The sequence below is a fragment of the Adiantum capillus-veneris genome, chromosome 16 (assembly GCF_014529385.1).
Source record: "Adiantum capillus-veneris isolate H3 chromosome 16, ASM1452938v2, whole genome shotgun sequence".
NCBI classification, from domain to species: domain Eukaryota; kingdom Viridiplantae; phylum Streptophyta; class Polypodiopsida; order Polypodiales; family Pteridaceae; genus Adiantum; species Adiantum capillus-veneris.
Genome location: NC_140946.1, coordinates 41,998,690 through 42,070,778, shown reverse-complemented (window position 1 = coordinate 42,070,778; position 72,089 = coordinate 41,998,690). Strand labels below are relative to the sequence as shown.

Genomic DNA, 72,089 nt, shown 5'->3' with positions numbered 1-72,089 from the left:
TGTTGGTGAGTCTCCACATGTTGATGTTGTTCCTCACATGCCATAGCCATCAGATATAGTAGTCTTCACTTTTGATTTAAAACTAGAGGTGTTATGAGCTCTTGATGAATGCTATGTGTAGAATTGGATCATTAACTCAGGTACCAGTTTTCATGTTACTCCTCACAAGGAGTGGTTCTCCAATTCTGCTCCTACACATGGTTCAGTTAAGCAAGGTGATTTATGATATTGTGTATGCATAATAGTACTTAGTTCATGCTTTGTGGTGTTAGGCATGTGTCAAAGCTAGCTAAAAGCTTGGTTTCATCAGGATAGCTTGATGATCTTGGATACACTACGGTGTTTGGAAATGGTTCTTGGATAATAAAAAAAGGTAAATTGGTCATGTTCAAAGGCCAAAAAGTTTAGCTCATTGTACTCTTTCTATGTCTCTAATGTGAAAAAGGGGAGAGTATGTTTCCATAGAGTTTAAGGACTTTTGTAGAAAATAAGGCATTAGAAGACAATTTACTATGTTGTATACACATGCTTAGAATGGAGTTGTTGAGTGAATGAATAGAATTATTCAAGATAGAGTCACTTCCATGCTATCTTTGGAAAATTTACCTCAAGAGTTTTGGGGAGAGGATGTAATGACAAAGCTGCATATAATCAATAGGTTGCCTAATACACTATTGAACTACAAGATTTTGCAAGAGATGTGTATAGGCAAGAAGATTAATTATGACAGATTATGTGTGTTTGGGTGTGACACATTCTCACGTGTGCCTAAAGAGCTTAGAAAGAACTTGGACCCCAAGTCACACCAAGGCATCTTGGTGCAGATGGAGAGATGGGTTATCGTCTCTGGGATCCAAAATCTTAGAAATTTATTTGCAGCTCACAAGTGATTTTTAATGATTCAAATATACTTAGACAACCTATAAAAGAGGTTGAGTATTGCAAAGTAGATTCAAGGACGTAGCCTCAACTCCAGTTACAAAAACAGCTCAGTTTACTATCACTATACCTACCACTAGTAATCCAAAAGATCTAGTGATTCTCTTGAGAGAGTAGATCTAGCAGCTAGGCACTAAGGAGATCTACACATGTACCTCATGCCCTTTAGCATTGTCAGCCAAGGTTAGACTATTTGTTGGTCACTGATTGTGGAGAGCCTACCTACTACCAAGAGGCTATTGAGATAGAACATATCGTGAAGTGGAAGCAAGCAATGTAATCTGAGTATAGCTCAATTATGAAAAATGAAACTTGGGAATTGACAGAGTTTCTAGAGGGCAAACAAGGCTTGCCTTGTAAATGGATGTATAGCCTATAAGGGTAGAAATGTTGTGTAGATTACGTAAGGCATTGAATGGACTAAAGCAAGGCTCAAGGGAGTGGTACATGAAGTTTGACAAGTACATGCAGTCTCAAGAATATCTAAGGAGCTAGGATGATCACTACTTGTATACTCAAAAGTTAAATGATGCTTCACTTATCCTCTTGATACTCTATGTTGATGATATGCTCATTGCTGGGAAGTCTAAAGATGAGATTTCCATCTTGAAGAAGTTTCTTACCACATAGTTGGCTTTGAAGGATTTGGGAAATGCAAGTCACTTCCTTGGTATGTATATCAAGAGGGATAGAAAACATGGAATACTAGAGTTGTCACATGAAAAGTATATTCACAAGGTCTTACAATGTTTTAATATGGCGGGGGGGAAGTCTACATTGAGTACCCCAATGTAGGCATATGAAAAACTTAGCAAGAATGATGCTCCCAAGTCTAATGCTGAGAAAGAAAAAATGGCCAAGGTGCCATATTCTTCAGCAGTTGATAGTCTTATGTATGCCATGGTAGCCACAAGACCGGACATTTATTTTGCAATGGGAGTGGTTAGCATATTTATGACAAATCTTGGAAGAAAGCACTGAAACACATTTTGAGATATCTGGGAATAGTGATGCTTCCATACACGAATGCTCATTATGTGGGTTGTGTGGATAGTTGAAGATACACATTTGGCTATGGTTTCTTATTTGTTGGAGCAAAAACGTCATGGAGATCATGTCCCCAGAACTATACGTCATCTTCCACCACATAGGCAGAGATTGTGGCAGCTTTTGATGCTAGCAAGGAAGTTGTATGGGTAGCTAGTGGGAGATATTGGCATTACTTAGACTCCAGTGTTGCATTGTGATAGTCAGAGTGCAATTGTGTTAGCAAAGAAATGTGTGCTTCACTCCAAGTCAAAACACATAGAAGTATGTTATCATGTGGTACGTGACATATTGGCAAGCGCATTGAGGTATTCAAGGTTCATACGGATGACAACCCTGTAGATTCTCTCACCCTCAAAGCGGTTTTCACTGCATGGAGATGATGGGTGTCAGGTGAATCCTTAGGATTGCTTCACGATGTACATATGTGCATACATATGCCACTTGGGCCATGTTGGCCTTCATTGTTAGGGTTCAGGCCAACTAGCCGAACACCCATCACACTGACCGTGCTAACCTTTCCTATTATTTTGATCATATAGAACAATGAGTAGTGAGGCAATTTTGACCCCTCACTAAGACCCACATCATGCTAGTGTCTACTCTTCTTCTCTCTCGCACTATGTATGCACCACGCACTCTTCATTCCTCAAATCAGACAAAGTTTAATCTCAATGAAATAGTTAGCAGAGAGTGGATGTCATATACTGCTTTGAGAACAGTCTTTCCAAATACATTATAGATTGCTAGTGATTGCAAGGTGATCTTGGAGTGGCTTGTTCTATCCATTGCATGTATTTGAGGTTTGATCTTGATATGGTCATAGACATGTTAGTGAGAGATGAGATGAGTCTTTTTCACAAATCTCCAAATTGTTGTGTATGATGTGTTTGTGAATATAGAGTTAGAGGGGTCATGCTCTGGCAAGACACATCACGTTTACCCTCTTAGGATAGATATGCCTCCTACTATGGAGATGGATGATATGGAGTTTTTTTATATTCTCATGCTAGAGGTTGATATGGTGATGTCAAGACATGTGATAATTAGCCATGATGATATAGAGGATGCACATTGCATTGAGGTGTCTGCCACGGATAGATTGTCAAAGGTTTCACTAAGCATTGATACGAATACTAGGGACTGGCCTATCAAGTATCACGCGGTTGTCATCAGCCTTTGGGAGTCTCGTGTACGACCTTCTAGTGTCAAGACCCAAGATAGCAGCTGGAGTGGGAGTGTTTGCAGTTGGGGTTGTTAGTGGAGAGATGACAAGCACTAGCATGATGCATCATGGAGCTATGTAGTTCATTACAGGGTACCTATATGATATGCGTGCACACTCTTGCAAAGATACACATGCTTTTATACATTCCTAGAGCTTGTATGATAGAAAGAGTTGGGGTAGGCTGAGAGAATCTCTCATCTATCATTGTATATTCTACTAATTTGTATAGTGTTTCCATTTATCATTGATGTATTGGCATGTAGGTGGGAGGTTGTTGGGGTAAAGGTGGTGTGCCTCATGTTCAGTGCTATCACCTTGCATCTCCCAACTCTCTGCCTCCAATTTCCTTGCTCAGCTCAAGACTCCATCTTCTCCAATGCTACTTGCTTGTAGCGCTGTAGGATGCCCCAATTTTGCACTTGCTTGCTCGCTGCTCAATTCTTGCTCGTTGCTACAGATCCCCAATTTTCTTAATTTCTTGTAGATGCTCTAAGATACCAACTTTCTACTCGTTTTCTCTCTGCATCTCAAAAATTTCCTTGCTTGATTTCTTACAAAAGTGCCAAGATTTGATTGTGTGCACTATTGCACTCCCTTTGCCTTTTAAGCTTGCCTAAAAGGCTTTGAATTTGCCCAAACTTCTACCCAACAAGCTCAGAGTGTTCTTCATTGTTCAAGAGTTGTTGCCTTGCTAGACTTCAAACTATCCAATGTGTGTGTGTGTGTGTGTGTGTGTGTGTGTGTGTGTGTGTGTGTGTGTGTGTGTGTGTGTGTGTGTGTGTGTGTCTTGTTGTTGTTGTTGTTGTTGTTGTTGTTGTTGTTGTTGTTGTTGTTGTTGTTGTTGTATTAAACTTAATATGTATACACAAAATAACATGACGTTAAAAAGAAACCTGGCTTTAGATAAGTGGACAATGATTTGTACAAAATGACTCAGTCTTAGTTTCATATTTGTACAATATAGTAAGAATGAGACATCATTCCAATAATTCTATACAAAAGTAATTGAGTTGTCAGGGTCATCTTGGGGTCTTCATGGTCCGAATAGCAGCAAGTTGAAGTAGTTTGAAGTAAAGGTAGTGTTCTCATTTGCATCCATGTAAACGAAACAATAGATCTGTTAGCCTCCTTGAATACGTATTACAGGTGTCAACAAACCTATCAATTGTTATCCTTGTCCTACTTAAAATTGTTTTAACTTAAACTACCATCCAAAAAAATTTTATTTATTCAAGGATTCAGAATATATAAAGTTGTAAATGATCAGATGGCACCCCTTCTGATGCAAGTGGCTATACTTGTAGTTCCTTCTGGATTTAAAAAAAAACTTTCCATTATTATGTTTGTTAAAGTGATGTGAGAAGCTATATTATGTACCTAGATTTTTTTCAACTTTTGAGCAATAAACTAAGCCCATCCTCTTGCCAAGCCCAAATATTAAAATTATATAGTGAATTAGTTAGAACAAGGTGTCAATAAGTTTTAGAAATTGGATTTTGAGTAAATCATCGACTAATGATCAATATTCTGTTGTTGATTGAAGGACAAAAAGTGACATAACAGGTAAGTAAACAAGCACATGTCTTTTTTCCAACAAGTCCAGGTCTTAGTACAATAAACAAAATCCAATCTTAAATCCATACCGAACCATTACATTGAAAATTTACCATAATTAGGTTAATGATAGAGAGAAGTATAAACCAAAGCCCAGTAAGTATCATGTACTTAAGTTTGAACCTTTCCATGAAAAAACAGAATGCTAAGAAACATCTAAGTGAAGCAACATCAACACATCAGTCAATATCTAGTCAATCATCTGAGACCCATAAATTTACATCTGGTGTTCCTAGTCAAGATCCAAAAATATTTCCGTATTCTACATACCATCACTCAAAAATTTACTTCCCTTAAAATTATTAAGCATTATTTACACTTAGCCTCAAAGCATAGGAATAAAACTAGTTACACAATCACAACTATAGATGTAATTTCACCATGTCCTACCAATGTATCATCCTTTTCAACATGGGTCAAGATTCTCAAGTATTTCAAGACATAGTCAAAGTACAAAAGTTAAATTTCAACAAATTTTAGCACTATGAGGACCGAAACTTATCTATGGGGGTGGTTTCAAGTTTTATCATTATGGTAGATTTATTGTAAACGAGAACAACTGAGCAGCCCTCACCCTAGGTTTTTGTTTACTGTAAATCAAAACAACTTGAATAAAAAATACCCTAGGTTTTTAACCAATTTTGACACTCACCCATCTATCAATAAGTTACAATTATTGCAATTTGCACTTTGCCAGCTATCAATAAGTTACAATTATTGCAGACCAGTCAGGACAAGTATTAACCATAGAAGTTTTTTGCTTGTGTGTTTCAAATATACCAGTATTGGAGAAATAGCACAGTTCACAACCAATAATTATCCCATAATTGGTAGACTGCTCAACTAACCTAAGTTTGATTCAAAAATGCAAGTACAAACAGTTTAAGCATCAATTATGCAACAATTTTCAAAACGGTGATGATCAAAAAGCTTTGAAAGTTACTAAAACAGAGCAATAGGTTATCCTTATTATCATCAAAGGTGATAATTAGTGAAAAAAGAACATAAGAAGTAGCAAGTTTTTCTACAATGTCCATGGCGACAGAGTTGTTCATCAACAGAGATGGCACAGTGACCCTCACTCACACACTTTTCTTAAAAAAACAACCAGTAAGGCAAGGCTATATATGAGCGAGACAAAGATCTCTCAACATTTGGATAGGCTACTCATTTGTGAGAGGATTCTAGTAGCCTCTTCAAGTGTCCTTGATATTTACAAAGAGATCCAACTAGCCAGTTGCACAATCCCCACCATAGCTCAGTATGCAAGAGCTAGGATGCTCAGAGGGTATGACTTCGTGTCGACAAAGGGAAGAGAGGATTTTACATAAGAGTACAACTTATGATATACAGTGTAGAACATATAATAGGGTATGGTAAGATATGAAATCTATGCAGCGGATGCAGAGGGGCTCAAAAACATTTCATCGTTGTGCAAAAGAAGTTATTAATTGGTACACCCTCATTAAGGAGGTGTATGGTGACGGAGTTCCCACCAAAACAGCTAAAAAGCTATTATCCAATGTTATCAAGATGGGTTCTCACTAAAAGTGAGTAATTTTTTGGGAAGGAATCCAATTGGTATCCCACAATGCCGCTTTAGCCTTTATCATGCTAGGTAGGAGGGGAGTGCAATGGGAATTGGAGGGGAGTGAGTGCCAAGGGAGTATTAGTGACAAGTGTGTGCATGTGTGTGTGTGTGTGTGTGTGTGCGTGCACGCGCGCGCGCCCACCCAATCCCAGGCACCATACTCAATGAGTCGGTAGTACGCCCATTGAGTATGGGCCTACTACCTCATCAAGTAGATGAGACTAGTGGGCCAAATATTTGTGTAAAATGGCTTGGGTGATGGTATTTAATAATTCACACCTTTTAAATCTATTTATGATTTCTTCCCATGCAATAAAAATATTCAATGAGGAGTATTGGATCATGTATAATAAGCTTAGACAAGTGTCAATGGCGACTTTAGCATGCCTATTACTTTTGTTTTTAGTAAACTCAACAAAGGTGATTTTTTGTCTCTTTTCCAAACAAACCTCAGGTCAAAATAGGGGCTATGTAGGGTAATAGAAAAGTTTAGAAACTGTATAGAGCTAGAAAAGAAGCCAGAGCGAGTATCAAACCCAAAACCAAGCATGGGCTCTATTTTTAAGCAGTTAAGGTAGATTAGAGAAATTTTGTATTGAAAGATTCTATTATTAATGCTAAGTAGATCGTCCATGAATTTGTATGTGAAAAGAGAGAAAGCTTGTGAAGAGTCTATTTGTCCGCCATGGTACTTCAAAAACTTTTGTATTCATAATAGGCAAGATACATATTGCAATAACATGTGAACACAAAAACCCCATTGGAATGCCTTGACATTGTTTAAAACAACGTCCACCATATTGTATAAAAGAGTTTTTAAGTACCCAAGAAATGATACTACAAAGTTCTTGTTCATTGAAGTGTGAAGGTGGTTTTAGATTTGATTTTTCAATCCATTTGGGTTTGTGGGATAATGAGATTTTTGAGAACCCATGCATTATTCAATGCTACTTTGACCATTTCTTTAACATGTTTATAAGACCAATATCTCCATCAAGAGGAATATTTTCATAGCATTGAATGATATCAGTCAAAAACACGTAATAAATTTGATTTAGAAGATTAAGAGTGACTTTTGTAAAATTTTAGATAAGCCAAAACGGATTGTAGTGGAGTTTTAGAAAATCTTTACACATTTCTTGTTTTTGGAAACACCGGGATGTGGTTTAAACCTTTTGCAACTATTTTTTGAACTTTGAGATTTTCTAAGATCTTAAGATCACAAGTACAAACGTGTTTACCAAGATTTTCAAAATTTTTACAGAATCTATTATATTGTGAGAAAAAGCATTTTGAAATAGTGCTATTTCCTAAAAAGTCAGTGTTCTAAATAATATTTTTGATGGGCTGGTGATAATTCCATCCAATCATTACATTGTTAAGAATATCATGGTGACCAAAAGGACATCAAACATTCACAAAAGATAGATTTAGACAAGAACCAATCCTTCTTATGCTTCTTCTTGGAAATTTCCTTTCTTCCACATGGGCAAAAAGTACCTGCACATCAGCTTAAATTACATGTCGAGGAGGTGTCAAAAAGGGGCATTCTTTCCTCTCCCTCTAGTAAACTTTGAGCTTTTCCTTTATTATGGCTACTTGAGGAACAAAGAGTTAGAAAAGAAGTAAAGGATTTATTGAGTGTGGTAAGAGAATTTGGCATTTTAAGTTGAGGGAGTGCTATCTTCTTCAATGCATGGCTTAAGCAAACCAATGACAGTTTTGACTTCTTTATAATTAGCATAAGAAGTAAGATAAGTGTCAGGTCCATCTGATTTGAGTTCTTTGAGAATGGCCTTTTTTTTAGGAGGCAAATCATATAAAGTCCAATTGTCATTTTTTATAAGTGCATCATATTCTACTTAATGGCAACCATCTAATTTTCTAAATTATGTGCTTCATCAAAAGACAGAGGTTCCTCTACATCACATAAGCTAGAAATAGCCAAATCATAACAATCTGATGCATAAGATGCATGGTGAGAACCTGAACAAGTATGACTAGACAAAGGTGCATGCAATATACCGTCACGCAAAGTATGCACCAACCATTTTGGCATACATCTAGCCTGCTTATTCTCAGCCCTTTCCACATCAAGTACATCATGTACATCTACACCAATAATATGTTGATCCGTAGTATTTTCTGAAAGCCCATAGGTTCTACATTTGCCTCATTTGAATTTACATTGACGTTTTTACCACCGAAAAGAGGTATAAAATTGTTATAAATGTCATGTGAGCTTACATTATTGTCTCTAGTACATGACAACAAGGGCTGAACAGGATCTTCCACAAACACACCTTGTGAAACCAAGATACATTTTGTTTGCAGATGGTACAACCCGTAACATTTGCTTTCAATACTTTCACCAACAAAAATGCATTTAACAGCCTTATCATCCAATTTTCTATGTTGCATTTGTGGCACCAAAGCATAAGTTAAACAACCAAAAACACGCATGTGATCAATAGATGGCTTTCTATCATGCCATTTCATAAGTAATGATAGACTGCAAAGCTTTTGTAGGACACTTGATAAGTACATAAGTAGCACACATGATGGCCTCAAGTAAAAAAGAATGTGGCAAAGCTTGACTCTTGACCATACATCGTGCCATTTCCGTAAGTGATCTATTTTTCCTTTCAGCAACACCATTTTGTTGAGGTGTATACGGCACTGTACATTGGTGTTTTATCCCACAACTAGCCAAAAATGCATTAAACTCATGAGACATATACTCCCCCCCTCGTTCTGAACGGAGGGTGCCCATAGTACATTTAGAGTCATTTTCAGTCATAGCTAGAAATTTCTTGAAGCACATAAACACTTCGGACATAGCTTTAAGCGGACACACCCATGAATGATGCCTGAAGTAATCATCAATGAAAGTCACAAAGTATTTGTAATTGCCTAAGGACAGAGTTTGCAAAGGCCCACAAACATCACCATGCACAAGTTGCAATCTCCATGTCTTCCTAACTAAACCAACCTTTGGAAACTTCGAACACTATATCTTACCCAAAATATAACCTTCACAAAAATGTTTCACAGGTGCTTCAAGAGGTGGCAAAGAAGCAACCATATCATATTTTTTGCAAACACAGCAAACTGGCAAAATTCAGATGGCCAAAACGTGCATGCCAACGTTTTTCATCCGAAAAAACCTTTGAATCCACAATTGCATTTGCAAAATTTTACCCGCACTTGTTATACGAAGTGAGCTTATACAACCCACATCATAAAATGCCAGATGCAACAATTTCATCACCAAAATTGAGATCATGAATTGTACATCTGTCATCCACAAATTTCACAACAGGACCAATTCTAGCAAGTGCAGATACAAAAAAAACGTTCTTTTTAATCCCAAGTATATAACGTGCATCAACAAGTGTGAAAGAACTGCCATTCGTAGTAGTAGCCAGCACAATCTTTCTAACTCCCTTGATCGGGTAAGAGGCATTGGTTGACACAAATGATTGTATTCCCATGAGGGACAGTCTTGAGAGACGTAAACAGGTCTCGATGTGATGTAATGTGCTTTGTAGCACCACTATCAAAGTACCACATATGAGAATCTGCAACAATTGACATACATGCATCATGGACATAAGGATCGTAAGTGCACTCATTGAATGCCCACTCGGCATCTACATTAGCATCATAAGTTCCTATCACAAACGATTCTACAATATTTGCACTTGTAGTGGAACCAGTCTCTTTCTTCTTGGCCTCTTTTGCCTTCAACTTAGGATAGTGCTTAATCAAGTGATCATCGGCCTTGCAATAATGGAAACACGTCTTCTTTTTTCCTTTTTCGCTAGAATTTCCAAACGAGGTGCTTCCAGTAGAAGCATTAGAAACAAGTAATTTTTCACTCGCATAGAAACCATGAGAAGTGGTTGTATTGCTATTACCACTTTTCCTTTGAGCAGCAATAAAAGTATGTTCAACTACACGTTGTTTAGCCCTGTTCTTTCTTGAAAGTGACTCTTGCAATAGCAATGTGCATAATGCATCAAACTTGACAACATCAAGATTTCCTTGGGTGATAAGGCTCCAAGTAATAGCAAAAGTCTGGTAAGAATCTAGCAAAGCATCAAGAACACTCTGCACAAGAGAATTGTCATACATGACTTCGTCTACAGAAATGAGTTGCTCATTGATATCCTTGATACCAACAAGAAAAGTGTGTATTTCATCTTCCTCGTGCACTCCATGCCATCTTCCTCATGCATACTCTTTGACTCCAGCTCTTTATGCAACAATGCAATTTTAGTCTCATTGTGGCTTGCATCAAGACCAGCCAGAATATCCCATACATGTTTAGCTGATTTAGTTGAGCGAATATGAGGAGAGATAGTGTGCTTCATAGACAATGCATGAGCCTACACATCTCTAACATCTCAACGAGCCTGGTCAACCGTAGGCAAAACAACTCTAGCAGCAGCAATCTTGCCACCAAAACCTGCGACATCGTCAACAGTTCCTACATTTATAGAATCAGGACGTACATCAATGCCCTTCACAACATTGCCGCTAGTTACAACCTTCACTTATGTCCTTGTTTTAAAACCCCTTGTCTCAATGTCAGACTCCTTAGGTTCCATTTGGCACTGGGCTAACATGTCTCACCTAGGCCGCTACATAGAAGCTTTCCAGATAAGGAGAAAGCTGCATTCATAAATAGAGATATTGAAACTATATGTATAAACGACTTTTTTTAAAACAAAAGGATGTATAATACTTAGAGCTCTGGGTGACAAGAGCAACTTTCAATTTGTTATAAGCCCAAACTATAGATTCAGTAAGTTCTTATCAATAGCTGCAACCACTGAATAAAAACATTAGACTAAAGGCTTTGACAAGATGAGCCCCTAAGAACAAAACAAAAGCCCTTTGTGTAAAGTTAGGGAACATAATCATTGTTTTATTGTTATTAAATAACAGCTTTAATAGAATCACTTCTGTATAGATTGCTTTTCTCTTATTAAAGAAAGGGAATCTCATTTCTATGTAACATTTTGTCCAGCAACCACTGAATAGCTGCAACCACTGAATAGAAACATTAGACTAAAGGCTCTGACAAGATGAGCCCCTAAGAACAAAACAAAAGCCCTTTGTGTAAAGTTAGGGAACATAATCATTGTTTTATTGTTATTAAATAACAGCTTTAATAGAATCACTTCTGTATAGATTGCTTTTCTCTTATTAAAGAAAGGGAATCTCATTTCTATGTAACATTTTTTCCAGCACCAATGCAACGAAAGAACACGAATCATCACAATTATGTGTTAGTAAACAAAGGATATAACACATAATAATAATAAAGTCACTCATACATTACTATGCAAAAACAGTAGGCTCGGTGTGGTATTTGTGTTAAATATAAGGAGGGGCTCTCTTATGAAACAGCTAAAAAGTTGTTTCTAAATACGGAGAACACTTATTTTGCTCTACAAAAAAAGACATTGTGTATCATGAATAAATCGATTGAAAATAGCATCACAGCTTTTTAGAGCAAATGATAAAAAAAGGCAAATTGGTTTATGATTTTGACGTAACAGTAGTTATCCATCAGAAATATAGAAAATGAACGGATAGTGTAGAGACCCGAAATCAAATTAGGATTATGCTATGCAAATATATCGCTTGCTTTGAAAAAGTGCGCTTAACCCCAGAAAATTCACATTGCTGGTTACAATGCTCAATATTACGCCTCAAGCTAAATAACTATTTAATAGAGCACCTCCTGCACGATTTATGTTGTAGTTTACATCTCCGCTTATTATCAAGTGCTGACACAAAGTTATATGCAATAAGAGCTTCTCTTTTTTTGCTTGATGAAATAATGAAATTAGAAAGAAAGGTCTTGGAGTTGAATGTAATCATAACAGCAAACACAGACAAGCACAGGATCAAAGGAGAAGTTTATGCATTACAGATAGAATTTTATCACCAGAAAGAGCATAAAACTTGTAAAATGCTTTAGAACAAGTTAAAACTTGATGAAACTGGTTTAAAATTAGCAATTAAAAAAAAGGTAAGTTCTGGTTCTGTTCCCCCTGTAGAAGGTATGTATGTTCCTCCTATTGATATTGGCTGCCCGATTGACGTTAGTGCATCATCACCTCCCACGGTTACAGATACTTTGACGTCACTTCCTACGACTATGAACAACTTGACTAAGGTTTCTAACTTCTTATCTTCAGTTGATTCAGACTTTATTGTGCTGTGCATATGCGCTTTAGTCTTAATTGGCAGTAAACTTTACTTTTGGTTTGGGGGTGATGACCGGGATGACGATGGAGATCCAGGTGGAGGAAAGAGCGTAAGTAAGAGCTGCTTATTATCTTATTATACGACAAATCGGGTGTTAGTCACGAATCAGGTGTTTGGAATATATTAAGTAAGAAAACGGTAACAGAAATGAAGGTTTCAGTGACAGAAATGCACCCAATTTGGTGCAATATGATCAAATCGGGTTTCAGAGAATCGGGTGTTTGGGTTTTGTTTAGTAAGCAAATGCACCCGCTTTGGGGCAATATGGTGGGTCTATTGTTGGTGCTTCATTTTCATTAATGCACCCGATTTGCGAATTAGGTGTTTCCAAATCGGTTGTTGATCACGAATAGGGTGTTGGTAAATTGTCTTTGTGCTTTGTCTACCGCCCTATTCGTTTCTTTCTTCACTTGTTTTTCTTTGTACTAATGGTTCTATGTTTTTGTTGTCTTCCTAAGACTGAGAATCCTGGAAAGATGACTCCCTTGAGTAGAGTAAATGTTCGCCCTTATATCTTTCGGACGATCTTCAACAATAGTACGTGGGTATCTGGAACTTAAAGGCAAGTAGATATACAACTGCTAGATTATTGCGTTCTGCATTGCTATGATTGAGGCGGGTAGACACCATGGCAGGAGGATCTATTGTAGCTTTGTGGATTTCCACAAAGCTTTTGACAAAGTGCCGAGAGCAAGACTTACACACAAACTACATGACATTGGTGTACCCACAGAGATGATTTGGGGGATCTTGGCTTTATACAGGACACTGATAGGGCGGGTACGCACTATTAAGGGTATGTCTGACATGATCCACTCCACTATTGGGGTGAAGCAGGGATGCCCCCTATCTATGACTCTTTTTGGGATGTATGTGAATGAGTTTTCAGACTATGTAAAGCGAGCAGGAGACAGAGGTGTTCAGCTAGCAGGGACATGGATTCCGATGTTGTTATATGTTGTTGATATTGTGTTGATTTTCGACTCTTCGAAGGGGATGCAATGTCATTTGGATGCTTTGCGCACATTTTCTCACGATAGTGGATTGTCTATCAACCTTGGGAAAACCAAGGTTATGGTGTTCAACATCACATCACATTGGGTCAGGAGGTTAGCACCCACATTTACGTATGGCCAAGAGACAGTGGAGTACATAGATGCATACACCTATCTTGGGGTAGTCTTCACAATGGACCGGTGTTTTCATTGAGGAGAGCAACAAAGATTGGATTGACGAGAGCCTATGCAGCCTTGGGAGGATTGGAGAGGATGTGTTTGCAGATTCAGTTTCAGGAACCGCAAACAAAGCTCTCGCTTTTTGACACACTAGTGGCTTCAGCTATGCTTTATGGAGTTCATATATGGGGACCCTCAGTAGACCACCATGGCACATGAAACCGGCCCGTAGGGCAGTAGACTTTACCTTTCACCCAATTCTTTACTGGAAAAACTTTACTCGAACTTTATGACACGGAGGAACTTCAACAAACCACGGCCTGGCAGCTAGAGTGCTACCAAGCAGACATCGACACCCTGTAGGCCCTAAAGATTGGAGTCCCGTTTGGTATTTTGTTATTCTTATTGCAAATAGACGATTCGAACATTTTCACCTAGATCTCACCAAGTTGTCCAAACCTATCCATGCAATTTCGCCGACATAACGGCGCAAAAACCTTTGTTAGTCAAAAGTACTCATCACGGATACTTTCCTTGCGGTTTGGAAGCTTTCCAATGAGCTGCACATCAATTTCAGTGTGATATAATTCCCTGTTTTGACATTATCATGTGCCCAAAGCCCTATTCAAGCATCCACAGGCTTTCTCGAAGCTCCCCTAGGGATGTCATGCAGTTTAGGTGTGAAACCCTAAACTTGCAAAAATACACAGTAGGGTGTAATTTTTTGTTTTGGATCGTTTCAGACGGAACGAACACGTCTACGCGTGTCTCAAGTGCTCCTGCACACAATGGGACAGTTCCCCTTTTAAACGGATGACTTTTCACACGAGAAAACTCTCTGTTTTTGCAATCCTTCGCGATGGAATTGTGCATACCTGTGGGGGATTAGCAATTAGCTAATCCGGTTCTTGTACATAAGGCTCTTGCCTTGGCAAACGTGCATAAAACCCCTAGAACTATACATGGTCATCTGAGAAGCCCAACTAGTGGGGGATTACCATATGTGAAAAGGGGGGAGAGAGATGCACGAGAGAAAAATTTTAGTCTCACAGTGCAGCAAGTCAGCTCCTTCTCTCAATTTGGGCACCCCCTTTTCATGCAGATCTAACAAGATCATCTGGAGCCGCCAAGTGTCTCTTATGCCTCTTTTGATTTCATTTCCTACTACCCACCAACTTATGAGTGTAGCGAGGAGCCTAAACGACTTTGAACAGAGCCTAAACACCCTTTTACTGCTCGAATTCTAGTGCCGACTGGCCCGACCATCTCATGGCGACCTACCCTTCTCGACTACGTGTGAAACTCTCAGTCGTCAACCGTTTCACACTGGCCTCACAATGTTCGGCCATTTGTGACTTCAAAAAGAGGGTCCCAAAAATAAAATAAAATTGAAGGGAAAGAAACCAACAACTAAGGTTAGTGGTTTCCACAGCCTCGTGAAATACCCCCCTTGTCACGATTGCGACTATGTTGCAGTATTACATCTACTCCTAGTTAAAGATACACAAAGTGCCATGCCAAGGAGAACCCCTACGCTTGGATGATCACGACCCTTCGCTCAAGAGACATCCCTCTTCGCCAAAAGCCACACTCCTTCGACGACTAGTCACACCCCTTCGCTCTACGGTTGCGACTCTTCGTCCAATGGTTGTAGCTCTTCGCCAAAAGGATGTGCCTTTACGTCTAACGCCATGTCTCTTCACCATGAAATGTGTGTTTTCATTTGTGTCTTTACGTCTAAAGTCATGTCTCTTCAACATGAGACGTGTCTTTTCATTTGTGTCTCTTTGTCTCCTATATAAGGAGCCTATTGTACTTAGTTTTCAAGCATTCGTTCATTCAATCAAACACACATTCAGTCTCTTGAGTCTCAGTTTGATCTTAAGTATGAAGTTTTAAGTCTTAATTATAGGATTAGCACCACTATTGCTCATAGTGGTATCAGAGCGAAAAAAAATCCCCGGACCCGAAGGCTGTGTGCCACTACCCTACCCTCTCTCTGGAGTTGTATGGGAGCTGAAGAACGATGGAGTCCTCCTCTCGGCGTCCTATGAGGTAACTCTTACCATGCACTATATGTAATATATACATAGAGCATATAAAAGATTATGGAGTCAGCAAATTGAATGAAGACGTACCAGAGCCAAATGTGTGTGTGTGTGCGTGTGCGTGCCTTTCGCTGGCTGCTTTGTTTTCGTGCTTACACCCCTTCCTGGTAGTGCGCCCCTTCACTTTTCGTGCCTCTTCATTGAATGTCCTTTGGCAGCGTGTCTCTTCACTTTGCGCGCCTCATGGATGCAAATATGTTGGCTATCCTTTCGCTAGTGATTATTCAGCCCAAATCAACAACGCACGCTTTTTTTTTAAAGCCCATGTTAGTGTCCCAAGTGGCGGGCCAAGTGGCGGGCCAACCCAGTAATTAAAGGGTAATGTGAAAGCACCCTTTTAATACCCACAAAACCTCCATCCATCTTACGTCAAAAAACATGACGAGCAGTCAACGTTGCCATGATTGGAACGTTGCCCTCTCTCATCCGTCCTCCAGCACTGGCAGCATTTCACGCTCTTTGCGATGGCCGATGGGGATTACGTGCATATTCCCTTCATCTCGTATATAGATGTTGTTTTGGAGGACGTTTTACCCAAAATCCGGACACTCTCGATTCCCCGACTAAAGTCCCAGAACCTGCTCCTGCACCTACTCGAGTTTCCTCTGAGGATGCCCTTTTTCTTATCAAGGAGAAAATGGGCACACTTTCCACAAGCCTCGCATCACTTCTCACTCGCCTAGAGCAGATGCAAACGTAAAACTCATCACAGACTGATCATACTGCTTCTCGGACTAATGCTGCTTCTCCACCACCTTATTCCGAAGCTTCAGTGGATGAACAAAACAAACCAGATCCAATTGATGAGGTAGACAATTTCCAACTTCAATTACTTTATATAATTTTTAATGCTACACAGAAGAAGAAACTGGATGTTAAACTGCCTGATCCTTATAATGGTCACCGCAACAAGCGCTTACCAGACCAATGACTATTCAAAATGGAGGTCTCCTTGTCCAACACGGACGGCTCGGAGGGGTTGCATGGACTTGCTGATCGTTTGTCTTCACAAAACCGAAGCAGTGCAAGCGATGCCACTCCTTCTCTCTCTCGTTTTGGCATTGCACAGGAAGACATCAAGCGATAGACACAAATGAAGTTTATTTTTATTTTTAGGTTTGGCCTTTACATTTGGCCAACATCTTTGGCCATTACAAGACGGGGTTCACCCCAATATCTTTGGAGCCAGTCGTTCAAGTTAGTTTTACCCCACACATTTGTTAAGTATGGAGCCTGATTTACCCTTGTAATTTTCTGTGGTAAAAGCGCACATTTGTAAGGCCCCCATTATGAGGAGAAGCCATCGTGCGTGAAGGAAAATCACTCACCGGAAACCAAAATTTTCACGGACAAGAATCAGGAGCAACTTTAGAGGCCTCGGGGGCGGAGGCCCCCGAGACTTTTTTTTTCGCCGGAATATTATGGCCGAACGACGGCCGAAAAGTGGTCGGAAAACAACCGATCGGTTGGCCGGTGGTCGGAAGTCAATGGCCGGTGGCCAGTGGCCAAATTCAATGGCCGGTGGTCGAATTCAAAAGCGGACTTGTCTTCTCAAGGGCGGCCACACATGGGCGGATTGGAGGGTCCGATTTGGACTTATCCTCACAAGGACGGCTACACATGGCTGCCTCTCATAAGAGAGGGTAGTCCTTTTGGCCTATAAAAAGAGGCCATTTCTACACACATTTCATAGTGTGAAGTTGATGCAACAAGGTGAGTGTGAGGTGGTGAGAGTGAAGCAAGGCGGGAGCTCCATTAAGGGTATAATCCCTTTGTAAACTACTTCTTGTTTTGAAGTACTAAAGCCATTGAGTGGCTGCTTTCCCATGGACGTAGCCCACATTGGGTGAACCACGTATATTGTGTGTACTCCCTCTCTCTCTCTCTCTCTCTCTCTCTCTCTCTCTCTCTCTCTCTCTCTCTCTCTCTCTACTCTATAATCTCTTGTGTGTGAAATCTATCTCTCTTCATTAAGTAATCTACTCAAATATCTATTTAGCTACGTCTTATTTTCTAACAATTCGTATCAGAGCAAGGTTTGCTCGTAGCTAAATTATCTCAAGGAAAGGATTCCTTGAATTGAGTGTGAGTTATGGCGGAGGAAGGGAAGCTCAAGATTGAGGAGTTCAACGGCAAAAACTACCAACATTGGAAGATGCAGATTGAAGACTATCTCTACCAGAAGGACCTCTATTTGCAACTAGGCGGTCTTGCGAAGAAGCCCGCAACAATGGCAGATGAAGCATGGATTGTCCTTGATCGAAAGGCACTCGGAAAAATCCGGTTAAGCTTGGCGTCAACGGTGGCCTTCAATGTTTTGGAGATGAAGACCACGAAGGACTTGATGAAGTCACTTGACGACTTCTATGAGAAACCATCGGCATCCAATAAGGTATTTCTTATGAAGCGCTTGTTCAATCTAAAGATGGCAGAGAATGGTTCAGTTGCAGAACACCTAAATGACTTTAACACAAACATAAGTAAACTTCGATCGGTGAAAATCAATTTCGATGACGAAGTGCGAGCTCTCCTTATATTATCATCTCTACCGGATAGTTGGGACAGCCTTGTGATGGCTGTAAGTAATTCTATCTCTGGTAAAAATACTCTTAAGTTTGATGATGTTGTGGGTGTTCTCCTAAGCGAGGAAATGCAAAGGAGAAGCACAGGAGAATCATCAAGTGCTGCACTATCAATGGAAACAAGAGGAAGGCCTAAGGAGAGGTTCAAAAACCAAAAGGGTCGTGATCGCTCAAGGCGGAGCAAGTCACGCACAAAGTCAGTTCTTGATGTTGGAACTGCGGCAAGAAGGGCCACGTCTAGAAGGATTGCTGGTCCAGGAAGAAGAAGGAGACAGAGTCTCAAGACAACAAGCCAACATCGGAGGCCAATGTGGCAGGTAAAGTAGAGCAAGATGCTCTAATTCTCTCATTAGACAATGTGTCTAATTCTTGGATAATAGATTCCGGGGCTTCATTCCATGCGACACCACACAAGCAACATTTCCAAGACTACACCAAAGGTAATTTTGGGTATGTATACCTGGGAGATGATGAAGCTTGTGAGATTGTCGGCAAAGGTACAGTTTTTGTCAAAACTGCTAACGGAAATGAATGGAAGCTTAAAGATGTTAGGCATGTTCCTTCTCTTCGCAAAAATTTGATCTCTACAGGACAATTGGACGATGAAGGTCACAACATTGCATTCGGAAACAAACGGTGGAAGATCTCAAAGGGATCTTTGGTGGTTGCCAAGGGAGAAAAAGTCGGTACACTTTACTTATGTACTGTTAGCACGCAACCTTCAGCTTGTGCAGCAACTACAGAAGTTGAGAGTGCGGTGAGGCACTACCGACTTGGGCATATGAGTGCCAAAGGAATGCAAATCCTTCAAACAAAGAAGCTTCTACCAGGTTTGAAAGAAGTGGACTTAGAGTTCTGTGAAGATTGTGTTTATGGTAAACAAAAGAGGGTAAAATTTCAAAAATCAGGAAATAAAAGAAAAAAAAAACTTGAGTTGGTTCATTCTGATGTTTGGGGTCCTGCAAGTACACCATCACTTGGTGGCTCATTGTACTATGTAACATTCATAGACGATGCGACTAGAAAAACATGGGTTTATGTCATGAAGAATAAATCCGATGTATTTTCCATATTTCAAAGGTGGAAAGCCTTTGTGGAGAATGAAACAGGTACCAAAGTTAAATGCCTCAGATCCGACAATGGAGGCGAATATTGCAGCCAAGCTTTTGAAAGCTTTTGTGCTAGCAATGACATTCGGAGGCAAAGGACAACCCCAAGGACACCTCAACAAAATGGGATTTTGGAAAGGATGAACAGGACAATCATGGAACGAGCACGAAGCATGCGGCTACATGCAGGCCTACCGCTTGAGCTTTGGGCGGAAGCTGTAAGTACGTCTGTGTACTTAATCAATCAGTCACCATCAACGGCATTGGATGGGGGAGTTCCAGTAGAGGCATGGACAGGTAAACCGGTGAATTATGCATTTCTCAAAGTGTTTGGGTGTGAGGCTTTCATGCACATAGATAGAAGCCTAAGATCAAAGCTAGATGCAAAGTCCAAAAAGTGTTTCTTCATTGGCTATGGAGAAGGTGACTTTGGGTATCGCCTATGGAATCCTGAAGATGGTAAAATCTTAAGGAGTAGGGATGTAATTTTTAACGAACAAAATATGTACAAAGATTACTTGGAAAGAAAACAAACAAAAGAAACAGGTGATGAGTACATGGAGCTTGAGGACGGTGAAGACTCAAGGACTGCAAACGGTGACAATGTGCAACAACGTCAACCAAATGAGGAGCCTCAACCTATTCCCCGAAGATCCACAAGAGCAAGTAGACCTCCAGAAAGGTTTGTTCCTTCCTTCAACCATCTCTTGATCTCAAATTCTGGAGAGCCGGAATCATACGAAGAAGCTATGCAACATGAATCCAAAGAAGAATGGACGAAGAGTATGCAAGTGGAGATGGACTCACTACATCGCAACCAAACATGGGAGTTGGTTGAGTTGCCTAAAGGTAAGCGGGAACTTCAAAACAAATGGGTGTACAAGCTGAAGGAAGAAGAAGGTGGGAAGAAAAGGTACAAGTCTAGGCTTGTGGTAAAAGGGTTTTCTCAAAAGAAAGGTATTGACTTCAATGAAATATTTTCTCCTGTTGTAAAAATGAACTCAATTAGGCTTTTCTTAAACCTTGTGGCTGCTCGTGATTTAAATTTCGAGCAAATGGATGTAAATACGGAATTCCCTCACAGTGACTTAGAGGAGGAAATCTACATGCTTCAACCAAAGGGGTATGAAGTAAAAGGTAAGGAGAAAAATGTTTGCAGATTAAAGAAGAGCTTGTATGGTTTAAAGCAAGCATCAAGACAATGGTACTTGAAGTTTGATCGATGGATGTTGGATCATGGATTCACAAGATGCAACTCGGATCACTGCGTCTACACGAAGAATTTGGGAGATGGGAAGTTCATCATCCTAATGTTGTATGTTGATGACATGCTGATTGCAAGTGCTAACATGCAGGACATCAAAGACCTAAAAGAGGAGCTGTCTAAATCTTTTTCAATGAAAGATTTAGGTGTTGCAAAGAGGATACTTGGTATGAAAATATCAAGGGACAGGATGAAGAAGACAATAAAGCTATCTCAAGAAGATTACATCAAGAAGGTACTAGAAAGGTTTGCAATGCAAAATGCAAAACCAGTTTCTACACCTTTGGCTGGTCATTTTAAACTAACGAAGGATATGTGTCCAAAGACACAAGAGGAGATAGCATATATGTGTAAAGTTCCATATGCTGCAGCGGTAGGTTCTCTAATGTATGCTATGGTCTGGACAAGGCCAGACATTGCACATGCAGTGGGAGTTGTGAGTAGGTTCATGGACAACCCAGGTAAAGAGCATTGGCAAGCTGTGAAGTGGATATTTAGGTATCTAAAAGGGACAACAACAAATGCTTTGTATTTTGGAGGAACTGATATTTTTCTAGAAGGGTATGCTGATGCAGATATGGCAGGTGACAAAGATACTCGAGAGAGCACTAATGCCTATGTGTTTACGGTTGGAGGCACAGCAGTAAGATGGGCTTCAAAGCTGCAGAAAGTGGTTTCACTTTCTACCACGGAAGCAGAGTATGTAGCAATGACGGAGGCAAGCAAAGAAATTATGTGGCTTCACAGATTCTTAGAAGAGCTTGGATTCAAACAAAACAATTGTGTCTTGTACAGTGATAGCCAAAGCGCTATCCATCTTGCGAAGAACTCAGCCTTTCATTCAAGGACAAAGCACATTGAGGTGAGATATCACTTCATACGCACTCTTTTGGAAGAGGGACAACTAAAGCTAGGAAAGGTGCATACAAGTGAAAATCCTGCAGACATGTTTACAAAGGTGGTCAACAAGGAGAAGTTGAGCTTTTGCTCATCTTCAATCGGCATTCAAAGATAAGAAGCCAGAATGGAAAGCAGTCACAGGTTTGGTTTGGAGATCAGTCTCCAAGTGGGAGATTATTAAGTATAGAGCCTGATTTACCCTTGTAATTTTCTGTGGTAAAAGAGCACATTTGTAAGGCCCCCATTATGAGGAGAAGCCATCGTGCGTGAAGGAAAATCACTCACCGAAAACCAAAATTTTCATGGACAAGAATCAGGGGCAACTTTAGAGGCCTTGGGGGCAGAGGCCCCCAAGACTTTTTTTTTCGCCGGAATATTATGGCCGGACGGCAGCCAAAAAGTGGTCGGAAAACAACCGATCGGTTGGCCGGTGGTCGGAAGTCAATGGCCGGTGGCCAGCAGTCGAAAGTCAATGGCCGGTGGCCAGTGGCTGAATTCAATGGCCGGTGGTCGAATTCAAAAGCGGACTTGTCTTCTCAAGGGCGGCCACACATGGGCGGATTGGAGGGTCCGATTTGGACTTATTCGCACAAGGGCGGCTACACATGGCTGCCTCTCATAAGAGAGGGAAGCCCTTTTGGCCTATAAAAGGAGGCCATTTCTACACACATTTCATAGTCTGAAGTTAATGCAACAAGGTGAGTGTGAGGTGGTGAGAGTGAAGCAAGGCGGGAGCTCCATTAAGGGTATAATCCCTTTGTAAACTACTTCTTGTTTTGAAGTACTAAAGCCATTGAGTGGCTGCTTTCCCGTGGACGTAGCCCACATTGGGTGAACCACGTATATTGTGTGTACTCTCTCTCTCTCTCTCTCTCTCTCTCTCTCTCTCTCTCTCTCTCTCTCTCTCTCTCTACTCTATAATCTCTTGTGTGTGAAATCTATCTCTCTCCATTAAGTAATCTACTCAAATATCTATTTAGCTACGTCTTATTTTCTAACAACATTGACAATGTTTTTGTCTGATATCTTCATTTTCCTAGTTGATCGGCTTGCTTGAGAGTTGGTGGCAACGACGGGTTGCTGATGGTAACCACATACCTTCTTGGGATAAATTTCGGCGCGCTATTTGCAAGGCATTCGAACCTACCAATGCGGATTTTCATGCCCAGTCCTCTCTTTGCCGCCTGAGCCAAACAGGTTCCCTGCATATATCAGAGAGTTTCACATACTAACTTTGGAGATAGAGAATCTTAGCCCCTCAGCGTCTTGGCAATAATAGACGCCCTACACAAAATTTTCTCCCTGGTGACAGATCTTCAAACAGTGCTCACTTTTCACAGCGTGATCGCAAAGAAAGCTATAGCCGAAGTTAGCAACATCAATCCCAGTTCAAACAGCAAGTGCACTGAATAAAAATACCATCAAGAACTGGTTTCCTATCCCAAGAATTGATGATATTCTTTACAGACTAGAGGGTGCTGCAATTTTTAATAGGATAGACCTTAAGAGTGGGTACCATCATATTCGTATCATGCCAGAGGATATACACAAGACTGCGTTTAGGACGACATTTGGTATGTATGATTTCTTAATGATGCCGTTCGGTCTTACAAATGCTCCTGCTACGTTCAATAGGATGATGGATTGAATTTTCCGCCCACATCAAAAGTTTGTCAACACATTCTTTGACGACATAATAGTCGACTCAAAGAATGAAGAGGAGCATAGGCATCACTTGACCATTGTGTTGAAGAGCTACGAAGTCACATGTTGCTTGTCAATCCTAAGAAAAGTAAGTTCTTCTTGGAAGAGATTCACTTTTTTGGCCACAGTGTCAAAGGATGGTGTCCAAATAGATTTTGCATTGGTCGAAGCAATTAGGATATGACCAGATTTGAAGATTGTGCACGATGTCAGTAGCTTCTTGGACTTATGCTCTTACTACAAAAGGTTTATCACGAACTTTGCCGAGATTCCTTCACCCCTACATGCTTTGCAAAAGAAAGAGGTCACGTTCAAGTGGACACAAAAAGTGATTTCAGCTTTTAATCTCTTAAAGAAAAAGATAAATTCGGATCCAATAATTGTCTTACCAGATCTCAGGAAGTCATTTGTGGTCCAATGTAATGCGTGGGCAATAGTATTGGGGCAGTGTTAATACAAGATGGTCGGGTAGTAGCTTACGAGAGCAGAATCTTGCAAGGGCCAGAAAAGACTATGAAAATCTATGAGAAAGAGGTACTGGCCGTGATTCATGCACTCTCTAGATGGAAACACTACCTGCTAGGTGGTGATTTTGTTGTCCAGACAGAACATCAAACCTTGCGATACTTCTTAACACAATCAAAGTTATTGAAAAGCAAGTGCGATGGGCAAACATTCTTTCTATGTTCCACTTCCAAATTTTGCATGTGGAAGGCAAGAAGAATGTTGTGGCTGATGTGCTATCCAGAAAGCCACAAATTTTAGTTGTGCCAATTCCTTATCATCATGAGCTTCGTGACATGAAGGAACAATATGCTATTGATGAAGATTTTCTAATGATCTTTGAACAATTGCAAGATGGGCAATGCCATGAGCACTACCTCCTCAAGGATGGTTTTATAATGATGCATGGCAGATTATGTGTCCCTAGTCCATTGTGACATAAGGTTATGGTAGAAATCCATGTCCCACTGTATGCCGGAGATTATGGTATGGATGCGATAGTGAAAGCAGTCGAGACATTCTTTTATTGGCCTACTTTGAGGAGAGATATGGATGCCTTTGTGCGAGCATGCATGATTTGCCAAAAGATCATGTTTGACAGGCAAAAGGCACCAGGGTTATTACAGCCACTGTCTATTCCAGATAAGCCATGGGAAATCATTGCTATGGATTTTATCTTTGATCTTCCAAGAACACCATGGAATGATGGTATATGGACCATTATTTGTAGGTTCAGCAAGCAGGCCCATTTTATTCCTGTCAGCAAGAAGATAAAATATGATCAAATGGCACGATTGTTTATGTACAATGTCATAAAATCTAATATCTAACCAACCCAAATGATTTTCTCATATTAAATTGATCATTTAATGTGGGATAATAAACGGGAACAAGGGTTAGAATGTAGACATGTGCTTACGGATCTATCTCAACACCGGACCAATGGTAAAGGGGTCCAAATGAGAGATGGTCTGTCAAAGAGCAATGCTATCTAATGGAGCTTAAAGACCGTAGGGTTAGCTTCATTAAGGACCTCCAAAAGTTAGCGTTAAAAAGTCATTTGGCCTTACGCAAGCTAGGGCTAATCTCGAGGTGGGAATCGTACCCACGCATGAGGTGCTAAGACGCTTAAAGTGGTTATGGGAACCTTGCCCAAAGCTTGAGGTGATTTTTATGCTTAAATGACTAAGGTTTTTGAAATGTTAAATTCAAAGATAAGTTCTCAAGAGGCATGAACGTACATGCTTAATTCACTAAGACTTGAAGTATTCAATTCAAAACAAATGACTTAAGAAGCATAAAAGACACATGCTTGCTTGATTGAATAAGTCCTTGAAGTATTCCATTCAACCAAATGACTTAATAAGTATAAAAGACACATGTTCAAATGATCCTCCACATGTGGCCCTCATGATGTGCTTGAGAATGCTATTGGTTAGGTTTTAAAGGGGTCCAATGAGAATTTAGATACATAAAAATAAATAATTAAGTTCTTTCTCTCAAAAGAGGAAAAAGAGGACACATGTCCAAAGGAAATAATAAAATAATACGAGAGAGAGAGAGAGAGAGAGAGAGAGAGGTGGACCAAGCATGAGAGGGGGGGTATACTCTCCCACACACACACACATATTCTCTCATTGTGTGGAGTGCAAAATTCAAGAGCTCCATCTCCTTCTCCAAGTTTTTTGAGAAGTGGAGAGCCTACACCAACACTCTTGGCTATGGAATGCAAATCCAACCAAGAGCCATGCTTCAATGCTTAAGCTTGCCATCTTCTTCATCTTCATTACTATGCTATCATGATATGCTAAGCAAGAAGAGTGATGATAAGTAAAGAACTATTTCTTTCTCCTATGGAATGTTTCTTCTTCCTCTTCCCTATCCTCATTCCCCGCTAGCTCTCTCCACCTTCGAAGGTGTTTGAGGCCTTGGGACTCAGGCTTGGGATAGTTAATGCTTTTTACAAAGTTTATGTTAAGCTCATGATGCATGAAGCTTTCCATCTTTATAGTATCACCAAGGTCACAAAGAACACAAAGATTGTATTGTAACAAAGTCTCTCTTGATGGGAGAATCTATAATACAAACGCCTTTTGAAGGGGGGACCAGCTCCAAATACATCCGGTCCTCATCTATTGTCATGTTCTCTAATACTCTCTCTCTTGCAAAAGTATTGTTCATGCCAAGTTAATTAAGTACTATGTTTATGTTGCTACCATCAATTAAGTTCACCCTCCAAGTTCTCATAGTAATCTCACAAAAATGCTCACTCTAATTTTCTTAATTCTGCTATTCTCAAAGTTCATAGGCCATTTCCATTACAAACAATGTGTTCAAGTACCATGGTATGCCACAATCTATTGTCAGTGATCGTGATCCTCATATGATGAGCCTGTTTTGAAGAGGCTCGTTTAAAAACATGGGCTCAAGTTTTTATCCTCTTTTCATGCACAAACTGATGGACATTCCTCAGAAGAGGCTAATTCTAGTATCTTAGATCTGCTAAAATGTTATGTGTCAGATAATAAGGGCAAGTGGGAACATATCTACGTATGCTTGAGTATGCAAACAACAATACGGTGCATTCGTCTCAACAGGCAAGGCACCTTTTGAGATTTTTGAGGGTGGTAGAAAGTTTCCTCCCATTTTGCATACAAAAGACAAGTTTTTTGAGGCAGATTGATATGTAGAGAACATGGATGAAATGTATAAGAAGATCAAGCTTGCCTTGGAGAAGACTCAAGCAAAGCAGAACAAGACCACTGATCGTCACCGTCGTGAATTGTTGTTTTCACCTGGTGATTGCGTACTTTTACACTTTGAAAATTCAAGGTTAAGGAAGATGAAGGGCAAGGAAAGGTTGTTTCCGAAGCTCATCATGCCTTATTGTGGGCCTTTTCAAGTATTTGAGAAGATCAACGATGTTGCGTATAGGCTGAAATTGCCTGACACTTGGAAGATTTATAATGTGTTTCGCGTGAGTCTTCTAAGACCCTTCGTGGGTGATGTGCCACGAAGATATGCCAGATGAATATCAACCAGAAGTCGATGAACTTGATGAGCTCTTGGTACCTAGGCATATTTTGGCACATAACGAAATAAAAGTTAAGGGACAGGTTGCAAGACGCTATTTGGTGCAATTCAAGAACTATCCACCTATGGATTCAAAATGCATGGAAGAGCATCAACTGTAAGAGTCACCAAATGTATTTCAGCTTTACCTTGAGACCTTTGGGTAACAACCTATGTATGTCCCAACTCAACGTGTTCAAAGGAGGTGGAGCTAGCACATTAATTGTACATACGGATTCAATGCAATAGAAGTGGACACCGCTCTATATATGCTAAGGTATCATGCTCACTTCTATCGTAGATGAAGTATGAAGGTCTCTTTAAGTCATTTGTATCTATGTTTCATGAGCTTTCTTGCGGATACATATGATGATAAAAGGGTGCTAATCACACTAAATCATTTATGGCATGTAACTTCATACTTAAGATCAAACTGAGACTCAAGAGACTGAATGTGTGTTTGATTGAATGATGAATGCTTGAAAACTAAGTACGATAGGCTCCTTATACAGGAGACGAAGAGACACAAATGAAAAGACATGTCTCATGGTGAAGAGACGTGGCTTTACACGTAAAGACACAAAAGAAAACACACATTTCATGGTGAAGACACATGACTTTAGACGTAAAGACACATCCTTTCGGAGAAGAGCTGCAACCATTGGAGGAAGAGTCACATTCATAGAGCGAAGAGGTGTGACCAGTCGTCAAAGGAGTGTAGATTTTGGTGATGAGACATGTCTCTTGAGCGAAGGGTCGTGACCATCCAAGCGTAGGGGTTCTCCTTGGCATGGAACTTTGCGTATCTGCAACTAGGAGTAGATGTAATACTGCAACATAGTCATAATCGTGGCATTCCCTCCCATTTAAAATGAGAGCCCTTGTCAAAGAAATAACTTTTGATGTTGATAGAACTCTAGAAAAGCATTGAATCTTCGAAAATCTCCTGTCTTTGAGTTATCTGAAACCTTTTCTCTTGAAGCTTTGCGTCTTGTGAAACCTTTTTTCTTTGACTACTAAAACTCGTGTCATTGCATTTTTCAAAGAGTCTTTAGAGGAGTCTAGTTTAATCAGGTTGACTGCAACAACAGATTGATCTTCAAAATACTTCATGTGATGTAAGAATTTTGATTTAAAATCTTCCAATAGCTGTGAATATTTGGTGAAGAGGAAATATTATCAAGAAATTCTTCAGATGGGGTAACTTCAACTCTATGAATCACTGGAGAGGATCTTAGATTGAGACTGCAATCGTCTTCCAACAACAAATCCCAAAATGCTTCAGAATCATTTTCAGAGTATGTCACTTTAAAATTGGCATATCATCATCCAGCAAAGAATCAAAGGAAGAATTATCATCTTCTGACTCAGAATCTGCAGCTATGTCCTTATCTTTGTCTGGTAAAACGACGTATCACTTGGAAAAACTGCTTGCTCGAAATCATCTTTTTCTTCATCAATTGGTTCAAGAGAAGTTAATGAACCCAAAAATTCATCAATAATAATTTCTACATTTGCATCGAAAATCATATTGGCTTCATAATCCACTGTATCATGTCATTTGACTAGTACATGTGCGGCTTGAATCACTCATTCCGCATAATAAAGCCCGTGTAGAATCAGTTCACGCCCATCTTTGAACAAATTGATAGTATGTCCTTGAAAGCTAATAGTTGGATCATATTGAAATGACCAATGCTGACCAAGAATCATGTCGCAGTAAGATAAAGGCATGACTTCGAAATCTAGTTGATCTGCATAATTTTGAATACCGAATGATCTACATAATTTTGAATACCGAACTTCAATTGTCGAACTATCTCATCACAATTCAAAATTGATCCATCTGCTAATTCAACATCATATAAGTGAGATGTCTTCTAAGTTGGTAAACCAAGCTGTTGAACTATCTGAGTGCTAATGAAATTATTCGAGCATCTGCTGTCCACCAAAAGATTGATGGACCGATCATTGAGAGTTCCGAGAAGGCTCAAAACTTCCTTTAAGAGAGGCTCCAAAATTGAAGAATCACATTGAGCATGCTACATAAGAATAGTTGTATCCTCTGAGACACGAAATGTGTTCACCACAGATTTTCCTTTATCTTGAGCGAACGCTAGTTGTTCAGAATTCGATGATGTTTTTGCGTTAGAATTTCTTTTCAAATTAAACGGATTTGGACATTGATACCATCTATGGTCACCTCCGCAAATTATACATAAACCATCCTTCTTTGAAATCGAAAAAGAATTTCACGAAGAACACCTTGCTGACTATTGGAATGCTGATCTTGAGAAAAATCACATCCTTTACCACGGTCAAATGGAGTATTTGAAGAAGATCTGCTTTGAGATTGTCGATCTTGAGAATAGAACCTTGAAGTTGAATAAGGCTCCGATGCTTTCTATAGAGAGGTCACCTTCTCCAACTCACGGAGGACAGTTTTGTGACTAGGCCTCCATACATGGATACACACTTATCTCATGGGATACGGTGTTCTATTGGATAAATGTGCACATCCTCACATCAGCTTCAGATTGAGACTAGCCGATTTCGAGGGTACTAGGAGAGGCTAGGCTATGTCATCTATGTCGCCTGGAGCTAGAGACAAAGCTACACATGTCACTGGCCGGTGTACTATGAGATATGAGGCCGCTTCCATTGTCTGTTCAGAGAGAGTTTTGGACCATTTTCTATAGTCATGAGATACGAGGATCAGAGATGTCTTGGATTGTTTCTATTAGAGTTGCAGAGACATAAAGAGAGCTTGTTGAGGACATCACGGGAGAGCCAATCTCTGAGATGGATCATAGACTTCTTTACACCAGCCAGAGGAGCAGTCATCACAGCAGACCTCAGATCTCACCCACACCATAGGTACGTTTATTGATCGAGCCATTGAGCTAGGCAAATCCAAGTGTCCACGACCACAGGGAGCCTCACATCATCGACGAAGGTGGCAGCAAAGGATCCAGATCATCCTAGCTCGACATGCAAGACGACAAGTCAAAGTATTGACCATGGAGGATATTGATGAGATTCGGCAACGGTTGATGAGGGATCTCATTTGAGCTTAACCTGCCTACCTTTGATCATTTGTATCTCATTTGTATCACTAGTGATGTGTATCCATCAACTAACCCATTATATTAGCCCTCACCCCATCCCCCATCCCCATCTATTTCGTTTCAGCATCAGTTTTTTCACCTCTTTGTACTTTCTGTACTCGGACGTTGTATCAGATTCACCAATTGTAACTTTTTGGTCTCATAGGTGACTTTTGCCTCTTGAAGACGTTAATATAACATTTCGTTTCATTTCATTTCTCTCTTTCACTTCCCCACTTTATCCTCTTTTTCACTTCATTCTATCTCTCTCCCTCTCCTTTTGCGGCCTTCAATCATGAGGAAACAAAATGGCAAGGATGACCCTATGGAGGATGCCATTCAAAAATGCAAAGAAGAAATGAAGGAATCCATCAACAAGATTAATCACCACCTCCTAAATACTATTAAGGCACTCGACGAGTGCATGTCGGCACTGGAAAGCACAATACATACACTTGAGGATCGTGTGAAAGCCCAAGATGAGAAAATCGCACTACTCAAGAAAGAGCTGCGATCGCAAAACATCCTCGAAGAGGGAGAACTTCAACCCTCGGTAATCAAAGAGCTTAACACGATTAAAGAACAAGTGCGGGCCATCAAAGAAGGTGAGGAGCAACAAAAAGAAATGACGACCTCGTGGGTAGATGTCATCACAAAGACCCAACAAAAAGCAGAAGAGGCAAAGAAATGGATCGAGATTGTCAAGAAAGGAAAGGGCAAGGAAATAACCACCACCCCCACACCAACCATCATTAACCTTACACTAGAAGAGAAGCAAAGGAGACGTGTGCAGGAATTACGCGTAAGAATATGTGGCCTCAGAGACCAAGATAATGTGGATGAAGAGGTGAAAAAACTCATGACTCTAGTGGGGATTAAGGAGTAGACGCATATGAGGGCTTGGAGAGTGGGCAATAAGAAAAGTGGGAGCAATGGGGAAACCTCGAAGGAAAGGGCACTCAATCCTCCGTTTTCCCCTCCGTGGAAGCGAAGGACTTCTTGAAGAAGAGACGGACTCTAACAATGATAGGCATCTTTCTTGGAGATGACCTCACCCTCTCGCAGGTTGCTCATATGCAAGAGGTAATGCCGGAAATTAGAGCATCAAGGGAGAAAGAGAAGATTGCTTTTTACAGGGATGGAAGGGTGGTGATACTGGAGCGACGCTCCGCATGACAGTGTGAGATCTATGGGACCACACTAAAGATGGGAGCTTGGAATTGTAATGGGTCACTCCGTCTTGATGTAGCTGCCTTTGAAGACAGTTTCACTTGGGAAGAGATCATTTTCTATTCTGAGACGCATAAAGCCCCTGGGCAATCCATGCGACAGGTGAGCGGATATAGATGGGAGACAGTCTGCAGACACGAGACCAGATCAGAGCATCGAGGACGAGGCTCAGGGGGAGTGGCAGTTTTATTCAGGGAGGAGTTGCATCCATTGATATATATAGCGCGTAAGGGTGAGCAGGCTAGGTACATGTGATTGAGGCTAAGGGCAGAGACAGGCAGATACCTCTACATTGCTATTTGTTACTTTCCTCCTAATACGTCAGTATATGCATCACCTAGAGGACAATCACCCTTTGCTATTTTGGATAATGACATATGGGAGTTTTTCAAGGATGGTGACATTGTCATACTAGGGGACTTCAATGCTAGGACTGCCCATCACCATACAATATTTTATGATACTTCCGAGGAGATGCTTAGGGAGTTGGAAGTTACAAAGATGGGCCTATCCAAACTATCACAAGATGAGGAGTACATTGAGTATGGCAAATACTTGATAGATATGGGAATTGCACATAGATTGGCCATTTAGAATGGCCTACAAAGATTTCGACAACTAGAGGTTTTACATGCTTTCCACATCGACATGGTGCTAGTACAGTGGATTATGGTATGGCCCAGCCAAGTCTCATTCCATTCTTTCAGGATTTCCTGGTGGGTACTAGGCCAATTGGAGTGGTAGTTGATCATGATATCTTGTCTTTCACTCTTACATTTCAGTTCAGCACAGCTCCATTAGGAGAGGTCCCCACCCACACTCGGTATACCTTCACAAGGGAGACGGATTCTGTTTATATGAATGAGATATACAGGCAGCATGCACTCACGAGCCGAGACGGCCACTAGATGAGCCACTAGATGAACTCACTCAGATATTGACAGAGACACTCCATGCCCCCACAGGCAGCTTACACGGAGATGATCTAGGAGCATGCCCCAAAACAGCTAGTATGATGAGGAGTGTAGAGAGATGAGGATCAAATTACAGAGGGAAGTGCTCATCGGTATTACCACACATAGAAAGTCACAGATTATCTTTCGCCGGCCTGGTGCATCGAAAGAAAAGGGCTTACCTACCTCAAGCACCTTTGTCGGACCCACTAGAGACATGCCCTGAGGCATGTACATCCTTTACCGCAGAGAGGGTAAAGAAAGCCATTGACAGGATGAAGACAATGAGAGCACATGATCATGATGGTCTGGTAGCAGAGCACTTCATCCATGCTAGAGATATGTTGGCAGAGCTTCTTGCTATGATGTTTAATCGAGCCATGTATGAAGGCTTTCCTGAGACTTGGAGCATGTCTACGATTGTGCCTATTTTCAAGTCAAGAGATCCCATGATTCCCGAAAATTATCACACCATCATGGTTGGTCACACATTGGCTAGGCTGTATGCATCTGTTCTTGAGCAGAAGCTGAGTAGATGGGCAGAGCGAGAAGGCATACGAGCACCAGGGCAAGCAAGATTCAGAAGAGGTTTCTCCACTCTTGACCAGATTCCGACACTCAGAGCTATTATTGAGGAGGGTAGACACCATGGCGAGAGAATCTATTGTAGCTTTGTGGATTTCCGCAAAGCTTTTGACACAATGTCAAGAGTCGGACTTATACGCAGACTATAGGACATGGGTGTGCCTATAGAGCTGATATGGGGTATTTTGGCTTTATACAGGACAGTGATGGGACAGGTACGCACTACTGAGGAAATGTCTTGACATGGTCCACTCCACTCTTGGAGTGAAGCAGGGATGCTCCCTATCTCGGATTCTTTTTGGGATGTATGTAGGTGAGTTTTTAGACTATGTAGAACGTCAGGGAGACAGAGGAGCTGAGCTAGCAGGAACATGGATTCTATTGTTACTATATGCTGATGATATTGTGATGATTTCTGACTCTCCAAAGGGGATGCAGCATCATTTAGATGCTTGATTATATTTGCTAGCGAGAGTGGATTGTCGGTCAATCTTGGAAAAACCAAGGTTATGGTGTTCAACACCACACCACAGTGGGTCAGGAGGTCAACACCCACATTTACGTATGGCCAGGAGAATGTGGACTACACAGATGCATATACTTATCTTAGGGTAGTTTTCGGTGGACGAGTGTTTTCAACGAGGAGAGCGTCAGAAACTAGACTGACGAGAGCATATGCAGCCTTGGGAGGACTTGAGAGAATGTGTTCGCAAGTCCAATTCTAGGAACCGAGAACAAAGCTCTGCTTTTTGACACTAGTGTGACTTTAGCTATGCTCTATGGAGTTCAAGTATGGAGACCCTCAATAGACCATCACGAGTGATCTGGCAACGCAGATGGATGGAGATATATGGAGAGGCCTTTGGTCTCTATGATCGCTCGGATGATTCAGGCTAAGACCTCAATGCCGCATGAGATTATCCGAGTCCGCCAATCCCTCCCTCCCTCCCTCATGGTTGAGGCATTGACTAGATCAATATATTTTTTACACAGTTTATGGGACCTCCCCAGGGACGGATATGGTCGGCTTGCCCTAGAGTCATCTCGACAACTAGCACTACAAGGCGATTCAGCATGTTGGTATGGACAAAAGACAACATGGTTTCAATCATATGTTTTCAACAGGGATAGATTGCTTCCGTGTCAATACTCCCTAGATGCACCCTCCATGTCTCTCACACGAACAGAGATAACCAGACTCATACGCCAAGATTTGATTCAGCTAGATACCAAGACCACATGGATACAGTCGACACAAGAGTTGGGCACGAAGATGGCCTTCTACAGAGAGCATCTTCTCCAACTCACGGAGGACAGTTTTGTGACTAGGCTTGCATACATGGATACGCACTTATCCCATGGGATACAATGCGCCATTGGGCAGATACACACATCCTCACATTAGCTCCAGATCGAGACTGGCCAATTTCGAGAGGTACCAACAGGGCAAGATATGTCACCTGTCACTTAGAGCTGCACTATACATGTCATTGCCCGACATACTATGAGATACACGGCCGCTTCCACTATCTGTTCAAAGAGGGTTTTGGACCATTTTCTAGTCATGAGATAACGAGGATCAAAGATGTCTCGGATTGTTCCTAGTAGAGCTGCGCACAGTTAGGGAGAGCCTGCTGAGGACATCAAGGGATACAATCACAAATTTCTTTACACCAGCCAAGGGAGATGCAAAGGAGCAGTCATCTCACCAGATCTCAGAGCCCACCAACACTAGAGTACGTTGATTGACCGAGCCATTGAGCTAGGAAGATCCAAACGCCCACGACCTTGAGGGGTCTCCCACCATCAACGAAGATTGCAATAGAAGATACAGATCACTCTAGCTCGACCTGCAAGATGCCCAACCAGAATACTGACCATGGAGGATGTCGATGAGATTCGACGTCCGATGAGAGATTTCATTTGAACCCACCAAACCCCCCGGCCACAACCTCTATCTCATTTCATTCCAAATCAGCTTCAGATTCATCCCCCTGATGTTTTAGTGTTAGTTAGTTCTTTGTACTTTCCGTACTCAAACAGGGTATCAGATTCACCAATTGTAACTTCTTGGTCTCATAGGTCATTTTGGCCTCTGGAAGACATTAATATAACATTTCATTTCATTTCATCTGTGTGTGTGTGTGTGTGTGTGTGTGTGTGTGTGTGTGTGTGTGTGTGTGTGTGTGTGTGTGTGTGTGTGTGTGTGCGCGCGCGTGTGTGACATACACACAAGTTTTCTTCCTTGGTAGACCACATGAGCACACATGTTCAAACACAAAGCTAAAGGTATGAAAGAACGTAAATCACTAACTGTAAACTGATGAAACTGATCAGCAAAAAATTCCCCAAACGTTTCTAGAAACAATTAGCTTTGGGTAATATGAACAGTGATTTGTTTTTGGAATGTCCATTTCACATCATTCTTTCTGATGCTGATTTTGCATTATTCTAATGAAGTTGCCTCACCTCAAAAAAAGGCAGAGCGTCTCTGATGCTCTTGCTAACCGTGACGAGTGCCATTTGACCTCTACACGTTCGATTACATCAGGACAACAAAATGGGATCAGGTCAAGCAGATACAAAATTTGGACAAGGAAGTATCGAGTTGGCCACCTAGCAAAGCAGTTTTTTATTGTCTGTAAAGTCTGCTTTGTGTCCTCCTTCAGTCTTGAGCAGACTGCAATTCCGCTAAAAACGCAATGGACCCATGCTTATCCTGGAAGTCGTGTTAGTACAAACCCACTAATATGTTTTACCCACCTTGCAAGGGTTATCTAAATAACTGATATATATATCTATATATATACACATACAGCTGCTCATCTCCCTCTGCTTTGAAAAAATGTAAAATCAGCATGCTTGAAGCTGGATGGCTTTTCACAAGAACCCCTGGCCATGGATGTGGCTGCAGTTTCCAGTTTGGCAAGGTACTGCTGAAGAACATCATCAGGAGTCGCATCACAAGATGGAGATGAAGAAAACCACTCCTTTACCTACCAACAGCAAAAGAAAGACTAACGTTAAGGCTTACTCTTTAACGTCCACCTAGCATCAAGAACAAAAATCCAAATGGCTATGACACCTGCGACTGCCAGTTTCAAATATAGCAAAATGACAAACATCAAATTTCCTGACCTGGGCATTGTAACTCATCAAACCAACCACCGGGGCCGTTATTGTATGCACATGAGTGTCCAAACAACGGTTGGTATTTGCACAACTTGAGCATGTTGACTGTAGACAGCTCAGGCAGTGGTACGTTAAAAAGGCAGATCGAAAACTTTCATCAGGTATTTTGTAAATTGGATACCATGCTACAGCAAACCTGCGAAGTGAATCGGTCATTTGTCGTGAGGAACCCAAAATGAAAAAAATCAGTGAATCAAACAGTTAAATTACCATGAAGAAGGGTGCAAATCCTCAATCTTTGCATTGTTCAACACATGCGGATCGCCATCACTACAAAGTTCTGATTTTGACACTAACTCCTTTATCCTGTGGCAAAGCCCTTACATCAAAATCACCGTGAAGCTGCTCGATTGTGAACTACAATGACAAGTCATTACCTGTCAGTAAGAGGCTTTCGATGCTGAGGTTTCTCCAGTTCAAAAAACTCAAAAAGTAGTTCTACATCACAATGACACTGCCTTCCACTACTTGAAAGAGCGTCGATATGAAATCGATCCAAGTCAACAGCCTCCTTACTTGTCTTTGTTTGCTTGGGCAACCCTTCACCAATGTGCAAAGCATCGTTCATTTCAGGTCTCGGGAGAAGTATGGAAAATATAGGCTGATTGAGAAAATCAGGGTCAAAATGGCTACTTCCTTGTGCTAGCGCCATGCCCTTACTTTTTACAGTCGTTTTCTTCCTTGACCAACCAAAAAGTTGGATGGCTGACAAATAGGGGACGAAAAATGCCTGAAGATTACTTCCTGTTCTTTTACTAGCCTCTGAAAGTTTCACTTTGAGACCATAAGAACTAGGCTCCTCATACCACTCCCAAAAGGCACTTAGTCGAACATCTGGAATTTGCCTCAAATGCTTGCTCCTTGAAACTAGGGGCTCACACAAACAACCCGTAGTTTTCCAACTCTGTTTGCTTGTTGAGGCACTGACTGTTGGAGCTACCGCCTTTGCAACTCTTTCAAACTCACACAGAGACTTGCCATTCTTACTTGAAACCTTTTCATAAGTACCCCATGATTCATATGAAGCATTCACAGCCTTCAGGATCTCATAGACATGCGGAGCAATCTGAGAGTTAAGTGACTGACGACCAGATATATCCAGCTCACTAACCAATTGGTCATCTTGCAGACAATTCAATGTGTTTGCAGATGTTTGCGCAATGTTAATGCAGGGTTCTGAAGCATCTCCCGCTGAACTTTTACGAAGCTCACTTTCCAAGTTCATACCCAGAAGCGGGCCCTGAACAAGACAATTATCTGGCTCATCCTTCTTCAATTCCTTGCAGAAGGCCTCCGTATGCTCAGCTTTGGTATTGGAATTTACTCTTGAGATATCAGGCATACCCTGAGGCTGCCATCTATCTGAGAAATTCTCAGAAATTTTGTTGCTTTTGTCCAACTTCCTTTGTTGCATTTTGAAGCTACTATAGCTTTGCCCTTTGGATGACGAGGACCATGGCCTCTCTAGCGAAGCAGTGTTCTCCCACTGAATAGGAGCTGTGCTATCATTTGAAGGTTGTCTCAGATTTGGCAATTGTTCCCACGCGGGCATGTTCCTGGATTGCCTGTAGGTCGACCAAGAAGGAAATCTTCCTCCATCATCTACCTTTAGAGGCCTCGGCTTTGACCAAGAATGAGATGAAACAGGAATATCGTCTCTTTGATGCCTCCAAAAGGGAGCAGAAGACCTTGAGTCATTAGGTGTTACACCATTGTAGAAATTCTGGTTGAACCTGCTCATATGAGGGACATAATATTGACCCTCTGCTGCTCTGTGCGCCCAGAAACTATGTTGATTTACCCTCGTATGACTACCTGATTGATCCTCTCTTTCATTCTGGAAAGAGGAATTTGTGTGATCTCCAATTGTTCCTCTGTGTATACTACTTGAGCTTTCAGCCTGGAACTCGCTGTTAGTAGACTCCTTGGACTTCTTCATACCTCCTGCAAGCTTAGAGATGCTATAACAATCAGATTTATACCCAGAAGCTGAATTGTGCTGAACTGGATCGACTACCTTTAGACCTGAATAGCCATGCACATCATCATGATCGTGCAAGGCCGTGTTTGGGTTACATGCAGGGGACGTTTCCTTATGTACAGACGCATCGCCTACTTTCCCAGTCTCATCACTAGTGCCAATGCCCATGTGAAATTCTGCTTCTGCTTCTGCTTCTATAGTTGTTGAATGACCGGCAGGATCAGATGCACAGTCCAGGTCTTTCTCATATATATGTTGGTGTCTGGTTGACAAAATACAATTGCTTGCTGCCAGAGTTGGATAACATGTTTGCTGCTGGTCTACTTGTACTAAAGAAGCCCTTTGCTTCAATGGCTTAGCCTTGTTCTCCATCTCAGCCAAAGAAGGATCCTTGACCGGCAATGTGCTGTCAGGTTTGGAATTGTTGCCTGCAAAAAGCTGTGATCCATCCTCTACATCTTTGTTGGTATCGGTAGTGTTTTCAGCATTCAAGCAGTTGGCAGCATCGTATACTGCAGCTTCCTCCTGTGCATGTTTCACAAAAGGGCCTCGACAAAGAGTTTCAGCCTCTACTGTAGCATCATCCCTTAAACGTGTGCAATTTTTCACGTCTTCTTTTCCAGCCCTCTTCGCCTTCTTTTTTCTCTTTTTCTTTGTATTTTTCCGCGTAGAAATTTCAGGGGTAGCACCTGGAAGTTCTTCCTCAACAACACTTCTGGCATGAATGGTTGCTGCTTCTCCACTTTCTGAAATCGAAGGTAACGCTAAAACATTTGAAGCTGACACTCTTGGTCCCTCATTTCCGTCTACATTACGTAGACATATGTAAGGATGTTGTTCACTACCCTTTGTCTCCACCAAAGGAATGGTGATAACAGGAAGCACAATGCATCTGGCATAATCACTGTCTGTCAGCTCGGTCTTCAGCACCAAAAAAAATCGACATTATTTGGCAAAACCTTACCGTAGTCGATGGTGATCTCTTGAAATGAAGGCCGTTAATTCACAATTCTACTTCAAGTGATCAAAAAGAAAATAATTAGCCTTAGAATGGTTGCAGGATTTACAGTAACGACTTCAAGCAAGCACTTGCCTGCTCAATTTCTAAAACATAGTCATTGTTACAAGATGTCTGGCCGTTGACCTCCAGAGAACCTTCACAATGCTCAGCATTTGAGCCCTTCAATGCAGGGGCCAAACGATTTTGATATCGCTGCTTCTGACCTTCCCTATATTGAGCCTGTTATCTCCACAAAAGCATGTTAAGGCCTCGGTGAGATATTACACACAGATCAGTTTTTGTGTTTAAGGCACTTACTGTTTGCTCAACCATGAACAACTTCGTGGTTAGCTGGCTACCATTCATCACATATCTGAGTGGCACAGGGATGGGAACCCCGTTTAAATCACCATACAGATCGATGGAGAAAATATTCTCACGGAACTCCTCATCAACCTGTTATAGAGTCTTGATTACTTTGATTCACTCAAAAATGCAACATTATAGAAGCAGTGTCAACGTGCAAATTGTATAAGAACCTTAAGATCAAGGCATCTGAGCTCTCTATTTGATGGACTTAAGTTCTCAATTTGCAGGGGCGGTATCCACTCCTCAAAGGACAAGAAGAAGACACAACAAGGAACTGTTTCCTCATGAGAAGCAAATAAATTAAACTTCAAACTGTAATTCTATTATATAAAGGCACTTGCAAACTTACAGAAAAAAAATGTTGCAGTACATGTTCTGATAATTACGAAACAAGGAAACAGCTTTCTTACCACCTATCTCACGTAGCTCATCTGCTGTTCTGCAGCGGAGGAGTGATGCCAGCGCATCCGTTTCCTTCAGAACCTGCATTTTAAAGACCTTCGAGTTTTAAAAATCCACCCACATCAAGGTAACCTGGCTGACAGGAAGGAAGCATTACGGAACTGCAGAAAAAAACTCAAAATTGTTTGACTATTGAGAAAAAAAAAATTGAGGGGATGCTCAGTCACTATGCACAGGAGCTGGCTACATTTATCATCTTCAAATGCACCAGCAGCTTAGAAGAGCCATAATAGATACAGAATCTGAACCCATTCACTTTCAGTGTACTCCTGTACTCGAGAAAATTTTGATTATCATACTAAAATGCACAAAAAAAGCGGTGCATCCTACATCCACCTTTACACATGAAGTCTTCATTTTTGTCAAAGATTGAGAGCTCTCACATTTCCTAATGATGCATCGCCAAACATCCTTTACGATCCATGCATAGAAGATGCAGATAGGCTCAAGACCAGAGCGTTTCTAGTGCCTTAGTAAGCAAGATTGCACATCATGCAGTAAAACCTGAACAAGCCTTTCGTACTTTGGTACAAAAGAAAAACCATTTTAAGAAATTAAGAAGAAAACAAGTTGTACGTTTCAAATTCAGTTGGCATCCAAAAAAGAAAGAAATCACAGACCAAAGGTTGCAACAATTCTGCTGACGTATTCTTTGCACGCAAAGTTGCACGCCAATGCCTCAAATCCTTGCAAATATCTTCTATACTTGCATCTACTACTATCTGCCACTGCCTTCCTGGGATGAGTTTAGCTAGAGCAAAATTCTTTTTGGTTGTGCGCTGTGATGTAAATGTTAGACGTTGCTGATTTGCAGGTATGCTATATTTGACCTGTCAATGATCAACCAAAGTTTTAGGCATAAAGCATGAAAAACAAAACAGGAAACCATTCTCTACCCTTGCCTGAAGGTCTGAAAGCTAAGCACAGATATAGTTTGATTCTATAGATCCACAACATATTCTTGCACTCAAGGAACAAAGTCCCTCATTACTTCAGCTATTTGCTAAGCTCTTGATAGCCTTCTTTACAAATTCACCATGCAAAAATCTTTTTAAATTTCTGTTGTGACAACCTAAAAATAAGAACAAGTAGTGCTGCTGCATCAAAAACCCGCAATTATAGGTTGAGAGTTTCTAGATCAAAGGATGTCATATGCACATGGGTCGATGTTACCCTTTTTTTTTTGAGCGTGTTCACAGGTTCTCCATGTCCAAACAGTTCCCTTGGTTTAGTTGGAACCTATGCATAACACTTTTTTGCATGATGATGGTAGTGCTTGATTCATGTGATCTTGCGTTCTTCTTGACCAAGAAAACTGTGAGAGGAGGGGGCTCTATGGGAGGGTGGCAATGCTTGTATACAGCCAGCCCTTCACAATCTTGAATTGTACTCCACAAGTATTGAATCATGTGAAGTGTTGATGGATGCTAAGAAGAATTGCAATAAGGTGGCGTCTTGTACGAGCATTATACCAAGTGTCACGTGCACATTGCACTTGAGCACGTGGACAAGCTGCTATTGCAGGTCACCATCGGTCTTTCAATAGTACTCATCCTAGGCTCATAAGGTAGACCTAAGGTAATATAAAATAATTCATGTCATAAAGTTTTAATTTATTGAAGAAGAGAGATTGTCGTTGTCGTGGTTGTCCTTTTCTTTATCTTTATGTCGTTGGTCCAATTTGTTGAGGGCGTAGCCTGCTTGAGAACTTCTTCAAAGGTTTTGAGGATTATGGTTTTTTTTCTTTCTTTTTTTTTACAAAATAACATCCTTTTCTCAGCTTTCTACAGGCAGAGCAGCCCTTGAGCTAAGCAAAGGAGCTTTAAAGAAGGTTTGCCTTTTGTAGCCCTACTCTGATGGGAATCGGCCCTTTTGGGAGTTGTTAGCGAGCTAAGGTTAGGCAGTGAAACTCGTGGGAAGGAGCCCCTGGAGCTTGGAGATTTAGTGAGCCGACGATAAGGCGGTGCCACACGAGTCTCCTCCTGGGAAAGGGGCGTGGGTGTTTTTTCTGGAGTAGCAGGTCGTGGGACGAGAGGCCCTCTAAGGGCGGCACTTGATAGAAGCTAAAAGTACGCATTTAATGCGAACATGACACGAACAAGGCACGTGAATGGCAACGAGCAGTACTCTGCACCAACGATCAGCAATGGCAAGCTCTCAGCAAAATCCCTGCAAAACAAGCAAGGGAGCAGATTTTACTTTTTGACCGAGCAGTGGGTGACGTGAGCCTCGTAGTTGATGATGACAGTGCCGGATAGGGTGCCCGGGTGTAGATTGCACACGCGGGAGCGCAGACCGAGTGTGTTGCAACAACTGGCAGCAGCCCGGACAGCGCAATGAAGTGCGAGGTCCAGCAGAGCAAATGGCTTTGACCAACTGGATGGGCGCAACTCGCAACAGATGATGGCGCCGAGGGACAATTGCAAGCGTTGCTGGTACGATGTCAGGCTAATCGTGATGAGCATCGGGCAGTAATTGAGCTTGAGCTGCTAGGGAATGTATAAGTAAAGGGGGCTCAGCCATTAGGCTTGCAAAGGGGGCTGAGGGTCGTTGAGGACCATTTATGCAGCAGAAGCTTACGGTAACGGCTGGGGCAATGGGCAAGGCTTTCGAGAGTAGTGGAAGGCTGACGGGCGAATATACTTTGACAACAAGCGGACAACGCCAAATCAAGCTCAACTCTGATAAAATCTTATCAATTGATGGCTCCCACACCACTAAAAAATATGAGTTCCGGAGAAAGAGCTCGTGAGAGTTAAAGGTTTTAGGTGAGGATTGAAAGCTCAAACGCCACACACACACACACACACAATTGAGTTGCTGTTAGTTTGCAGAAATTCCAAAGAGTGAAGAAGAAAGCACCACGAGTCTCCTCCTGGAGAAGGGGTGGGTGTTTTTTCTGGAGTAGCAGGTCGTGGGACGAGAGGCCCTCTAAGGGCGGCACTTGATAGAAGCTAAAAATACGCATTTAATGCGAGCATGACACGAACGAGGCACGTGAATGGCAACGAGCAGTACTCTGCACCAACGATCAGCAATGGCAAGCTCTCAGCAAAATCCCTGCAAAACAACTGCAAAATTCACCATGCAAAAATCTTTTTAAATTTCTGTTGTGACAACCTAAAAATAAGAACAAGTAGTGCTGCTGCATCAAAAACCCGCAATTATAGGTTGAGAGTTTCTAGATCAAAGGATGTCATATGCACATGGGTCGATGTTACCCTTTTTTTTTTGAGCGTGTTCACAGGTTCTCCATGTCCAAACAGTTCCCTTGGTTTAGTTGGAACCTATGCATAACACTTTTTTGCATGATGATGGTAGTGCTTGATTCATGTGATCTTGCGTTCTTCTTGACCAAGAAAACTGTGAGAGGAGGGGGCTCTATGGGAGGGTGGCAATGCTTGTATACAGCCAGCCCTTCACAATCTTGAATTGTACTCCACAAGTATTGAATCATGTGAAGTGTTGATGGATGCTAAGAAGAATTGCAATAAGGTGGCGTCTTGTACGAGCATTATACCAAGTGTCACGTGCACATTGCACTTGAGCACGTGGACAAGCTGCTATTGCAGGTCACCATCGGTCTTTCAATAGTACTCATCCTAGGCTCATAAGGTAGACCTAAGGTAATATAAAATAATTCATGTCATAAAGTTTTAATTTATTGAAGAAGAGAGATTGTCGTTGTCGTGGTTGTCCTTTTCTTTATCTTTATGTCGTTGGTCCAATTTGTTGAGGGCGTAGCCTGCTTGAGAACTTCTTCAAAGGTTTTGAGGATTATGGTTTTTTTTCTTTCTTTTTTTTTACAAAATAACATCCTTTTCTCAGCTTTCTACAGGCAGAGCAGCCCTTGAGCTAAGCAAAGGAGCTTTAAAGAAGGTTTGCCTTTTGTAGCCCTACTCTGATGGGAATCGGCCCTTTTGGGAGTTGTTAGCGAGCTAAGGTTAGGCAGTGAAACTCGTGGGAAGGAGCCCCTGGAGCTTGGAGATTTAGTGAGCCGACGATAAGGCGGTGCCACACGAGTCTCCTCCTGGGAAAGGGGCGTGGGTGTTTTTTCTGGAGTAGCAGGTCGTGGGACGAGAGGCCCTCTAAGGGCGGCACTTGATAGAAGCTAAAAGTACGCATTTAATGCGAACATGACACGAACAAGGCACGTGAATGGCAACGAGCAGTACTCTGCACCAACGATCAGCAATGGCAAGCTCTCAGCAAAATCCCTGCAAAACAAGCAAGGGAGCAGATTTTACTTTTTGACCGAGCAGTGGGTGACGTGAGCCTCGTAGTTGATGATGACAGTGCCGGATAGGGTGCCCGGGTGTAGATTGCACACACGGGAGCGCAGACCGAGTGTGTTGCAACAACTGGCAGTAGCCCGGACAGCGCAATGAAGTGCGAGGTCCAACAGAGCAAATGGCTTTAACCAACTGGATGGGCGCAACTCGCAAGAAATGATGGCGCCGAGGGACAATTGCAAGCGTTGCTCGTACGATGCCAGGCTAATCGTGATGAGCATCGGGCAGTAATTGAGCTTGAGCTGCTAGGGAATGTATAAGTAAAGGCGGCTCGGCCAATAGGCTTGCAAAGGGGGCTGAGGGTCGTTGAGGAGCGTTTATGCAGCAAGAGCTTACGGTAACGGTTGGGGCAATGGGCAAGGCTTTCGAGAGTAGTGGAAGGCTGACGAGCGAATATACTTTGACAACAAGCGGACAACGCCAAATCAGGCTCAACTCTGATAAAATCTTATCAATTGATGGCTCCCACGCCACTAAAAAATATGAGTTCCGGAGAAAGAGCTCGTGAGAGTTAAAGGTTTTAGGTGAGGATTGAAAGCTAAAAAGCCACACACACACACACACACACAATTGAGTTGCTGTTAGTTTGCAGAAATTCCAAAGAGTGAAGAAGAAAGCACCACGAGTCTCCTCCTGGGAAAGGGGCGTGGGTGTTGTTTCTGGAGTAGCAGGTCGTGGGATGAGAGGCCCTCTAAGGGCGGCACTTGATAGAAGCTAAAAGTACGCATTTAATGCGAGCATGACACGAACAAGGCACGTGAATGGCAACGAGCGGTACTCTGCACCAACGATCAGCAATGGCAAGCTCTCAGCAAAATCCATGCAAAACAAGCAAGGGAGCAGATTTTACTTTTTGACCGAGCAGGGGTGAGGTGAGCCTCGTAGTTGATGATGACAGTGCTGGATAGGGTGCCCGGGTGTAGATTGCACACGCGGGAGCGCAGACCGAGTGTGTTGCAGCAACTCGCAGCAGCCCGGACAGCGCAATGAAGAGCGAGGTCCAACAGAGCAAATGGCTTTGACTAACTGGATGGGCGCAACTCGCAAGAGATGATGGCGCCGAGGGACAATTGCAAGCGTTGCTGGTACGATGCAAGGCTAATCGTAATGAGCATCGGGCAGTAATTGAGCTTGAGCTGCTAGGGAATGTATAGGTAAAGGCGGCTCAGCCAATAGGCTTGCAAAGGGGGCTGAGGGTTGTTGAGGAGCGTTTATGCAGCAGGAGCTTACGGTAACAGCTGGGGCAATGGGCAAGGCTTTCGAGAGTAGTGGAAGGCTGACGAGCGAATATACTTTGACAACAAACGGACAACACCAAATCAAGCTCAACTCTGATAAAATCTTATCAATCGATGGCTCCCACACCACTAAAATAAAAGAGTTCCGGAGAAAGAGCTCGTGAGAGTTAAAGGTTTTAGGTGAGGATTGAAAGCTCAAAAGCCACACACACACACACACACACACAATTGAGTTGCTGTTAGTTTGCAGAAATTCCAAAGAGTGAAGAAGAAAGCACCACGAGTCTCCTCCTGGGAAAGGGGCGTGGGTGTTTTTTTTGGAGTAGCAGCTCGTGGGACGAGAGGCCCTCTAAGGGCGGCACTTGATAGAAGCTAAAAGTACGCATTTAATGCGAGCATGACACGAACAAGGCACGTGAATGGCAACGAGCAGTACTCTGCACCAACGATCAGCAATGGCAAGCTCTCAGCAAAATCCCTGCAAAACAAGCAAGGGAGCAGATTTTACTTTTTGACCGAGCAGTGGGTGACGTGAGCCTCGTAGTTGATGATGATAGTGCTGGATAGGGTGCCCGGGTGTAGATTGCACACGCGGGAGCGCAGACCGAGTGTGTTGCAGCAACTGGTAGCAGCCCGAACAGCGCAATGAAGTGAGAGGTCCAACAGAGCAAATGGCTTTGACCAATTGGATGGGCGCAACTCCCAAGAGATGATGGCGCCGAGGGACAATTGCAAGCGTTGCTGGTACGATGTCAGGCTAATCGTGATGAGCATCGGGCAGTAATTGAGCTTGAGCTGCTAGGGAATGTATAAGTAAAGGCGGCTCAGCCAATAGGCTTGCAAAGGGGGCTGAGGGTCGTTGAGGAGCGTTTATGCAGCAGGAGCTTACGGTAACGGCTGGGGCAATGGGCAAGGCTTTCGAGAGTAGTGGAAGGCTGACGGGCGAATATACTTTGACAACAAGCGGACAACACCAAATCAAGCTCAACTCTGATAAAATCTTATCAATTGATGGCTCCCACACCACTAAAAAATATGAGTTCCGGAGAAAGAGCTCGTGAGAGTTAAAGGTTTTTGGTGAGGATTGAAAGCTCAAAAGCCACACACACACATACACAATTGAGTTGCTGTTAGTTTGGAGAAATTCCAAAGAGTGAAGAAGAAAGCACCACGAGTCTCCTCCTGGGAAAGGGGCGTGGGTGTTTTTTCTGGAGTAGCAGGTCATGGGACGAGAGGCCCTCTAAGGGCGGCACTTGATAGAAGCTAAAAGTACGCATTTAATGCGAGCATGACACGAACAAGGCACGTGAATGGCAACGAGCAGTACTCTGCACCAACGATCAGCAATGGCATGCTCTCAGCAAAATCCCTGCAAAACAAGCAAGGGAGCAGATTTTACTTTTTGACCAAGCAGTGGGTGACGTGAGCCTCATAGTTGATGATGACAGTGCTGGATAGGGTGCCCGGGTGTAGATTGCACACGCGGGAGTGCAGACCGAGTGTGTTGCAGCAACTGGCAACAGCCCGAACAGCGCAATGAAGTGCGAGGTCCAGCAGAGCAAATGGCTTTGACCAACTGGATGGGCGCAACTCGCAAGAGATGATGGCGCCGAGGGATAATTGCAAGCGTTGTTGGTACGATGCCAGGCTAATCGTGATGAGCATCGGGCAGTAATTGAGCTTGAGCTGCTAGGGAATGTATAAGTAAAGGCGGCTCGGCCAATAGGCTTGCAAAGGGGGCTGAGGGTTGTTGAGGAGCGTTTATGCAGCAGGAGCTTACGGTAACAGCTGGGGCAATGGGCAAGGCTTTCGAGAGTAGTGGAAGGCTGACGAGCGAATATACTTTGACAACAAACGGACAACACCAAATCAAGCTCAACTCTGATAAAATCTTATCAATCGATGGCTCCCACACCACTAAAATAAAAGAGTTCCGGAGAAAGAGCTCGTGAGAGTTAAAGGTTTTAGGTGAGGATTGAAAGCTCAAAAGCCACACACACACACACACACACAATTGAGTTGCTGTTAGTTTGCAGAAATTCCAAAGAGTGAAGAAGAAAGCACCACGAGTCTCCTCCTGGGAAAGGGGCGTGGGTGTTTTTTTTGGAGTAGCAGCTCGTGGGACGAGAGGCCCTCTAAGGGCGGCACTTGATAGAAGCTAAAAGTACGCATTTAATGCGAGCATGACACGAACAAGGCACGTGAATGGCAACGAGCAGTACTCTGCACCAACGATCAGCAATGGCAAGCTCTCAGCAAAATCCCTGCAAAACAAGCAAGGGAGCAGATTTTACTTTTTGACCGAGCAGTGGGTGACGTGAGCCTCGTAGTTGATGATGACAGTGCTGGATAGGGTGCCCGGGTGTAGATTGCACACGCGGGAGCGCAGACCGAGTGTGTTGCAGCAATGAAGTGCGAGGTCCAACAGAGCAAATGGCTTTAACCAACTGGATGGGCGCAACTCGCAAGAGATGATGGCGCCGAGGGACAATTGCAAGCGTTGCTGGTACGATGCCAGGCTAATCGTGATGAGCATCGGGCAGTAATTGAGCTTGAGCTGCTAGGGAATGTATAAGTAAAGGCGGCTCGGCCAATAGGCTTGCAAAGGGGGCTGAGGGTCGTTGAGGAGCGTTTATGCAGCAGGAGCTTACGGTAACGGCTGGGGCAATGGGCAAGGCTTTCGAGAGTAGTGGAAGGCTGACGAGCGAATATACTTTGACAACAAGCGGACAACGCCAAATCAAGCTCAACTCTGATAAAATCTTATCAATCGATGGCTCCCACACCACTAAAATATATGAGTTCCGGAGAAAGAGCTCGTGAGAGTTAAAGGTTTTAGGTGAGGATTGAAAGCTCAAAAGCCACACACACACACACACAATTGAGTTGTTGTTAGTTTGCAGAAATTCCAAAGAGTGAAGAAGAAAGCACAACGAGTCTCCTCCTGGGAAAGGGGCGTGGGTGTTTTTTCTGGAGGAGCAGGTCGTGGGACGAGAGGCCCTCTAAGGGCGGCACTTGATAGAAGCTAAAAGTACGCATTTAATGCGAGCATGACACGAACAAGACACGTGAATGGCAACGAGCGGTACTCTGCACCAACGATCAGCAATGGCAAGCTCTCAGCAAAATCCCTGCAAAACAAGCAAGGGAGCAGATTTTACTTTTTGACCGAGCAGTGGGTGACGTGAGCCTCGTAGTTGATGATGACAATGCTGGATAGGTGGCCCGGGTGTAGATTGCACACGCGGGAGCGCAGACCGAGTGTGTTGCAGCAACTGGCAGCAGCCCGAACAGCGAAATGAAGTGCGAGGTCCAGCAGAGCAAATGGCTTTGACCAACTGGATGGGCGCAACTCGCAAGAGATGATGGCGCCGAGGGACAATTGCAAGCGTTGCTGGTACGATGTCAGGCTAATCGTGATGAGCATCGGGCAGTAACTGAGCTTGAGCTGCTAGGGAATGTATAAGTAAAGGCGGCTCAGCCAATAGGCTTGCAAAGGGGGCTGAGGGTCGTTGAGGAGCGTTTATGCAGCAGGAGCTTACGGTAACGGCTAGGGCAATGGGCAAGGCTTTCGAGAGTAGTGGAAGGCTGACGAGCGAATATACTTTGACAACAAGCGGACAACGCCAAATCAGACTCAACTGTGATAAAATCTTATCAATTGATGGCTCCCACACCACTAAAAAATATGAGTTCCGGAGAAAGAGCTCGTGAGAGTTAAAGGTTTTTGGTGAGGATTGAAAGCTCAAAAGCCACACACACACACAATTGAGTTGCTATTAGTTTGCAGAAATTCCAAAGAGTGAAGAAGAAAGCACTAATTGCAAAAAAATGATTGGGCAATTGATCACACTAATGGAACCAGATTAGAGCATGTGAATAGTCAATGGATTGCTCTCGACGGAGGCTTGTCCCACACACACAAATGATGTACAATTTGAGCTCAAAAGAAATTAATTTAAGATTGAAATTGTGAAAAACCGACACTAAAAAAACGCAAAGTCTAATTGAAAAAATTATACAAAAAGACGAAGATTAACTCCCTCTCACCTAAACCTCCCAAGCAATGGAGCATGCTCGTGCCCAAGTGGTGATTAGGGATTGGGATTATTAAGAAAGCTAATGAGAAATTAGTCGGCCTAGGTGTAGAACCGTCGGCTCTAATACCACTTGTTTTTTTTTTCCGACCCACCAAAGGGCCCACAGGGGGAGGTGCTTATCCCTTCCAAATATTAGCCATGTTACATGGTCGGGCAAGGGCCGCGTACCATCGGGCAAGAGCCACGCGTAGGCATCACCATGGCCACCTAATTGATGCACCACGTGCTGCGAACGACGGAGAGAACTCGTAACAACCAGCTAGGAACCTCCTCCTCGGATGACCCACCCGAGGAGGAGGATGCAGTCGAGTGTCCAAGGGCAAGGGCCCTAGCAACGTGTACACCACGTGAGCACAAGGTGTCCCTTAGAGTGTGACCCAACGGGGGATTTGAACCCACATAGGTTGAGAGGCCAAAGCCTTACCGTTAGACCAACTCTTTGGGGACTCTGATATCACTTGTTGGTAAGTACGGAAGCGCATTCCCTAATCACCAATGGTTTAGGATTAAGGTGCAACAAGTGAGGGCTTACCCTAACATGTGCATAGCATGGCTACCTGTAATCACAAGATCATCGACGTAGAGGATAGCAAGTATCACTAATCCTCCCTAACGGTAAATGTACAAGTCTGGGTCAGCAGAAGATCGTCGAAAGGAGTGTCGTAGGAAGAACGAAACAATTTTCTGGTACCACGCTCGAGGGGATTGCTTTAGCGTTTAGGCCATAGAGGGCCTTGAGCAACATCTGCGAAGTCTTTATCTTCGAACCCTGGAGGTTGTTCCACATAAACCTCCTCCTCTAGATCACCATTGAAAAATATCGAAACATCATCCATCTGGGAAAAAAAGACAACAAGGACAAAAACAATCCGTATGGTCCCATTCGTGCAATCGGTGCAAAGGTGTCCTCGTAGTCTACACCTGATTTTTGGGAAGAGCCTTTGGCAACTAGTCTTGCCTTGTGCTTGTCCAAAGAACGATCAAATTTGTACTTGGTCTTTTAGACCCATTTGACACCAATCACTTTCCGCTTGGCATGCCGCGGAACCAACACCCAAGTGTTGTTTTTCTTTATGGAATCAAGTTCTCTCTACAAAGCCAACTTCCACTTTGGTTGTGAAAGTGCCTCCTCAAGTGTAAGAGGATCTCTGTCCTTGATCACTGTAGACATCAAAACATACTTAACCTGTAGTAAAGGCTCATCCACCTCAGCAAGTCGAAATCGCTGAGATCGTCGTGTAGGGGACCCGTCCGATGGGGCCCCAAGTGACATAAAGGATTAAAATAAAGCAGGACCCACACACACTGAAATTGCGTAGCTGCTGAAGACGTAGCAAATTTCCGAAAATTGCGCTGGCATGAAGACGTGGCAGGCTGTACGGATTTCCGTGTTTTGCGCTGGCTGATGACGTGGCAATTGTACGGATTTCCGTGATTTATGATGGCAGCTTTTTGGCATTGCTTTTGGACCAGATGCTTTTGAGTTTGAAGGCTTTTCACTGTAATTGCACCTAGTCAAAGGGCCTTTAAATATGAGGTTAGGGCTCATTCTCTAGCATGCTTCCTGGAGAAGGTGTAAAGTCTGGAGTACCAGCTTGTACTGTGTTGATACAATATAAAGAAATACCGAAAGGCATGCCAAGGTTTGGGGCCAATACTCTCTGGGATGGAATTCCGCCACTCCGTGTCGCGTATCGTCTCTCTTTTAGTTCAGTTGTTACTGAAGTGCTAAAAGTCTGTTCAATCTGTTCTTTTCTATTGGCATGTGGTGCCCGTCTTGTGACAGGCTCCTCAGCCAGGGTCTACAGGTTGGCTCCGTTCTTCAGTGGCTTGACACAGAGTCTCACCCGTAGTCAAGAAGGGTGGGTCCCACAAGATGGTCAGGCCAGTCAGCACCGAAATCCGAGCACTGAAAAGGTGTCTAGGCTCAGTTCAAAGTCATTTACGCCCCTCGTTACACTTCATAAGTTGGTGGATACTAGGAAATTAAACCAAAGGGAATCAAATGGACACTTGGCAGTAGGGGAGCTCCATGCAGGCCAACACACACTTTCCAAAAGCCTCATCCAAGAGGGGAAGCCCATTTTTGAGTGGGGGCTGAATTTTGGACTTCATAAGTGTGCTGCACAGTGTGTGTGAGTAGTGGGTGTGCTAGCTTTAATGGAAAGCTTGCCTTCTCCCTTGCTCTATGTAGCGTGATGATTTGCTTTCGCGCATCTCTCTCCCCCCTTTGCACATATGGTAATGCCCCACTAGTTGGGCTTCTCAGATGACCATGTACAGTTCTGGGGGTTTTATGCGCGTTTGCCAAGGCACGAGCCTTCTGCACAAAAACCGGATTAGCTAATTGCTAATCCCCTACAGGTACGCACAGTTCCATCGCGAAGAAATGCGAAAACGGAGAGGTTTCACGAGTGAAAACTCGTCCAATTCACAAGGGAATTGTCCCATTGCGTGCGGGAGCCTCTGACACACGCGTAGACGTGTTTGCTCCGCTCAAAATGATGCGAAATAGAAAATTACAGCCTGCTGTGTTTTTTTTCAGGTTTAGGGTTTCTCACCCAAACTACAGGGTAATGACAAGGGAGCTTCCGGAAAGCCTTGGGTGCATGTACAAGACAATTTAGAGAGATTTCCCACGCAGAATCTCGTCTAATTCAAGGGGCAAGTGACCTTACAAGTGCGAGAGCTCGAGGGCTACCCACAGTAGTGATCGGCACGCGAATCGGAGTGCAAAACAGAGAATTACAGCTTGCTGTAATTTTTTGCACGATTAGGCTTTTGACCAATTTTGATGCCTACAGGTCCAGGAGCTTTGGGGAAGCTAGGGAATCTCCGAACAAGTGTTTTGGTGCAAATTGGAGGCCAAAAACAGAGATTTCAGCGTGCTGTAATTTTTCGCCAGGTTTTGTTAAGTGCTCTAAAGTGCATGGAAAGTCACTGTTTACTTGGGATTTTGTCCGTGGAGACTTCTACTGTGGTTTTGCTGCCGAAATCGGGTTAGAAAAATTTCAGCCCGATAAAAGTGGGACAGCTTGTAGAAGTTTACAGGTTTTTCTTAAGTGTATAAGAATAAAGAAATATCGAAAAAGGGGCCAGTCTTTGGGGCTAAATAGGGTGTCGTTGTCTACTTGGAAGCGCTCTAGCTACCAAGCCGTGTTTTGTTTTGAAGTGTTGAATTCCTAGTCACAGGTTTATACGTGAAGTTCCTTTGTGTCGTAAAGTTCAAGTAAAAGTTTAACATTTTAAAATAATGATCGGGTGAAAGCTAAAGTCTACCGCCCTACAAGCCAGTTTCATGGTTCCGTTGCCGGGACAGAATCACTTTTTCCATAAGAAGTGAGCCTTGGTTGGTTTTGGCAAAGACACAAAGCACACGAACTTGGAATTACACTATGGCTAACAAGACAAATGACACCAAGGAAGAGGGTTCCTCTTTGCAGGATAGACAGGAAGTTCCTCTAGTGTTTGAGGTTGGCGAGAGTTTACGGCCACCAATGTCTGTGCCTTTTGTTGATTTGAATGCTCCACAAGGTCAAGGGTATATGACTGGGCAACTAGACGAGGATGCGTTCAGAACACGGTTGGTTGCTGCTGTCCCAGTAGGGCAAGGAGCACTCGCATGTTGCGGAGTCATTTGGGGCTCCAAGGCAAGTTCCTCTTGTCGCGAGTTCCACAAGCTTTACCAGTTCAGCCAGCCACCTTTCGGAGTCCAAATGTTGGTTTAAATGGACAGGGAACCAATTTTCAGGTTATGCGTCAAGTTTTTGGTGACCACCCACGGTACATCCTAGGTATTTTGGGGGTGGATCAGTGTTTCAGACCATGGCTGGTTATGCGCCTGGAAACCAGCAATATATGCCAGAAACAATCTTTCGAAGTATGCAAGTCATGATGCCAAACCCCATGTATGGTAACATTGGCATCCAGCAAGGGTTTTAATGCAATAGAAGTGTACATCATTTGACAAAAGTATGAAGGTCTCATTAAGTCATTTGTACGTATGTTTGACAGTTTTTCTTGCGGATGCATGCGATGATAAAAGGGTGCTTACCACACTAAATCAACTATGGCATGTGCAGTCACCAAATGTATTGCAATGTTACCTTGAAGCTTTTGGTTTACAACCCATGTATTCCCTAACTCACATCACTTCAGTAGAGCAAAGGTCAAAGGGCTTGGCAAGTGCTCAAAAGAGGGGCGACGATAGAGTTAGCACTTCATATGTACGTAAGGATTCAATGCAATAGCAGTGTACATTGCTTGACAAAAGTATGAAGGTCTCATTAAGTCATTTGTACACATGTTTGACAGTCTTTCTTGCGGATACATGCGATGATTTAGTCTTTCTTGCGGATACATGCGATGATTTAGTCTTTCTTGCGGATACCCGCAGTCACGAAGGGCAGGTCGCCACGAGATGGTCAGGCAAGTTAACACTGAAATCCAAGCAATGAAAGGGTGTCTAGGCTCAGTTCAAAGTCATTTAATTCTCCTCTCTACACTTCATAAGTTGGTGGATACTAGGAAATTAAACCAAAGGGAGTCAAATGGACACTTGGCAGTAGGGGAGCTGCATGCAAGCCAACACGCTTTCCAGAAGCCTCATCCAAGAGGGGGCGCCCATTTTTTAATGGGGGCTGATTTTTGGACATCATAAGTGTACACAGTGTGTGTGTGAGTAGTGGGTGCAGGTGCTAGCTTTAATGGAAAGCTTGCCTTCTCCCTTGCTCTATGTAGCGCGATGTTTTGCTCTCGCGCATCTCTCTCCCCCCTTTGCACATATGGTAATGCCCCACTAGTTGGGCTTCTCAGATGACCATGTCTAGTTCTAGGGGTTTTATGCGCGTTTACCAAGGCAAAAGCCTTCTGTACAGAACCCGGATTCGCTAATTGCTAATCCCCTACAAGTAAGCACAGTTCCATCGCAAAGAAATGCAAAAACAGAGAGATTTCGTGCGTGAAAACTCGTCCAATTCACAAGGGAACTGCCCCATTGCGTGCGGGAGCCTCTGACACACGAGTAGACGTGTTTGCTCCGCTGAAAATGATGCGAAACAGAAAATTACAGACTGCTGTGTTTTTTTTCAGGTTTAGGGTTTCGCACCTAAACTGCAGGGTAATGCCAAGGGAGCTTCCGAAAAGCCTTGGGTGCTTGTACATGACAATTTAGAGAGATTTCCCGCAAGGAATCTCGTCTAATTCAAGGGGGCAAGTGACCCTACAAGTGCGAGAGCTCGACGGCTACCCACAGAGTGATCGCCACGCGAATCGGAGTGCAAAACAGAGAATTACAGCTTGCTGTAATTTTTTGCAGGTTTAGGGTTTTGGTCAGTTTTGGTGCGTACAGGTCCAGGAGCTTTGGGGAAGCTAGGGAATCACCAAACATGTGTTTTGGTGCAAATTGGAGGCCAAAAACAGAGATTTCTGCGTGCTGCAATTTCTCGCCAGGTTTTGTAAAGTGCTCTAAAGTGCATGGAAAGTCACTGTTTACTTGGGACTTTGTCCGTGGAAACTTACACTATGGTTATGTTGCCGAAATCAGGTTAAAGTAGAGGAATTTCAGCCCGGTAAAAGTGGGACAGCTTGTAGAAGTTTACAGGTTTTTCTCAAGTGTAATAAGAATAAAGAAATACCGAAAGGGGCGCCAGTCTTTGGGGCTAAAACAAGGTGTCGCTGTCTGCTTGGAAGCGCTCTACCTACCAAGCCGTGTTTTGTTTTGAAGTGTTGAATTCCTAGTCACAGGTGTATACGTGAAGTTCTTTTGTGTCATAAAGCTAGAAGATAAGTCTGAGTCGTCTGGATACTTGTTGGGAAGTGATTCCAATTCTTGGTGATATACAGAAGTGATTGCATTTACCCTCGACCGTCTAAAAGGTGCGTCTGCAGCCACGTTTTTACTTCCAACCGTATGGAGGATCTGGAAATGGAACAAGGAAGTTTGCCCATCTCATTTGCTTCTCACATAGTTTCCGTTGTGTAAGAAATACCACAGATTCCCATGATCTGTTTTGATCACAAAATCCACTCCTAGAAGATAATGCTTCCAGGTAGACAATGCGTGAATCACAACTTCTAGAGGCAACAAGAATAGCCGGCGAACTTCCCGCAACAATAACAGAGCCCATGGAGCGCTCCAATAGCACGCACTTAGTAAGTGGGCATCCAATTACTTAACAAAAAAATTTTGAACCCATTTAAAAACTCAATGAGTTGAGAACTAATGCTACACAGCACTTCCAAGACGTCCCTGGATGATCTACTTCCTCTTCCGGTCCACGGGGTCATGCCACGTCACTCAGCTAGTGACAGCTCCTAAGATCCCACAGTTGGAGACACTCAAGACTCACTTTGAAAATAAGAGATTCCCTTAGTTGGAGACACTCAAGATTCACTTTGAAAATAAGAGATTCCCTTAGTTAGGGTACAGACCCTCCAATAGGGCATTTGTCCCTGGGATCTGAGGTGGTAGGCTCTCAAGTTCAGATCGCCCAATAGAAATTTCAAGTATGGACTATGTGTCTAAGATCCATACCACGATTTTCTTGTATATTTTTTAACACATCTTTGGAGCAGCTGCAACCCTTGTTTAATCATTAACTATTGTAGAGAGAGGAATCAGAGAAATATGCTACCCAAGCAGCAATACCTCAATAATTTAAGCATAACAACTTTAAATAATTGCACTGCGAAAGGAGGTGGTGACCCAAAACTGCCACTGCCAGCACCCTCATAGGTATCCTTCAATTGATTTTGAGAGCATGTGTAGCTAGTAGAGAGTATGATGCCTTAATAGCAGCAACAACCTCCTTCAGAGTTGGTTCTAGCTAATCTCTAAGGCCTACTATACAGGCCACACTTATCCCATCAGTGCGAGACTAAAGGCACAGACTCCAACAATCCTAAGCTACATGACAAGGCCACACGATGCCAACCAACATGTAACAACACCTACCTACACTTCAAAGGATTATCCACAGTCCAGTCTTGATCCAATCAATCATATAGCCATGCAGTTCCTGTCAACATGCTCACAAGGCTTGCAAACATAGATTTCCTAGACTTACCTTTCCTCTCAAGTAGTCGTAGCGAGTTCGTACAGACAAAGAGCCATCGTGCATGTGACGGATCATTTGATGATTTCTTAAATGCGATAATGATTCTTTAATTTCACAATATTATGTAATCTTTCTCCTCCTTTCGCTCACATTAAGCCTCTTTCCCTTTCCCATTCACATCCCTCATTCCTTGTTACTTAGGCCATGATTCCATGACACCCCCTAACTAAATCAAAATCAAGACCCAGCGCATGTTAATACAACCTCATCTACGATGAGAACACAACAAATGGACATGGTATCCTTTTGTAACTACAAAAACATTACAAAAAATCAAAGCTTCACACTCTATAATACTTTTATGCATGCGCCTCAAGTTCTTCAATTGTTGGATCTTGGCCTCCATAAACATAGAATATGACATGGAATCCCATAATCCAAAATAAATCTTCCAAAACCGTTATTTGAAAAGGAGGTCAGAGGACCCTCTATAAGATAACAAATTTCTAGAAGGGAACAAACAAAATCAAACAAATGGAGTAAGGCCACATCCAGGAAGCTTCAGTAGATGAAGTTTGAGGCTAGAGTTTCAGCACAACAAGGTTGAAGATTTTTTCAACCTTCCTTTGTACATTAAAAAAAATGTATATCAAAGTCAAAATATAAGACTCACCTTGATTTGTTGTTTCCAGTCTTCAACAGTGGCAGCGAGATCACAAATAACCTGCAAAAGCAGCAAACTTGAAACCCTTTGAAACAGCAAGGGACTGAGACACATCTATCAAGCACAACAAGAATGATAAATCATGGTAGGCATGTATGCGAATTTTACAATCTATGTGCGGAGCAACCCTATCTATGTGCTCATAGATGTTTCTATTGTCAGGGCATGTTGTTTGGTGCCTGATGATTGCCTCTAATGACAAATGCATGGTAAAAAATGTCATTTGAATGTCACACCATATTGTAGCTTGAACGAAATATTGAACATACAGTAGATGACGCTTTGCCAGACTGCTTGGATCGCCTGGTATGCCCACCCATCACACCATCATCCTCAGTTTGCGAATTGTGAAGCAGAAAGCGAAAAACACGATGAACGATCTGACGAACCCAGTGAGAGAAGAAAAAATGGAGAAAATATGTGACACACTCGAGCAAGGCTGCACCGGCCCTAGCTGCCCTGTAGAGAGCTTGAAAATTCTCAATGGTTGAGGTGGACGGCAGTGAGTGCCTCTTCTTCTGCTGCTGAAAATACGGGGTCAAACCTAAAGCAGTTGGAAAAAGGAAACTCTTGGTTTGCATCCAATGCAGATGAGCGTGCTGCCTTTCTGTGAAAAGCGATGGAGAGCCCTCGAGCTTGTCTCTGTATTTGAAACCCTAGAAAAGCGGAGTAACTATCACTGAAACCAAAGGTCGTCGTAAGCAGCAGGTTGGAAACGAGGTGCAAGAAATTGCGCGTATCAGCCTAGAAGAAAAGCCTGTCGAAGGGAGAAAATACTTGCAAAGCACATGAGAGACAACTACATTAAATGTTCCTGTGTAAAAAAAGTAGTGTACTGATGTGAACCCAGCACTAGGCCTACGTGAAAAACAATTTTCTTGGCCACGGGGGATTTTGCCAAATTCTGGGGTGTATGCCAGGACTTCTACTATCTACTAACATAATCTCGCGGAAGGGGGAGCCCTTTACACGTGTCGCAATCTGCGACCTGAAAGCTAAAGTCCAAAACAAAAACAAGCCCCTTTGCACGCGATAAAGAGGGAGAGAGGGGGAGAGAGAGAGGCCGCCGAAGGCAGTTGGCCGTATTAGGATAACTAAAAGGGAAAATTATCAAAATAGCCCTCTAATTTGTGGATATTCCCAAAATACCCCTCAGATTTTAAAAATTCCCAAAACACCCCCAATATTTTGTCAGAAATTCCCAAAATGCCCTTCAAATTTTTCAAAATTCCCAAAATGCCCCTAGTTGTGAAATTAAATTTCTCCAAAGATTAAAAAACTTGTAGCTTTTCATAAGAAGACTCATTGCTTATCAATATAAGATGCTAAATCCAAAATTTGAGTCGATTATCTAGGCTTTGGAGATGAATTGCTTCATTATCTTTAGACATAATTGTCTCTTTTTGCGAGGTAATTTGTGGCAAATTACATGTTAAGCATGCAAAAACAGATCTCAATTATCAAAAAGGAATAAAGATAAAAAATCTTGAACAATCCAACCAACATAAATACAAGGGTATTTTGGGAATTTTTAAAATTTGAGGGGTATTTTGGGAATTTGCACAAATTAGAGAGGTATTTTGGTAATTTTCCCTAACTAAAATGGTCAATTTTTAACCTTAAAAATCTAGGCCCAACTGAATTACAACTGGAATTCTTCATTTTACATTGCGATATGTGAGCTCTAGCTCGTAGTGAGTTTTTTAAACTCGCCTAATCTAAATTTTACAAAACACAAGGAATTTAGGCTCATCGATTGCAGGAAGAGAATCTGTATGATCCTTATCATTTACGGTGTAAAGCGACCACATGGTGATCAGCACAGGTCATGAGCCATGGTGGGAAAGAGTTGGAGCTTAACAACTCTTCGAGAGATAGACTCCAGAGTTCTTTAGCACGAAATTGAATACCAATTGAACTCTTAATATCTTATAGTGGTTCAGAGTCTCAACTATCACATGGCCAAATATTATTGTTCCCACCTACATATAGTATTGAACTGCTTGTTATCAAGCTGCTTGCTTTATGGGAGATTGTTCCCACCTTTTACATTCCTCCTCCCCTTTCTTTAAATTTTGGTACAACAAAAAAAAACTTAAGTGAAGAAAACATCATCTTTTGCTTTTGCTTTTCTTCTTGTCATGTGCCTTCTTGACCTCTACTTTCTAAATTGCAAGAGCTCGTTTTGATGTTTGGGCATTTAACTTCTTATAATCCACACAGACTTTGAGCTTACCATTCTTCTTTAGTGCTACCACACTAGGGAATAACCAATCGTTGCTTTCTACTTTTGTGATAAATCCAGCTTTCAGGAGGTTATGAATTTCTTCTTTTACCTTCTTTGCATAATTGGGATTCGTTTTGTATCTCTGCATTCTGGCTAGTCGAGCATCAAGTTTTAGTGGTATTCAATGTTGACAAACCTCTAAATCCACTCCTTTCATATCAAGTGTGCTCCCATGTGAAAACGTCTCTGCATTTTTTTAAATTTATGACCATAAGTATGGAATACCATGATAGAGTAACTAGATGGATTCATACTATAAATTTGCTAAATGAGAATACAACTGAGAGACATTATTTAGATTACAATGATGCTATCTAAACACAAATTTACTCAGGCTCTCTCTCAAAGCAATAATCCATGATAATACGCTAGATAGGAGACTCTCAATGAGATTTGAGTAGCAGTCTAGGATCAAGCACCCCACCCTCAAATGAGATTAGTGGGCCCTATTTATAGGTTTTGTCCTTTAGCCATTCTCGGCCATCAAGCATCAAGAGAAGGGGACCAAGTACATAAAGAATGAATGCTAACTTTGTAGATGTACGTGAGCAACCATATGCTCACTTTGTAGGTGTAGGTGAGCAATTGGCAGTCACGATTAGTGTAGCTGAGTAGATCAAGGCACAGCAAACTGGTGCTACAAGATCCATTCCGACAGCTGAGGTGCCAGCATTTCTTGCATCCTGGCTATTGAGGTGGTAACAAATTCATGCATTCCATGTGCAGAGTTGTGCACAACCTCATTGGAGGACACCTGCCAGTTTTCCATGCACTAATGTGGCATGCATCCCACGTTGCATGAGAGTATGATGTACAATAAAGGCCTGTCAATGTACGAGCATGAGCCTCTACCCCACAATCATCAACCTTGACAAAGAAAGGGATTCCAACTTGACGCATGGTAGTTAATGCTTTCTTCAGATACCCTTTTACTACTACTCCCCACTCTTGATAACTTTACTTTTTCTCTTTCCAAGAGACTAGAGTGCATGCAAGAAGCTCTCTCTCTCTCTCTCTCTCTCTCTCTCTCTCTCTCTCTCTCTCTCTCTCTCTCTCTCTCTCTCTCTCTCATTGTTGTAAAGTCCTTTTCTTGAACACACATGCATGCACATGCTCATACACACCCTTTGGCTTTTGAGATGTCATTGCATCTATGATGCTACTGCAGTAACCACTAGGCTAGCTATTCCACATTTACCTCTTTGTTTTGGCCATGCGAAAAGGGAAAAGTTGTAGCAGCTCAGTAAGGCAATGCCTCTTGAGGGAGCAGGAGCTCAAAACTAAATTTAGAGATTGTTTGGTGGCAACATAGAGGTGGTGGCTAGATGGCAAAAGAGGAGTGTAGGGCAACATGAGACCCATGGTGCCAAGGGAGTAAGGTTGGAAGCTTATAGAGGCAGATGGGTCGGGTGAAAAAGGTCATAGGCGTGCAATTGTTGGGATTGTTAAGGCCATTGATTGGTAGTGGCAAGATTCCCCACAGTAAGGGTAGGCAAGGTTCATGAGGCTTTGTTCCTACAACAAATGGTGTTCAGAGCGGGGTGTTCCAGTTGGGGCTACTCTAATGTCTAGCTCAAAACTTGGTACTAGGGTGGAAACAAAAGAGTCGATCTCAATGTCTTGCTTTAAAATATTTCCCTTTGTGCATTATTGTCTGTTTGATGGAGTTTCAACATGACCCCCCTAGATCCAAAATACTTCATTTCTTTTTTCGAAGAGAGAAACTTTAAAGGAGTTCAAAGTTGTTGATAGACAAGGTAGCCATAAAACTTCAAATATTTTGTGATGATGAACTTTTTTTGGGTATCTTGTGTGTGTGTGTACGTGCGCGCGCGTGTGTTTCAATAACAATATAACATATACACCAAAGAATCCTTTGAGATTACAAAAGACCCTAGAAACTATGTCAATGAAAAGGTGGTATAATTCCTATTCATAGGACAGAACAATCTTATACACAAGTGCTAAAATCAAGAGCCAGAAGATGTAATAGCCTGCCATCTTCAAGCCAAGGAACCTTGAAAACCATAGTTGAGAAGGTAACCCTCACCTGCACCCATGGAAACAACACAACATTTAGTTAGCATTGGTATCGTATGCAGGTGATGCATGGGTATCCCACATATTATAGATGTCACCCAACTAGATTGCTTTCAAAGATAAATAGTAAGAAAGGTCAAACTAATCATATATTCAGAGATGAAATCATTGTGCTTTACACGCTCTCATCTTCAGAAGCTAGTTAAGTGCCTCTACTGGCATATGCATGAGGAATACTCACAACCATCAAACCGTTGGACAGCAGCATTTCAATGCAAAAAAGTCACCTGAGATTGAGTTGGAGCAGTCAACTCCACAATAGCCTGCTTATCCATGCCTTTTGCCATAGATCCGATACTTAACACTACCCCTTTGCAGGTAAAGTCCTCACAATCCTAATGTACAGACACTTCTCCCAAATACTAAGCAAACAGTACCAATACTAAGTGAGTATGGGAGCTCACCTTTTATAGTGTTTGGAGCAAGTGGCCATATTCCTCCAGCGCAGTATGGCGAGCCCATCATCAAGAGGTACGACGAATACAGTAGCACCGCCTAGTACAAAGACAGGGAGAGAGCTAAGGAGAGAGAATGAGATAGCACTTAGAGGGTGTTGTACCGCAGATCTGTTAGGATGGAGCCACCGTGAAATTAAGCGAAAAATGAAAGGGTTTACAGAGACAGGAAACCTGTCGAATGAACACATGTGTGTGTGTGTGTGTGTGTGTGTGTGTGTGTGTGGCAAATAATGCGTCAATTAAGTGTCTTTAAAGACACCTCCAAATTCTCAACTACCGAATTACCTACTATATTTCACCCAGGACTCCCTAGGTCAATTAGCCCCAGTGAAGAATTTAACAAATTATCCTTAAATTTTCCTAGCTGGGCAAAAGGACCACCCATATTTACACTAGTTCCAGAATCACCAATTCCAGTATCCTAGTACCAATACTGGTACAGTAAGTAGCACCAGTACTGTTGGGATTCAGGCCAACTGGCCGGACATCCCACTTACTACTAACCCATCTACTAACATAACCATTATACACTTGTTCTTTAATACAATAGAATAAGGAGCTGCAAAGATAAAGTTGTTGTGCGCTCCACCCAAAGCAAGTCTCTCTCTCTCTCTTTGCTCTCACACTTGCACTCGCACATGCTTCCCGTGGCACCTTCAACTGGTATTAGAGCAGGGTTGTGCTTGCCGTTTTCGCGTCCGCCCACGCGCGCACTTTCAAAAGTGCAAACAGGTTTTCGAATTCGGCATCGGGAAATTCAGCGTTCCGAGAGCGTTTCCAGCAGGTGTACTTCGGTTTTACCCCCCTTTCAAAGCTGTTCGTGTAGTCGAAAGCTTCATCCGAGCTACGCTTCAGGAGTTGTATTTTTCAACTCCACTTTTGCTACAGATACAACTACAGGTACAGGTACAGGTACAAGACACATGTGTAGGTTGTTCAGAGACTACTTTGGGATGGTATGTAGCCATTTTATGGCTATTATGTGCTATTGAGACGGTGTTTATGGGCTGATTAGGAGCACTTTTCGGCATCGACATTGTCTCGAGTTTTTCAGGCATCCATCTCCTCACAGGTTCTTGCATACATACAGGACATCCAGGTTTCTTACAGGTTGCAGTGTTTAGCATCGGCACAGATTTCAATGGGAGTATTTGATGCGCATATGCATTGTTTTGGCACTTTTGATAGTGCTTGAGCTCTTTTGAGAGCGGTTTTACTCCCTGCAGGGATTTGTTTACTGCTTTCACATTTTGTTTGGCACCTGTTTGAGCGCATATACTGCACCTTGCAGTATTATTGACAGTGGATGTATGTTGAGTTGCGAAAACTGTCATATGTACCTTTTGTGGAGCCTATTTGGCTTGTTTTTGGCAGTCCCGACCGTTTCTGAGACTCGATTCGGAGGCCCTTTCTGAGATTGGGCTGGTTTCTTGTCTACATAACCTTTTGTGAGGGTCGATAACGTGAGGTTTTCTTGAGCTGGGGAATTCTCGAAAATTTTGAGGTCCTTTCAGTGATACAGTTTGCTAGAGTACCCCTTTTTCGTGGCCTGGCCATAGGACATGTATATAGAGGGCTAGGTGCATTTGACGCCGTGTTGGCAGTCTTGGGTAAGTTTTTGACTTTTTATGCACAATTAGTGGTTGATGCACTTGTCATATGCTTTGAGAGCATGCCGAATTTTTTCCAGAATTACCAATGTTTATCGCCATATTATCTTTAGCTTGCAGCCATGTCATCTAGCGGTGAAAAGGATATTAACAATATCCGGAAATTTGATGGGACGAATTTTGCTATCTGGAAAGAGTAGATTCAAGATGTTCTTATACAAAAAGGCCAGCTGGATCCTATCATGGAGCACCCAGAGGGCGAGTATACAAATGTTGAGTGGGAGAAACTTGATGCTAAGGCCAAATCTACCCTCCGTTTGCATTTGGCCGAATCTGTGTACTTTACTATAGTTGGAGAAAGAACTGCTAGAGATGTATGGAATAAGTTGTGTTCCAGTTATGAGAACAAAAGTGCCACTAATAAGGTTTTCTCGATGAATAAGCTATTTGACCTTCGTATGAAGGAAGAGGGCACTATTTCTACTCACATTAATGAGTTCAATATCATTTTCACTTAGTTGACCACTCAGGGTTTGGTCTTTGATGAGGAAATCAAATGTATCTTCTTACTATGCAGTTTACCCTCGTCTTGGGATACGTTTGTACTGCGATTAGCAACTCAGCACCTGGTACCAGTCTAGTGTACAATGACGTCCTTGGGAGTCTGTTTATCGAGGAGATTCGCAGGAAATCTCTCGAAGGCAAGAAGGATGGTGATGCGTATGTTGCTAGTGATAGACAGAGGGGTCGCACTCAAAGTCGTGCCAAAAGCAAGGAACGTGGGGGCTCATGCAGTAAGTCTCAGGGTTCTATGTGTAATGCCGATTGTTATCACTGCCATAAAAAAGGGCATGTGAAGAAGGATTGCAGAAAATGGCAGCAAAGCAAGAAGGATAAACAATTCGGTGAAACTTCTAAGTCTGATGAATGACGGATGATGTGGTGAAGTGGGAGCAAGCTATGCAATCTGAGTATAACTCAATTCTGGCTAATGACACTTAGGACTTGGTAGAATTGCCAAATGATGCGAAAGCTTTACCTTGCAAATGGTTTACAAGAAGAAATTTACCTCAGGTGATCCAAATCCAAAGTACAAGGCTAGACTTGTAGCCAAAGGGTTCAAACAGCAAAAGGGAGTCGATTTTGATGAAATCTTCTTGCCTGTGGTCAAAATGACAACGCTTAGAACCACACTTGGTCTTGTAGCGATTGAGGACATGGAACTTGTCCAAATGGATGTGAAGACAACATTTCTTCACGGGGATCTCGATGAGGATGTTTACATGCAGCAGCTTGAAGGCTTTGTTTAGGAGAATGCATCTCGTGAGGAGCTAGTATGTAAGCTCAAAAAGGCACTTTATGGCTTAAAGCAAGGTTCAAGGCAGTGGTATCATAAATTTGATGCATGTATGAGGTCTCAAGGATATAAAAGGAGCGAAGAGGATCACTTCTTGTACACAAAGAAAGCTAGATGATGGCTCGATGATCATTTTAGTTTTGTATGTTGATGACATGCTTATAGCTGGGAAATCCATTGCGGAAATTGCCAACTTGAAGAAAACACTTAGCAATAATTTTGCAATGAAAGATTTGGGAGATGCTACACACTTTCTTGGCATGTGAATCAGAAGAGATCACAAATGTTGTATTCTTGAGTTATCTCAGGAAACATACATTGAGAAAGTTTTGCAGCATTTCAATATGTAGGGGGGGAAAGCATTGAGTACCCCAATGCAGGCATTCTTGAAACTCAGCAAGGAAGATGCACCCAAATCTGATGCTGAGCAAGCTGAAATGGCTAAGGTACCATATTCTTCGGCAGTATGCAGTCTCATGTATGCTATGGTGGCCACAAGACCAGGCATTGCTTTTGCAGTGGGAGTGGTGAGCCGATATATGGAAAATCCTGGCAGCAAGCATTGGGAAGCAGTGAAGCACATTCTTAGGTACCTCAAAGGTACGGTCGGCAGGTGTTTAAGCTTCAGGAACAGTGATGCATCCATCATGGGTTATGCGGATGCAGACTATGCGGGTTGTGTCGACAATAGAAGATCAACCTTTGGCTATGTCTTCATATTTGCTGGAGCAGCAGTATCTTGGAGGTCATGTCTTCAAGATTGTACATCATCTTCCACTACGGAAGCAGAGTACGTTGCATTGTCGGATGCAAGTAAAGAGGCTGTATGGTTATCTCGCTTGGTCAGAAATCTTGGCATTGATAAGACTCCAATGATATATTGAGATAGTCAGAGTGCTCTTGCATCGGCAAGGAATCCCGTGTTTCACTCCAAATTGAAACACATTGAAGTCAGATATCATCTCGTGAGAGATTTCTTGGCCAAAAATCTCATTGATTTGGTCAAGGTACACACTGACGACAACCCAACAGATGCTTTGACGAAAGGCTTAGTTTTGGAGCGGTTTACACATTGCAGTGAGTTGATGGGTATAGGTTGAAGCCACTAGATTACTTCACGTGGCCACTAGATTACTTCATGTACATACCAAGTCACTTGGACTGCGTTGGCCTTTAAGTGAGAGTTTGTTGGGATCCAGGCCAACTAGCCGGACATCCGACATACTACTAACCCATCTACTAACATAACCATTATACACTTATTCTTTAATACAATAGAATAAGGAGCTGCAATAGGATAACGTTGTTGTGCGCTCCACCCAAAGCAGGTCTCTCTCTCTCTGCTCTCGCACTTGCACTCGCACACGCTTCCCGCGGCACCTTCAAGTACCAGCACATAAGTAGCACCGGTCCAATATATTAAAGTACACAAACCATACTAGTACCAGTAGTAGTTGTCCTAGTACAGTTTGATGCCATATTAGTACCAATTCATAATGTCTATATACTCCTTACCGTATCCTAGCCAAGTAAGGAGTCAACCTATATTTTCATCAGTTCCAGTATCACTAGTAACGGACCAGTATAGTATCAGTCCACAAGTAGCACCAGTACCAGTACAGAAGTAGCACTAGTCCAGTATATTACCGACTAAGCCCAAAAACCATTTAGTCGGAGTAGAAAGTGTTAAAATCAATATTCCATATTTCAATATTTGTTTTTAACAATATTCGACCACCGTCATCATAACCAACCAATCATTTAGTGCATTTAATCAGTTATGCCCAAGAACCAAAGACGCACTAGTTAAGTAACTATACAGTACCAGTACACAGTTAGCACCAGTACCAGTCTCACAAGTAGCCCCCGTACCAGTATAGTACACAAACAGTACCAGTCCTAGGACCGGTATATCACACAAGTGGCAACAGTATCAGTTCAACGCAATAAAGTACGAGTTCTAGTACAGTATAGTACCAAGACACAAGTGAACCCAGTATCAGTGCACCAGTAGCATTAGTTCACAAGTAGTATCGGTTCAGTGCAATAAAGTACCAGTACGCACCTAGTTCCATTTTGCTTCAGTAAAGTACCAATATCTGTTCAATACAGTACTAGTACTCAAGTAACACCGGTATCAGTACATAAATAGTATCAGTGCCAGTCTAGTATAATAAGTACCCGTACCAGTACCAGTACATAGGTAGCACCAGTACAAGTACTAGCTCTAGTACAAGTAGTACCAGTATCAGTATAGTGATTTTAACACTTTATCCTAGCATAGTGTGTGTGTGTGTGTGTGTAGTTGTTTGATCATAAATAATAAGACATAATTGAACTTTTTAATTTCAAAAGACAATTGGCTTTAGAAAAAAGGAAACGATAAGTACAAAAACAACTCAGTCTTAGAATTATTTTTGTACAATGATTGTAAGAATGAAGCCCCATTCCAGTATACAAATGACATAAGAACTTCCCTAGCAGTAGGTGAATGTATAATCCAGTGTTGGACAACTTGCAAAAGCAAAAAAAACTTTCCAAGATAAGGTAGAGTCCTTACCTGCATCCATCCAAACAAGACAACAAATATGTTAGCCTTGGATGTGTTTTATAGGTATCAATGGACTATATCAGTTGTTATCCATGTCCATCTTACAAACTTTTTTTAACTTACAAGCTTAGTCCAAAGTATTTATGTAAGATAATGTTCCTCATTTTTAATAAAAACCCCAAAGTATCTAGCAGAAGAATGTCATTTTGATTAGAAGGCCATCACCCCTTCTAATCCAAGTGTCTGAATCATCATTAATATTTTTATCAGTGTATAAGTTAACTTTCTAGATTAATGAAAGTTTTTTTTTAAAGGAAGTTTTTTTTTCTTCAAAGCATCAAGCTTGTTTTAGTTTTAGGTCAGATACAGTTTAAGCCCATCATGGTATATGACCTCAAATCATCCCCCAATTTGTATATCACTTACCTTATATGTCTCTTTAGCAAATCAAGTGGCAACGAACCCTTAGCAGACCTTGAGTCCAACCAAAAAGTTTAAAGGAAAAATGCCACTGCGCTTTACGTTTCTAATTTCATCTATCATTAGTGGATGTAGACAAATTACAGTAATATCTTAACAAGACGACTAGTAATATACCTAGTACCTGTATAAGTAATCGGGCCAGAAAGCACCATCTAATAACCGTATGGAATCGGGCCAAGCCCCGATTTACCATAAGCCAAAGAACAAAAAACCACATCTGCCTAGTGATTTGTAACACCTCATCCAAACCAGTAACGCCATGATAAGTAGTCGGGGCAGACTCCCCAAAAAAACCCATCTAGTAACTGTGCGCAACAGGTCAACCCCATTACTTTCTCATAGCAGCCCCAAGCGATGGGCTTTTACCATACAGTATACCATGCTTAAGTATGAGACAAGGGGAACTAGTGCCCTGGAGTCCACCACCCAACCTCCCACTATATAGCATGGCTCCTAGCCCTTTGCCCTAGTTGGACTCCCTTTCCACATTTCCTAGCCCGGCCTTGCCCTTGTCCTAACATTGCTCCCCCCTTAAAGAAGAGTTTTCGTCCTTGAAAACAAAAGTGGTTGTACCTTCGTAAGAACACTAATTTTTTCTTAATGCAGTGAGGAGGTTCAATGAAACCAAGAGCAACCTCTTGATTTTCAACATTGTTGTCCTTTGGCAAGCACTTGGGTCTTAATTGGTAACTCCATGTATGACTCACTTGATTACTTTAAAGGAGTAACCACAACTAAGAGTTGTCCAAAGGCATAACCAAGTTTCAGATCTTCTGAAGGTACTGGAATAATGCAAGAAAACCTAGGCGCAACTGTCCATGAAGTTGTGAGCCAGATTTCCAACTCGCGTGAGTATCTTAAATAGCTCATAGCTCCTACGGAATAGAATAGGGAGAGTCCTCATATCATACTTCTGACCATTTTGGAACACACATAACTACATGTTCACCCCTAATGTAGGTTACATGCCAGCATACTTTGGCAGCACACCTACTAAGTCCTCGACTTATGAAACTATTGCACATAGATGTTCAAAGTTGAAAACCTAAGCAAATTCTAGAATAGGAAGAGAATCGCCCATTCAGAAATTATTTGTGCTAACATATGCTCTTAGCAGATCCTTTAGCATTAGAAAAAATACTTGTAAGCTGCCCATCCAACGCTCGATGAATAGCGGCAGTAAAAGTGAGGCACTTTCCCCCAACCATTACATACAGTCTTTCATGACTGACGATAAACTATGATTCAATCAATGAGTATCTAGCCATATACTCGACATGGAGTGGAGGCAACCAACTAGGTTTAAAGCGGGTTGGACTGGAGTAAGCTCATAGAGGTTAGACCATCCATCCACAGACACCCATCTTTAGCCATACCTAGCAGGGGGTAAACTCATAATAAATCTGCAGTAGAGATTGCACGTGCAGTGCAAAAAATTGCATAAACAAGAAAGTGCATGAATTTGCATGCCACTCCGAACAAATCTGTGTTAAACACTAGGGCCCATAACACCTAGTGTGCATGCATTTAACACAAACAAATCCGAACCGCAATTCCATGACGAGACTTTCCACGGCACGTACTGAAATCCTTTCAACAAGAGTTAGACCATAACAGAATGTGAAAGCTGAGTCACACCTAGGTACCAACCATGAGACATTCTTAGTAACTTAGCATACTTGGCTGTATGTAGAAACGACCCTCCGTTAAGGTGGTTTCACAGCACTTGTCATCGCAACAAGTCTGTACTGAGTATCCGATAATTTTTGGCCACTAAAATTGTTCCTGATATTCTGTGCTCCAATGGTCTAATAAACGGATGCGACCAACACGTAGGGACTTTGTCGCAACACATCATTAGGCGTTAGTGTCAGTCCCAGAGACTCATATTCTCCACATGTGTAATATGTCTCAAATAAGGACATCAAGAAAAGTGACATCCATCAAGCACGAGATGTACTTGTGTGTGGAAGTAGCTGCTAACACTCTGCGATGTGAGTGAGAGGGACCCTCATTATCATTGTTCCACACTGGCTAAACCGAACTCCTTGAGTTCCTAGACCATGTTGTATCCCATGTGTCAACATGTGCCAAACAAAACCATTCCTTGGAGGTCTGTAACTATTTCAACAAGAATCAAACCCATCACACCATCTTGAGGAATAGGGAAGAGAGAAAATAACACTATTTTCTCAAAATATTGTGCTCTTACATGACCATGTCATGCGGCTAAAGAGCAAGCTGGATGAAAGCCTTCTAGCTCAAACATCCCTTGTACAGAACTTAATCAAACATAATTGGAAAGAAAAAGAAACCCAATAACATATACTTACACTGGGGTAAATAATACATGATACTTATCTGAATGGCCTGTGCAGCTTTCCACCTGGAAAGATATATGACCAAAATTTCTGTGACCTGTGAAACACTAAAGAGAAATTAGTGAGCTAAAGAAATTTAAACTGGTAACCCTGAGTGTTGCCTTCGCAATGCAAACCTGTTGGTTATAATCTACGTAGTCAAACCCCTTGGTAAGACCCTTCATAGAATCTGCACAACTAGTAGGTAACGTTAACCAACCTAGTCGACCGTGTATAAAAATGATTGGAATCAACTTGAAAAGTTGAATTTGTCCACTACCCCCTGGTAGATTGCGGACCTCTTTCCGTGAAAGTACAACTGGGATAGATCAACTGTGATCCTCAATGCCTATGGGGTGATTTAGTAAGCACCTGCGGGACCTTACCCCAAAACTATGCGTCCATAGACACCCGTAGTGCTATAGAGAGAGCAGGAGATCCACACTAGTGAAAGGCCTAGCTCTTATGGACAGCCATGCTATCGCAACGGTTTGTTGTATCTAAAATCCGTGGTAGAGATCAGCTGATGCGAGTTTATAAAAACTCAACTCGAGTGTCGAACTGAAAACATGTTGTGCAAAAATGACACCCCAACCATCCGTAATGACAAGACTCTAGCTTGTCGATTAACGTCGATGTGTATTCCATTGGATAGATCTGCTCGATCATAAGAACAATCACCCCAGGAATGCCAAAAGGTGGGTCATACCCGAGATTTGATAATGACTCTTAGTGAGCGTGTGTGGTTCATAGCCCGTATATAGCTATTAGTGTTCAATCGTGGTGGAAATGATGAAGACTAATGTAGAGGGCGTCTTGCCTAATTTCTAGCTGAGAGTTAGAGCACCTTGGCTCATGCTGACCCCCAAAAAAAACATGTAGCAAAAGATTCTTAAAAAGTTCTCATTATTCTTTTTGAGAGATAAGAAAGACAGAGAGAGAGAGAGAGAGAGAGAGAGAGAATGCTGGGCTGAGGAACTTTTCTTAAGTTACTACCTTGTATATACCGTGCCCATCCTTGTGTGCATCTTATGTGTAGCATGCAGATTATCCTTTAAGCATGCAACAATCTGACTGTATAATGCTCTTATCGAGAGAGGTAACAGAAAACACAAGTCACATCTGACCTCACCTACCGTGTGGGGGATCGTGACTATACGAAAATGACTTAAATATGGCACTGTGCCGGTGAATTAAGTCGTAGATTTAGGTTCATTTTAGTGGTGGTTTGTGATGACTAAGGAAGGAAGCGTGCTTTATACCACTTGGTTAGCATGCCTTGCATAGAACAGTGGAAGCCCGTGGCTACCGTGACCATCATAAACGTAAAATTTAACACCAGAAGTGCCTTGCACTGACTGGATTGGTAGGGATTTGTTGAGATGATATCCCAATTAATGTAGGTGCTCCCAACCTGGTTGCCACTGCTCTTGACGCCAAATCAATCGTAGCACGAATTAGAAGTCTTGT

At 42.3% G+C, this 72,089-nt stretch overlaps 1 protein-coding gene across 1 annotated transcript; it reads right to left on the bottom strand.

The window, feature by feature from the left end:
* Positions 1-35,341: 35,341 nt before the first annotated feature.
* LOC147438906 (uncharacterized) lies at positions 35,342-58,207 on the bottom strand. Its single transcript, XM_086484860.1, has 12 exons — positions 57,683-58,207; positions 57,363-57,413; positions 40,622-40,831; positions 39,950-40,022; positions 39,710-39,813; positions 39,489-39,626; positions 39,264-39,410; positions 39,135-39,181; positions 36,567-39,062; positions 36,400-36,495; positions 36,136-36,325; positions 35,342-35,993 (listed from the first exon to the last, which is right to left on the bottom strand). Exons 1-12 carry the CDS (start codon positions 57,992-57,994, stop codon positions 35,820-35,822), a joined length of 4,038 nt encoding a protein of 1,345 aa, XP_086340986.1. The 5' UTR covers positions 57,995-58,207; the 3' UTR covers positions 35,342-35,819.
* Between the last annotated feature and the right edge of the window lie 13,882 nt (positions 58,208-72,089).

Bases quoted from the DNA above. Each gene is read 5' to 3' on its own strand.
- LOC147438906 (XM_086484860.1), bottom strand. From the start codon at position 57,994: ATGCAAACCAAGAGTTTCCTTTTTCCAACTGCTTTAGGTTTGACCCCG. The intron at 39,182-39,263 runs GCAAGTGCTTGC...CACTTGAAGTAG, and splicing joins ATGTTTTAGAAATTGAGCAG to AATTGTGAATTAACGGCCTT. The intron at 36,496-36,566 runs GTAATGACTTGT...GCTTTGCCACAG, and splicing joins CGAAAGCCTCTTACTGACAG to GATAAAGGAGTTAGTGTCAA.